At 38.0% G+C, this 72,089-nt stretch overlaps 2 protein-coding genes, 2 long non-coding RNA genes and 1 other non-coding gene across 8 annotated transcripts; 3 read left to right on the forward strand and 2 right to left on the reverse strand.

The window, feature by feature from the left end:
• Positions 1-6,172: 6,172 nt before the first annotated feature.
• Positions 6,173-9,171, reverse strand: LOC127127617 (laccase-17). The gene is made up of 6 exons (XM_051056868.1): positions 9,005-9,171; positions 8,754-8,905; positions 8,344-8,588; positions 8,089-8,217; positions 7,013-7,969; positions 6,173-6,560 (listed from the first exon to the last, which is right to left on the reverse strand). Exons 1-6 carry the CDS (start codon positions 9,098-9,100, stop codon positions 6,430-6,432), a joined length of 1,710 nt encoding a protein of 569 aa, XP_050912825.1. The 5' UTR covers positions 9,101-9,171; the 3' UTR covers positions 6,173-6,429.
• A 6,073-nt stretch (positions 9,172-15,244) lies between these two features.
• LOC127131238 (uncharacterized) lies at positions 15,245-16,177 on the forward strand. The gene is made up of 4 exons (XM_051060169.1): positions 15,245-15,258; positions 15,439-15,790; positions 15,948-16,049; positions 16,149-16,177. Exons 1-4 carry the CDS (start codon positions 15,245-15,247, stop codon positions 16,149-16,151), a joined length of 471 nt encoding a protein of 156 aa, XP_050916126.1. The 3' UTR covers positions 16,152-16,177.
• Positions 16,178-17,155: 978 nt separating this feature from the next.
• On the forward strand, positions 17,156-28,565 carry LOC127127619 (uncharacterized). 4 transcript variants are annotated; one of them, XR_007805387.1, is made up of 3 exons: positions 17,156-17,246; positions 28,235-28,415; positions 28,503-28,565. It is a non-coding gene; the product is annotated as an uncharacterized LOC127127619 (long non-coding RNA). The 4 variants fall into 4 exon arrangements; XR_007805385.1 differs by having other exon boundaries at positions 17,166-17,246; positions 28,225-28,415; XR_007805386.1 differs by lacking the exon at positions 17,156-17,246 and adding an exon at positions 28,063-28,153.
• On the forward strand, positions 26,550-27,084 carry LOC127127618 (uncharacterized). The gene is made up of 3 exons (XR_007805383.1): positions 26,550-26,697; positions 26,855-26,956; positions 27,056-27,084. It is a non-coding gene; the product is annotated as an uncharacterized LOC127127618 (long non-coding RNA).
• A 4,504-nt stretch (positions 28,566-33,069) lies between the features above and the next one.
• LOC127133982 (small nucleolar RNA R71) lies at positions 33,070-33,176 on the reverse strand. Its single transcript, XR_007807767.1, has one exon. It is a non-coding gene; the product is annotated as a small nucleolar RNA R71 (small nucleolar RNA).
• Between the last annotated feature and the right edge of the window lie 38,913 nt (positions 33,177-72,089).

The raw sequence follows: 72,089 nt of genomic DNA on the forward strand, positions 1-72,089 counted from the left end.
CGTTACCTGAAAAATAGTTGTAAGGGTGAGTTCCTCAATCGATATAATAAGCATTATAAAATATCATGTCATGTTAAGTAATTTAACCCATTAATCACCCTAATCACATCACACATTCAGTAACGGCACATCAACTCAAATATCATACTCAATACCAATGCAACTCATACTCAATACCAACACAAACACACGTATAATATTGGAATACATCCATTCATATTATACGCCATACATATATTATGCAATGAGACTCCATGCATGCGGTACCGACTATTCGTGAACATATAGTTCAACTTCACCGACCAAATCCAGGTACGGCTACCAAGCTCACTAGTCCCACTCATTTGAGACCTAGTGACTCACATCACTAATTCCTCACCATGGGAATTAGCTACCACCCCAAGGGCCATGCTATGCACGCTAAATCACCTAGCATGCAAACATCAACAACAGTCCAAAATGACTAACATCACTAATTCCTCACCATGGGAATTAGCTACCACCATAAAGGCCACATTCTGCTATGCCAAATCACCTAGCATGCAACATCAATAACAATCCACAATGGACACATGCTCACACTCTAAGCCATAAAACAGTCCATCCATAATTACATACATAATATATACATTCACAATATTATGCATATTTTCACACATCATCAGCATATTTATCACATAATCATATCATGTCATGCCAATTAATCAATCACAGTATTAGCACACCCTACTAATACCTATACTACTCAAAACAACGGGAAATAATCCCTACTATATCATATACCGATATAGGCCAACCATCCAATATGTACACAACATTTAAATACCAATTTTCCCACTTTTCAACAGTGTTAACCGGTTAACGCCCTGGGTTAACCGGTTAACGCAGACCAAACACGCTTCCTGGCAAAACTTAACAGTGTTAACCGGTTAACGCCCTGGGTTAACTGGTTAACGCAGACAGAACAGCAATTTCTCAGAAAACACAACAGTGTTAACCGGTTAACACCCTGGGTTAACCGGTTAACGCAAGCAAAACAGCAATATTTTCACAGTTCATAACAGTGTTAACCGGTTAACACCCTGGGTTAACCGGTTAACGCAAGACAGAAAGCTGTTCCTGCGCTAACACGAAGCAGAATGCAGAATTCTCCGCATTTTCCGCCGTTGGGGGACTTCCGGACCTCCGATTCCAATTCCGTAAAAAGCTACACTTTCGGAAAATCACTACCCATCCAATTACAGATTCAATTTCAGTTTTAACACAACCTATCCAACACAATTTTTCAGCATTCAACATCCCAATTAGGGCCAAATCAATGGCTTATCACTACCCATTACATGTTAACCCATAATACCCATTAAACGACGATAAACCCCCCTTACCTGAGTTAATCCGGCGAATCTTTAAGCTTCAAGCTTTTCTCTTCTCCAACCTTCTCCCTCTTGCTCTGCCTCTTTGCCCTTTTCCTCTTTTCAGCCGCTTCTCTGCTTTTCACGTAAAAAAATCCTTTCTTTACCAAATAGAACTCTTTTTCTTATTTCCAACTTATATATTTTCCAATAATTATTATTCCAATAATAATAATAATAATCCAATAATTCCAATTATTTAATTAAATTAATAAATATAATATTAACTTAAATTAAATAATTATCTTATTTTAATCGGGGTGTTACAGCCTGCCGCCGTTGCGCCTACAACTTATGACCCCAACTGGTCATCGATCTCTACCGTCGTGCAAACCATATGCCATCTTCCGCTACTACTCGTTGCCGTTGCACTTTTGTTGCGGCATGTCTTCTCGTTCTCCGGAACTCCGCCCGCCACTGCCTCCTCGCAACTATGGCACCGCCACCTCTGATTTTTGCTCGATTTTTTGTGGTTGTCTCGTTCCGCCACCAGACACCTTCAATGAAAACTCTCTAACGATAATGACCCCTTATGGTGACTTTCTGGATTACTTTTTGAATTTATGGTTCATTCAATTTTCAAATATGTTTTTCTTTCTTTCTATCACTTAAGATTTTAAGGAAAACTTCAACAAATTCCACCTTGACTTGAAACCGTGATGATGCCAATTTAACCATCAAACATTTGCTGCCCTCTACCATATTGAAGCACTATTAAACAACCTTGATCAAGTTCAAGCCACCCTTGAACCTTGATCTTTCCACTTACTTCTAATAACTTTTTTCTTCCTCGGTAATATAACAAGCCTACAAGAATGGTTTTTCAACCATTATTGACTCCACCTACTTTTGAGTTCCTCCCTAAAGGTCCTTATTTCTGAATTTTACAACCCTTCAGCCACATTCAAAGCATAACACCCAAGGTTAGCATAATTGTCTCTTTGTGATGCTGCAATCTCACTACTTACCTTATCATGAGTCAAATGATAATCAGAGGCCTCTGTAACTATTCCCTTACTACTAGTAGTATCCATAGTAGGAAACTTCATCTCAAACTGAGTTTTCTCCGCCATGGTTTCTAAAAGCTTCATCCCTTGGTTTTTACTCTTCTTCCCATGGCGGAACTCTCTACCAACCAAGTAAATTGCTTTGGCACTAGCATTACCCTAGAAACTCAATGACAACTCAACGATTTCATACATTTTTATCCTTTATCTTCTGTAAAACTCATTAAAGTGTTATGAAACAACCTCCATGCAATCACATGCCTTGACCTCAAATCCCATCACGTATTCTTTTCATGAAAGTCTTCACTAGTTGATAATGAATTAACAACAACATTTGAACCTTCTAAAATATATAGCCCACGTATATTAAACCCTTTAACTATGATCACTTCATCATGAAAAATATTCAACACCCAATGTTCAACTCTAGTACAAAAGCCTATATCATCAAACATGCTTATGGATAATAAATTTTGCCTAAGTTCTAGAACATACCTCACATTGTGAAGAATAAATGCACGATCATCAAACACTTTAACTCTGGTCGTACCAATACCATGAATTGCAAGCCTTATTGTCACCAAGGAGAACTACTCTATCTTTCTCTAGCTTCAAAGTCTCAAAGTATTCTTTTCTTGGACACATGTGATAATAACAACCAGAATTCATGACCCAACAATCTTCAGTCTCCAAACTCAACACCACTAGTTCACCATTACTCTCATAACTCTCCTTATCTAAGGCAACTGTAACTTAAACAAATATTCATTTTCCTTCTTCTCGGGACAATCCCTTTTGAAATGACTGCTTTTTTACAACTATAACATTTTATCTTTAACTTGTCAAACCTCTTTGATTTGGACATCTTTTTACACTCACCTCCCCCCTTGGTCACTCAAGCCTTCACCACTATCAACAATCTTCAAATCTTCCACCTTTGAAAACTATTTGAATCTCATAGTCATTTGGACTTCATCTAAAGTATAGTAAATTCCTTACCGTATAGAAGGTCATCCTTAAAGTGCTCAATGATTTGGGTAATGAGCTCAACAAGAATAGAGCCTTGTCCTCATCATCAATTTTCACCTCAATATTCGGCCCACCATTCGTAATGAATAAAGTTGTTATTTCAGACCTAACCTATGAGTCAAATACTTAGTCATATACAATGATTCAAATTTTGCCCATATCGAAGTCGCAGTATGCTCCCTGGAGACTTCTCTTAGAACTTTATCCCTAAGGCACAAGATAATGGTACTCTTGGCCTTATCCAACATCTTTATATTCTCTACTTTTGTTAGGCGTGCAGGAACTGACGTCTCACCCTTCTAAGCTTCAATACATTTCTCTTGAGTTATGATTGATTGCATCTTTAATTTTCATAACTCAAAATCGTTGTCTCCGAAAAATTTCTCGATTTCCCATTTAATCATGGTGCTCACTTGTAAACAATACCCCTTTCCTCCACGCTGGATGCCACTTGTTATAAAATTGATAGAATAATTAAAACCACTTTCAAAGAAGTATTTAGAGTTCAATCACACCAAAAAATTTGATGTGTGGACAAAGTACAATGGCAACTAAAATAAATGGCCTTCCTTAATAATAACTTTCAATGCAACAAGACAGTGAGTTAACTTGGTAGAAGAAGATAAAAGAGTGCAAGAAACACAAAATTTTTGTTTACCGAATTCGATCAAATGATCTACATTTGGGGGAGAGAGAAACTCTCCAATTCCCTATACTCCAAAAGTTGTTATACAAGAGATTAGAAACGAGTTACAAGAAAATAACCTTACAAATTCCCAAGAAAACCCCCTATTTTCTACCCAAGTGTTTCCCAATCTCTCTAACTCTCATTATAGCAATTACATAAATCCAATGTGCTTAGAAGTATATCTCAATCCCCTTAGATAACTCCAAAGGTTTCCCCAAACTCCTAAACCTTATTTTTGTCTTCAACTCTAAATTCTAAAGATTGCCATCATACAGTAACAAAGGACATACATATTAATAATTGCAAAAAACCAACATATCAATAACAAAGCCCGACATACAACCCATTAACAAACAATCCATAAACCGAACCAAAAAGGCACAAACACACGTGAATCGAGAAATCTGGCAGGATGACCAAAAAAACTCGGACAACGTACTGATTGACCCCCGTCAACTGCCGCGTCGACCACCGATGTCCCCAACTGACCGTCGATATATGCCATTGTGCCACTATCGACCGTCGACCATCGACTCACCGCGTCGTCTCCAGCGTACTTCACCCACATTCCTCATCAATCATACTTCAGTCGTGGCCCACCGCTATGGCCCGTCGATTGTTGCCTCCCCGCGGCTCCAACACTGCCATCTTTAATTTTTAATTGATTTCCAACGGCTGTCTCCCGTCGTCGCCGATCACCTTCGCTAATAACTCTTTCATAGTAACAACCCCTTATGGCGACTTTCTGGATGACTTTTCGACTTTAAGGTTTATATAATCTTCAAGTATGTGTTTCTTTCTCTTCATCACTTAAGATAATAAGGCATACTTCAACAGTTCTAATCAAGCAATATAAGTTATTTCAAATAGAGGAATATAAAGATGTGGAAACCATATTTTTAAGATTCTAAACTTTGGTTTCTGAACTTAAAGTCCTTGACAAAAGTTACACTATTGATGACCATGTTAAGAAAATAATTATATGTCCTTGATGGTTTATACCGAAAGGAGTTTTTGAATCACCCACCTATAAGTTGTGCCCATCGTGGAGAAATAAGGGCAAATATTTTAAGTGATCACTATGGGTACTAAGTGAGATATCGATAATTTTTTTTGGAGACAATGCTTTTAGATTGATGAATATGAAATCCAATAAATTTTGATCCAACAAATATTGTGAAACTTTGAAAGGTGAGAAATGATGTTTTCAAACCCAACACGTGTAGAGAAGACCAAAATAACATATAAGATTATAAGTTGTTATTTTATAGATCTTGATAATGCGCACTAAATGTCTTTACACCTAGTCCGAAGAATTATGATTGTGGTATATATGTCTAACCCTTGTTCATTTTGATTTACTTAACATGTGTCACAAATATGGTAACAATATTTAAGTATATATGTCTAACATTGTAATCATTATAAGAATTTTAGAACTTATCTATTTAGACTTATTTGACGCCTCTAGAATAAAAAAATTAGGAGTAAATTTTTATAGGTCAACTGGATTCGAAGATATATTAACGATTTTATAATTAATTGAATCATAATGAAAATTTTTCAAATATGAGAAGAATAAACATAACTCAAAGTAGAATGAAATAAGATAAATTATAAGTCTATCTTTTTTTTCTTTTATCACTTTACAATATTTAGTTTAATTTAAATAAACACAAACATACTTCAAACTCTTCTTTTCTTGTTCTTTTCTTATTAAGAAGGATACTTTAGACCAAAATTTTGCACTTAAAGAGGTCCGCTTTGCAATTAGCCAGATGTCAAGCTTGGTAGCCGAAACCTGATCGTGTCCGTATCATAGTTTTCCAAATATTTTGGAACATTATTATTAATGATGTCACCACATTTATACTTGACATATTTATTATTCATAAACATGGTGACCCTACATTTATTGATACTATGCTTTCTTAAGTATCAAACTCATAAATCAGATGTTAACCCCCTAAGGTAATCCTACATTTTAATGAGTTCAAATAGGTGTTTTAAGACTTTGAATATAAGCAAAAGCGAACTAATCAAATGTTAATTATGAAGTTAATTAATTAAATCAAGAAGGTTAAACTTAAACCCTCTTATGACTATTACTCATCAACTTCTCATCTCTCTTCAACCAAACCAAACATAACAACAACAATAACATGAAGACAAAGACAAACAAACTTTGTTGTCACAACAACTTATTCAACACTTCAAAAGAATTTCAAATGTTGCTTTCATGAATTAATTAAGGAACAAAAAATAACACTCGAGACAAAAGAGTGAGTCAAAATCAACATTTTGGAAGATCAAAAGGTGGTGGTTGAAGCTTCTGATTGGACTCATTACCATCTAGTACAAGCCATGCCATTCTCAATCCCCAACTTGTATGTATCTCTAGGTGACAATGCATGAACCATACTCCTGTTGAAACCAAAAACTCCCATGTCATTTTGACATATACATTAAACAACAATGATTTCAAATACATCAATTATTTAGTAAATCTTAAAACAAAATATTTGCTTATAAGGGTAAAAAGAGGGAGTTAGGGGTGGCAAAAGGAGATGTCTGTCCGTTTTAGGTCCGTCCAGGACGAGCATAGTTGGGATGTGGATCTAAAACTTTGGTTCGCACCACATAAAAAATAGGGCAGGACGGACTTGCGGACCTTGCACTCATAAAGGCAAAAAATTGTAAAATAAATGGGACGGGATGGATATATTAAAGAGGTCTAAAATCTTATCCGCTCTGCAAGTGCGAGCGAAACGGACTGGCAGTCCAGACCTGTTTTGACATCCCTAGAGGGAGTATGTATAGTATAATATATAAGATATGACACATTAATTTTTTAAATGACATGCATGAGTACCAACCTGGATTATCTGCAAAAAATCTAACGGCAACCCAACCACCAGCAGGAACAGCAACAGTGTTCCTTTCAACAGGATCAACCAGGTTAAATTTTGCAGCATCTTTATTAGGATCATAATTTCCAAAACCTTGACCAACAACAAAGAAATCATAGCCATGAAGATGCAAAGGGTGACTCTCAGCACCGAGAATACTAGTATCCTGCAAAATCAACTCCACACTAGTATTAAATTTCAACACAACCAATTTTGTAGCATTGTTCACCATTGTGTTATTTGGTGGTGTTCCTGTGTAATTAAAAGGGTTCAGAGGGGTTTCAGGAAAATCCGTTTTGTACACTCCGTTCGATTTTCCGAAATAGTATGCCTGCATAATAGAAACTGGTGGAAGAGCAAATGAGAAATTGTTCACTGAGGCTGCAAATTTTGTGTTATTAGTTGGACCCTGACATGTTGTGTTTTTCGGACAAGGACTAGTTCCTAACCCAACCGTGAAGAAAAACTTTTTGTCGACTTTTTTCGGTACATTGATAGGGAATTTAGAATTGGCTAAGCTTTTGAATTTTCTTGAGAAGTTTGATGCAAAATTTGTGTCATTTATTTGTGGAAGTGTAGGTTTGAGAAAAGGGAGATTTTTTATTGAAGTGTTGTGTTGCTTGTAATACAAGATACCTGCAGGAGTAGAGTTGTCAAATGTGCCAAGGCCTGTTATATAAGGTCTAGCAACCATGAGGAAAGTGGTGTTAGGAAAATATGATTTGGTTTTGAGAAGAACATTTGTGGTTTGTCCTGGTGTTATGAGGATTGTGTTTGTGTTGAATGGTTTTGTGTATCTAGCATCAGCTTCAACAACTGTTAAGGAATGATTTGCAATGCTGAAGAAGAGTTCTTCATTGAGTGCTGCATTGATTATCCTTAGTAGATACGTCTTGTTTGGCTTCACCTTTAGCTTGAATGTATCTTCAAAAATCATGAATACAAAAATGAGAGAATTAACCGACAAAAGTCGATATTATTAGGTTAAATGTCATCACCAGGGTTCAAACTTCAAACCCCGGTAGTCAGGGTTGTTTTTATACCTTTAGAGGAACAATTGTAGAATGGACCCGGAAGACCGTTGATGGTGTATGCATCTGAAACATTTGGTCCCCCTCCTGTCTGAAGTGCCTGATTTATAACTGCTTCAGGATCAACATTAAACCATTCACCTGAAATCACATATATAAGTATTTGCCAAAAAACTTGCATGAACACAGTTCTAAATTCCGGCCTGATATATTACAACTGCAACCGCAATTTAGAACTAGAATCTAGCTATTAAGTATGATTTATACCAAAAAGAATGGGGATTTCTTTATGTGGTTTCTGAAAAGGATAAGATTCATTGTGCTTAGGGAGAATGATGATAGGTCCATAAAGGGTTGCTCTTAGCCATGATATATGAGCATGCCAAAACAAGGTCCCTCTTTGTCCAGTAATGGTGAAGTTGTATGTGTATGTTTGGTTTGTTTGAATTGGACATTGTGTAACATATGCTGGTCCATCAGACCAACCACTTGTCTTCTGCCGAACTCCATGCCTGAAAAAAAAATCCAAGGTCACAACATATTCTCAACTGCGGCCGACTTGCCGCTTTATAGAGGTCTCTGCAAAACAAATCATTGCAGAGACCTCAAAAAATATTTTATATATGAGTGGTTACGTGGTGCAACTTAAAATAAAGAAGATGAATTTATAAACATACCAATGAATTGTTACATTGTTTGAGATATGATTAACCACTTTGACCAAAACTCTATCACCTTCTCTTGCCACTAAACGAGGTCCAGGGAATTTCCCATTCACACTAAGAATGGTTCTTGTGTGACACAATCTTGTAACATTCGTGTACTCAATCTTGAACATGAAAAAGATAAAGCAAAACATTAAGAGTGAAACATAGGAATGATAATACAAGTAAACTTAATATTGCATGCATGAGTTTAGTTATTATACATTAAATGTGTAGTGCCTTGTTATGCACACTACAAGCTGAGGAAACAATGTCAGCACAACACATAAACAAAGCAAAATCACTTTGACAAAACCCATGTTTTGTCTTAGTTCTTGTTATGAAAACTGATCTCAGAAATGTTTATATAGAGATATTATGGCAAAATGGTGTCATAAACTTGTCTGATAAACATGGTTGTAGGTCTGATTTAATTTTAGAGTAGACATGAAGTAATAGTTTGTGAGGTTAATTTGGATGCCTTTCTTTGAGTATCACAATGACCTTTGATCATTGGATGAATGTCTCACTTTGTGAAGTTAATATTTCTCCCTAATACTTAGATCACTTTCTGAAAGCTACAAGTTTTGCTCAATGTTGATAAAGAGTCAATTTATTCAAGTTGAGTAAGTTTTTTACGTTCAATTAATTATTACATTATAGAACTTTAGTATTTTCTAAGCCATATTGAACTTTGACTCATGTTGAACTTTTACTAATCTTAGTCAAGGTAGAAGAAACAATGACCAACTTATATAGGTGACAATGCTCTCTCAAAATCTAACTTTTCATGCACATGCCTAGTGTTTTTTCTCACTAAATTATATATAGTGCCATAGACATGATTCTTACTATGCTAGACACAAAAAGTAACCATATATATTAATAGAAGGATTAGATGAAAATTACAAGTTTAATGAGAAAAGAGTTGACAAAAACAAGATTAGTAGATATGTTGGGGCATAATGTTTTCTTACCATAAACATGAATAGTGGAAAATGTGATCATAGAATCATATGATAGAAATAGTTTTTAGAAAGTAGATAATTTGAAAATGAGAAAAAAAAATCCTCAACTAGAAATATATTGGATAGATATTACATTGATAAGATAGAAGATCATATTATATTATTAAAAATATAAAAAATGATAAGCTGGTAAGATATTAACAAACTAACTAACTTATAACACATTTTAATTAATCAACCAACTTCTATATTTTATTAATAGATTGGAAACGGAATGAAATAAAGATTTCAAATCTAAGGTTTCAGTGGTCTCAAATTGGAGAGGGAGAAAATAGTAATAAGTGATAAAATAAAATAAAATATTACCACTTCATCCTAGTATGCCACATCTGACTTACTTAAATAATATAAGTTCATTACATTTCATCATTAATACAAACAAACAAAGTCTGAGTTGTTTCCGATCCTGGTATTTTAAATTCAAAGTAATCAACTTTCATCAACTTTTCAATTCAAAAGATTGTTCTTAGATTATTTTACTTACTAACAAATTTACTTTTAAAATCATTTACAATCTTGTAAATTAATTTTAAGTCATTTATATTTCTACTTTTTGAAATTTAAGTCTTTTATAATCAAATTATTTAAATTCAATAATTTAGAGATGTTATTAAAACAACCTAAAAAAAATTTACTTATTAATTTTTTAAAACTCCTAAGGGAGGGCTTGAGAATGGGTGTAGGACAAGAAGGTAGTTAGTGTGGGTCGGTATCAATGGTATGGTTTATTGGGGGTGTTGTGAGGGTATAATGAATACGTAATAATAACATTAGAGATTTAAGAAGGAGGTGAAACAGAAGAAAAAAATCAGTTTAATTGTAAAAAAAAAAGTTTAATATTGTGTGTATTCAAGAAATAAAATTAGAGGTGATGGAGGAGTCGTTAGGGGTGGTATTACAGGGTAATATAGAAATGAGTTTTTCTTATCAACTTTTAGTTAGAGTATCAGAGAGTATTTAAATGTTATGAGATTCTAATACGATAAAGGTGATATTTTCTGCCATCTTTGACCTTGTGTTGATTGTCATTTGAATTTTCATAAAAGATGAGTATGTTGGGGAAGTTTTTCACTAGGGAGCATTGAATATTGTGAGACTTCTTCTTTTTAGAACAACACCTTTGTGAGAGACACACCACATATTCACCAAAAATCTTAAGGTGATAGGTGGATGGGTTCTCTCACTTATAAATGCTCAAGTATCCACATTTCCAACCAATGTGGGACTATTACTCACACTGCTCACACTTGATACATTCTCAACACTCCCCCTCAAATGTGAGTCCATAATGCTCCCCCTAAAGTGGAAGCTCTTCTTACTTCCACAAACTATTGTATCGTATGAAATATTTCTTAATCACCACCACGGCGTCGTTGACACTCTTCAACGAAACGTTTCTTACTCATCACCTTTGTGGCGTTGTTGACGTTCAATACAAATAAGCCGATCTCTTTCTCGAACCAGGCTCTGATACCATTTATTGGAGAAGTTTTTCACTGGGGAGCATTGAACATTGTGGGACTTCTTCTTTTTAGAGCAACATCTTTGTGAGAGACACACCACATATTCACCTAAAATCTTAAGGTGATAGGTGAGTGAGCTCTCTCACTTATAAATGCTCAAGTCTCCATATTTCCAACCAATATGAGACTATTACCCACACTACTCACACTTGATACATTCTCAACAGAGTATTTGTTTTATATGGCATACGTTTATGATGTGTGGAAATCTTATGGTAAATAGTTCTTATGGGAGTAGTTAAGTAATGTTATTGATAATCAAAGAAGATTGTGGTGTGTATGTGAATACTTTAACACATTTCATATGGAGTCGGAGAGGAAGGTATAAGTGGTTTAGCTATAATTGAGGACATCATAAACTTCAACAATTTTATTGAAGATTGTGTGTTGATCGACTTGTCGATGTGTGGCAGACATTTCACTTGGTTTAGTGAAAATTTAGGACTATCAAAAACTTCAACAATTTCATTGAAGATTGTGTGTTGATGGATTTATCGATTTGAGGGAGAAGCTCCAATTTGTTTAGAAGCTATGGAGGTTTTATGAGTCATTTGGATAGTTTTCTTATATTTGAGGAATGATGTGTGTTCACTACTACGAATAAGTGATTTTACCTTGGTTTGTTAATGGGTTTTACTTCAATTTTCTTGTCGATCTTTACATTGAGATCCATTTTGATCCCTTAATTTTTAAAAGCTCCAATGTGATCCTTTATTTTTTCAAACAACATCACGTTAGTCCTTTCTCTTAGTTTCGTTAGTCAAGGTCAAATTTAGTGTCCATTTGGAATACATGTGGCGCTGATGTCACAATTTTTTTGCATTCACAATAGATTTGAACCTTGGACCACTTGGTTGTTGGACACAATACTTTACCACTAGTCCACTTTGCCTTTTTTTTATTGAATTTACACATTAAATATAATTGAAATCTCAATAATTTTTAAAATATTTGACAATGCTCACAGAAGCCAAAAATCATACAGTTGGCATGCAATGTTCATCAAGAATTTCTGGAAGAATTCCAAACATCTCAAATTTCAATTTTTTCATGAACAATGTTCATCATTTATCAATGTTACTCTTTTTTTTTAGGGTTTCACCTTTTATTTTCAATTGCTTCTATTTCAGTTTTTCATCAATTGAGTTCTACTTTTCAAATTTATCAATCGTAACAACGCATTTTAATATCATCGATTCTAATTCAACCAAGTTTTTGACCAGGTTTGGAATTCATCGATTTGGAATTTCCATTTACATGATTATGTGTTTTTCGAATCAGGACGTTTTTTCGAATTGAAACATGGCTAAATTTTCGAGTAGTAGTTCAATGGACAATTTCTTTTCTTTGATGAACTTATCAGTACCCATAATCTTAACGTTGTTGTCATTACCAGTAGCCTTCCAAAATCCATACTTTGTAGAAATAGAAAATATTTATTTTCATGGTCAACATGTTTTCTCTTTACAAGAGGAAAACATTTGCAATTTGTATCAATCTATATGGATGAATGAAGTAGGCAAAGATTAACCAAAATGTTATGATCCGTATTAACTTTAACTTTTTGAACTCATTCTTATGCAAATTCGTTATAACTAGCAACTGACAATAACACTCAATTTTATGATAATGACAATCCCTGCAAAATATTAATAAGGACTCTGCCATATCATAAAACAATGCTTAAAAATCAACAAATAGAGGGGGATGTAAATAGTCTATGTCTAGATCCGGCGACAAAAAAAGGTAGCAAGCAAGTGAATGGGAATATTTTTGCAATCCATAAACACTATACCAATATTCCCATGTCATATCCTTCAAGCGTATTTCAAGCTTTTGAAATAGAGAAGTTCTCTCAAAATCTTGCTTATTCAAGAAGAGGTTGAGGTTGATAAGAAAGAAATGTAAATATTCAGGTATGGAAATGTAAATATATTTTCAATTTGTAAATTAAAATAATGAATGTGGAGTAGCTTAGTGGCACTCAATCTCGGCCTGCAATCAAGATGGCCTGAGTTTTAATCCAGGTCGAAGGCAAAATTTTAGATTTTCACAAATAAGACCATTTACTTTTGGGAAAATGAATTTTGACTTTTTACTTCTTAGATTTTGACGCATATGTATCCCTCTATAGCTCTACAGGTTGACAAAAATTAAACTAAATAAAAAATATTCAAAAGTAAAAGTAACATTTTAGTATTATAAAGAATATCACTTACAGGTTAAGAATTGCTTTCATATTTGAATTAAGACTATGATGTAACGGGCATAGCATAATTACTAAATTTTGCTTGAGACAAATAACTATTAGTTGTCAATGACCACTACATAAACATCTAGAATAATTAATAATGGGTAAAAATTTGAATATTAAATAAGAGAAAACACACATCATATATACTTATGAATTGAGAAACAATCATAGGTAATAACCTTTTTTCTCTTAAATTAACTTTTTATGTATGTACATTGGTACATCATTTGATGAACGTTGGACAAATTGAATAAGGTGTGGGCCAAGAAACTATACTTTTGTTAACCTATGTGTGCATAAACCTGATGCATGTACCTAAATGATGTTAACACAAAAGTTGATATTAAAAGTAAATTCTAACAATGAATATAATTTGAAATCACCATAAAAGTTTTACTTACGTGCACCACAATTGAAGTACGATTATATCAAGCCAAACAACACCATCCACAATTTCCATAATACAACCCTTTGCAATATAATTTTTGTTTTATTTTGGATTATGTTATAATTACATCTGGAATGACTCTCCTAGATTCTCTACCATACTAGTCAATCTTTGCAATGGATTTGGTTGAGTCTTTGGGGTCTCTTGTAATGGGGTACTGGAGTTGAACAACTATCTTTCGTACTTGCACCATGCAAAACAATGTTCTCACATATGTCTAATTGATTTAAATATGGATGGGCGAGTGTCGCACCTCGAAAAAATGGGGATACGACTTCAAAGCGAAGCGCGATAGCACGCTCACAATGATGGACTGAACAGAGTCGCCACCGAACTTTATTTATTCCTAAGAAGGAAGGGGGAAATATCGATAAAACCCAAGACAAAGAAAGGATAAGATATGGTCATCGCAACCAATATCCGGGTTCGGGAGTCGATTACGCAAGGGGAAGGTATTAGCACCCCTCACGTCCGTTGTACTCAACGGGAACCATTAGGTCGGTTGTGTGCATTAATGTTAGTTTGAAATGTTAGGCTTTTCAAATTATTATGTGGGATAGAATAAATAGAATAGAGAAGAAATGTTTTTGGATTTTTTAACGAAGGACTAAACCTAAGTTTTTTATTAATGGGCCTGACAAGATTTATAAATCCTGCTCCTACGTATCTCAAAAGAGAAATCAAGGCTTACGTAGTTCTGGGTAGAAAAATTTTGTTTGTTGGTCGATTTTAGCGAAAGCTATATTGTATTAATCGACGAAAACATTGTTTTACCCAAAACAGATGAGGAGTGAACGCATACCACACATCGAACGGATTTATAAATCTACATTCGGAAAAGCGTCATTTATCTCTACTCAACAATCGTGGTCGAAACATTGTTTTGTATCACTTAAGACAATATATCTTTCGAATGCTTAAAAAGCAATCGACTTACAAGGGGTGTGAAAATGGGCTCGATATAAAATCGAAAAAATATGATTTTTATAAGTTAAAATAAATGGTTTCGAATGCATAATGCAATTAAATTAAAAAAACAAATCTATATTATTAAACAATAATGAAAAAAAGAAATATGAATAATAAAACATAAATATAAAAGAAAGCAAAACTACACCAAGGAGTATCGAACCCGCTACACTAAGGATCTAGAAGCCACTCCCCTCCACCAGACCACTTACTAACTAACTGATAATTTACTGCTAACTTAAATGTATAAACTAAGGTAAATTAAAAAAAGGGGTTAAAATAAATAACTAAATAGAAAAAGAACTGTTAGTCTACTAGTGATTAAACCCAGCCGCATGGCTGTTGGGTTTCTGATGGATTGGAAGCATAAAACTAATTAATAAAAAGTGCAAAGAAAAACTAAAGTATTAAATTTTTTTTAATGGTTTTTTTTAAGTGGCTTAAATGTTATTTCTTTTTCAAAAAATGAAATAAAAGGGAAGAAAGAAAATGGTATCAACCGTAACACTCCCTCATCGCCCTCATGCTGCGAATCCTTCCTCATCGCTCTCTCTCAGAAACCCAATCGCTCACGATCGTCCCTCCATCGCTCTCTCTCGTTAAAACTCTCTCACTCAAAAGCTCACACTAGCCTAACCCTTCTTCTCTCCGTCTCACTTTCACCCATCCTCGCCCTCTTGCTCTCTAACAATTACTCCAAAAAGATTCAAGCCAAAGGAAACTCACCTTCGGTGGCGGCGACGGTGATGATGGAGCCTAAGCTTCACTATTTCGCCTCTCTCTTCCAGGTATGTACCGATTTTTGGATTTTTTCTTTTCAAAGTTCTCGCCGCTCTCTATCTATGACTAGGGTTTTTTGTTCTCCGTTTTTTCGAATCCGCCTCCCTCTCGTTTTCGAATCCCTTCACTAATTCTCTTTGCTTCCTATTTATCTCCTCTGATTAGGGTTTCAGATTGATGCTCAAAGGTTCCAAAGGAGAAAGTTTTCAGAAGCACTTTTGTCCGCTCAGAAACGAGTTATCCTGTTTGATGCTATTTTCCGGAAAGGTAATCTGTACTTAGCTTTTTCCTATCTCTTTCGTCTTAACTCCAATTTGGGTAATCTTCTGAACTTAACCGACTCAGTCATTATTTTGTTTACTGCAGTGAATTCGGAGCATTGGCTTAATTTTGCCCTGTGATTTTAATGTTTTTTTTTTGCTAAGTTTGATTTCTCACTCCCACCGAGTCCGTGATAGCAGCAACAGCATTGGATGTATCACTTGCATTTGACACCATTCCCTGGCTAATGGTTTTCTGCGCTTGCTCACGAGCCAACTTGAGTTCTTCTGGTATTGTCCATGTTGATTGTTGTGGGTTGTTGGTTGTTCGCTGATGAATGTTGTGATAAGGTGAAATTCTAACCCTTCGTTGTTGATTAACATAACAATCCTCAAATCACACCCTAAAGCATGCGTTGATTTGATTGCAGGTATGATTCTGTGATGGAAGCGGTAACTTTGGCGGAGAGATTCTTCAACTATTATCCTCTGGGTGATGGATGGAGAATCCATTCCAAGTGTTTCCATAAGGAAGTTCCTTTCACTTTCTGAAAATTATGGACTTGGAATTGCTGAATTTGCTTGGATATGACCTTATTGTTTTGCTTTTCCTTACTGCAGTAGCGAATATGAAACGAGAACGACTCATTGCCACGCTCTCAAAATCTTTTTCTCTTTGAATGTCCTTTTACAATTTGTATCTTGGATTACTTTGCTGACTTGAGATAAACCACTTTTTTTTTGCAGGAGAATGTTATACGACGTGTCGATCATCATTAGCGGTATCTTCATCCATTACAGTAGAGGGACCAATGTCCACTGAATGTGGGGATTTAACAGAAGCCAAATCTTACTCAGACTTTGAGGCAGATAAATGTATCCCGGCACTCCTTCCTTGTCTAGTGGGGATCTGAGCCAACATAACTGGATTGAGCTGGACTATTCACACTGTTTGTTTTTTGAAGTTTTATGAGTCTTATCTGTTGTATTCGTCTTTTGATGTGGCAAACAGATTTTATCTTCATGGCGTACCAGAGTTTGATGTGGAAAATGTTTCTCATTAGCATAGTGTGCCAGGGAAGGACTGTTGCAAGTTACAGCCAAAATGCAACTTCAGAAGCTCCAGCGTCTTCTGCACTCACTTTTGGATGAAGATGATTGACCTGCGGATTATGATTCCACATCCTGCAATCCAAAAATCCCGGTATGCCCTTTACTCTTTCTATCAAAATCATCACTGGTTTCAATGTGACCATCAAAACAAGCTTCTAAAAGAGTTTGGTAGATCCAAAGGTTCAGTGGAAACCCGTCCGCCCTCACGACATGTCTCAGGAACAGACCCGTCAAATGATCTACAAGAAAGATACAATAACACTTCGGAGGGTTTGCATTGATTCACCACTACTTGTAAAATTTATAGGTTTCTCAATGGCTCCCCCAATTATGCCCCGGAGTTTAACAGAATGGTGTGCTTCTTGATCTTGGCTCAAGCCTTTCGTGTGTGTTACAGATTGGTGAACTTATGTAGAACTGTTGTAATTGGTTTTATGCAGGATTTTGAGTATGACATGTTCTTGGAATGCTACATCCTTAGAACCTGTACCGTGCAACCAGTCCCTTGATGTATGCTTGTATTGTTCTTTGTAACATCTGCTTCTCATTCGTGAACATGAATGCTGAGGTAATTTTCTTCACAAGTTTTCAATTTGGTTGGTCTTTGTGTAATTCTTTGAAAGTTCTGATATATTTCTGTGAGGGATCATTAGAGGTTTTCGGTTATAAAAATTTTGTAGGGCCATTTTGGTTATCTGAATTCTGTTGTAATTGTTGGTTGTATGTCATGAAGATAGGTGTACTGATATATACGACCTCATTTTGCGAACAGCAACACAGCACAGGCGAAAGTCTTGATGCGAGACGAAGGCAAATTCTTTGTTGGGGCATGTGTTTGAACGGCTTGGCTGCAGAATTGTTCAATGTGTTGTGCTCCAGAGACCGCTTTTGCATTGATAAGATAACCGGCACCTGAGACGCATTTAACTTCAGCTGTTGCAGGAAGTGAAGTTCTAAAGCTACCACATTGTAAAGTAGAAGTCCATCCTCCGGCAGAACATCTAGATAGAATTGTATTTTTATCATTTTTGATTCGCTTTGCTTGTAAATCCTCAATGACAACAACAGGACATCTAGATAGAATTGTACTTAGCATTTTTGATTCGTTTTGCTTGTAAATCCTCAATGACAAATATTCTTCCTCCTCTGTAGTGCAAATTGGCTTGAATAGCAACTGAATAATAAATTATGGTGTTGCAAATGTAATTAATTGGAAATGGAAATGGATATGCAATAGTAATTAAATGTAATTGGACATGAAAATGTATGTATGAAAATGAAATTGGATATGTTTGGAACCTAAATGTTATGAAATGTATGTATGTATTATTTGATTTGAAATGCACCATGGATGGAAAAATGGATTTTGGATTTTGGATTTTGAATTTTGATTATAAAAATGGATGTGGGTTTTTTAGGAATAATCCAATATTAGTTTGAATATCAATTTAATTACTAATAACAAATCAGCAAAAAACCAAATTAAAAACAAAATAATCTATAATTCATTTAAAATTACTTGGATATCAACTCTAACATTCATTTGGAAATAAAAATCGATTAGAGTTTTAATCATTAGTAAAAATAAACAATTAAGATTAAATTGACAATTGGAATTAAACTTAATTTGAAATTAAAATCAAATTAAAAAATAAAAATGAGTCAAGATATCAAAATCCATTTTATACTGATGAATGTATGCAAATGCAAAAATAAAAGAAAAAAAATGGAAAAATTTCAGGATCAAAATCGGGGTATGACAGTTGCCCCTATTTAAGCGTCTTCAACTAGAGAATATGAGGCAGGACACTCTTCATATGATCATAGTGGGAGATGGTTAAATACTAAGAAGACCCGGATTTTGATCCTGAATCCCTATGACATGATGTGATATGATATGATATGATATGATATGCATGGATGAAGATTTTTTTTTTTTTTTTTTGTGATTTTTTTTTTTTATCTGCTAGGGATATGGTGGACCCTTAACAGGAGATGCTACTTAGACAGACCAAACTGTGGGGAAAGCTGATGATCCACAGGGAGACAGACAAATGGTAAGAAACAACTTGCTGGGGAAACAGTCCTGCTGGAGAATCAAGCACACACTGGGGAGTAATCAAAATGAGATTTGATAATCGATACTTGGGATACAAGAGGTTTCGGTAGTAAGTTCACATATGACTTACTAACCCGAATCAAGGAAAAAATGCTACAACCAGTTCACATATGACCTGACAACGCTGGGGAATAATCATGGAGAAAAACTCTTCAGAACAGGTTCATGTATGACCTGACACCGGAATAAGGGTTCAACAACAGGTTCATACATGACCTGAATAGTATTGAACAAACAGAGAAATAATCTTCAGAGCAGGTTCAAGTATGACCTGACACCGGAATAAAGGGTTCAACAACAGGTTCATATATGACCTGAATAGGATTGAACAAAGAATCTTCAGAGCAGGTTCAAGTATGACCTGACACCGGAATAAGGGTTCAACAACAGGTTCATACATGACCTGAATAGGATTGAACAGAGAAAGAAAAATCTTCAGAGCAGGTTCAAGTATGACCTGACACCGGAATAAAAAGGTTCAACAACAGGTTCATACATGACCTGAATAGGATTGAACAAAGAATCTTCAGAGCAGGTTCAAGTATGACCTGACACCGGAATAAAAATGGTTCAACAACAGGTTCATACATGACCTGAATAGGATTGAACAAAGAATCTTCAGAGCAGGTTCAAGTATGACCTGACACCGGAATAAAAATGGTTCAACAACAGGTTCATACATGACCTGAATAGGGTTGAACAAAGAATCTTCAGAGCAGGTTCAAGTATGACCTGACCCCGGAATAGCAACAATTGGACTCTGACCGCAAGCAATGGGCTACAACCAGCTTTTAACGGATTTTGCCAATAACAATTGGACTTGAAAATGACCACGAAAACCGGATGTTGGTTTAAGGGCACCAAATACAAACTGGAATTAGAGGTCAAAGGATCTAGGATCGACAACAAGACCTGGGTCAATGCAAAATGAGCACGAAGTACATTTCGGCTATGCATGATTTGAATTTCCTTTTATGCATGATATATGAATGATCATGATTATGAGAATGCTGACACTGGGAGTTTGTAAAGGCTTTTTATGGAAGCTCATGATTCCTCAACACCGAGAACTCAACCAAATATTTTATGATAGATGTTGTCAAAGGAGGATTCTATCCAGTTTGATAGCCACAACTTTGCCAATGGATCCTTTTGGAGGATTAATGAATCGTGCTAGCATAGTTTTCGGGCACTCGTCTTAAACTCAATAGTTGTTGACGTATGGCAGAATTTGTTTGAGCAGTTTGAAAACACGAAGAAAGAGGTTCTGCCCCTCTGTGCCTCATCTTGCCCCAGTTTGTTGGGTCTTTGAAAATGTTCACCTTGAAAGTGAGTTTGGAAACAAATTTCCATGAGACTACCTCGAGATGGCTTGCCCCAAGTGTTTGAAACTTGCAATGGTCCGCACTTGACTAACCAAATATTGGAATGGCAGACTCTTGGTTGACTGTCCTTTGGATAGTTGGACTCATTGAGCTCTGAGGTGGCTTGCCCCGGTCTGATTCTTGAAGCAGATTACTCTTGGCTAGATGACCCTTAGGGTGATTAGCTCGAATAAACTGATGCTCAAAGTGATTTCCCCTGTTTGGACTTCTTTCACTTTATCAATTTCCTCAACTGCATATTGTTGGAATTTCTTTGATGCTAAGTGTTGACTCGCAAATAAGATTGTTCATTCAAAAATGGTAATTTTAATTCCATGCTTATGCAAAAATTTGAAATCAAAGTTTATTGATATGAATGGGTGAAATACAGTGAACGAGTCATTGATAAGAACACAATGGTGATCAAGTCATTCACAGTATGCGAGTTGGTGCCATCAAATGATTTACAAAAATCGTTTGGAGTCAAGTTAACACAACCTTGTTATAGTATGCTTTCAAAATAAACCCTGCCTCAATTAGGTCTTTTAAGGGTTGTAACGTGGTCTGGTTCGCGGTTTCTTGAAACAAAAGGATATAAGGCTCAAAATTTGTTTTTACCCACCCCTTCTTCTTGATGATCTCCAGTTCCTACGTTCAGTTAATTCAATACACGCATTCGACTTCCAAGAGGGTTCGAAGGTGTGATGAGGGTTCAAGACGAATTTTTCTTGAAATGGCAGTCACCTTGTTTTGTTTTTGTCGAGGATTTAATGACCTCTTTTGATTGATTTATTTTATCCCTAATTTTGCCTGGACCGTTTTTTTTGAAGCTTTCGGTCCATCGGGATGCCCTAACTTTTGCCTAAGTCATTTTGTGGTTTTTGACTTAGCGGGCTTTTTTTATTTTATTTTTTAAAGGTATTGACTGCCACATTATTGGTGGATGAGGATCAACCAACACTAATTTTATCTTTTCTCAACTTCTTCGACACTTCAACATGTGCACGAAGGATGACATGTGGTTGAACCTAATTAGAGGGTGTTCATATGGACGATTTTTGAAAGATCGGATGCATGATCAAACTATCTGAACACAACTACCCTGCCCCAGGTTAAGATTAAGGGTTTTAGATCCGAAATAAACACCAACTTCTAGGCTCAAAGTGGTTGTCTGGGGATTAACATCCTTATCACTCCAGTGTTTGGGGATTTGAAACAATGCCTTACATCATCGACAAGGTTTTACTCAAAAGCATACCACAACAATTTCAGGTGTTTCATTTTCATCATCCTCCCTCCAATCTTTGTTAACACAACGGTTTGATAAAGAAAAGTGAATGAGAGGAGTATTTTGTTTTTGTTTTTTAACATAAATGAAAAACGAGTGAATACGAATGGATTAATTCAAAAGATGCATAAACATTTCATTAATCTTACCAATTCAAAGAAAACAACAATGCTTAAAAGCAATTAACAGTCAACATGCAAGGAAACTACAAAAGAAATGCTGAAACAGCCAAATGATTGCCAGCTTTAGGGAATTGATTTCTTCAAAGTTGAAGATTGGGATCAACCAGCTTTTTGACATGATGATGATCCTCAAATTCTTTTCCTTCAATCTCATCGTTGAACGCAACCCTCTTGGATCCACTACTCACTTCTCCTTTTCTTTCATTGGTATAGGTCGTGACATTGGAAATCCAAGGCGGTATCTCAATGCTCTTACCAGGAAACAATGATAGCTCACTAGCCACATCCCTGACATCTTCCTTGTGGTACAAAACCTTGAGGGGTGTCAAGGGTCCTTTCCCTTTCTCATTACCTGGCTCAGAAATCAAGGCATATGTACCTGAGCCTTCCTCCTTGAGTGTTAGTGACCTTATGTCAATCAATCCTTGCAGCTTGAGCTTAAAGCTCATGCATTCCTCGATGGAGTGTCCCATTGTCCCAGTATGGTATTCGCATTTGATCTTTGGGTGATCTTCTTCAAAAACTAAGCTCTTTTTGTTAATCAGTCCTCGTACCAAGGCTTTTAGCGCTAAGCAAGAATCTAGGTCATGTCCCAATGCCCCTTTATGGAATTCACATGTTGCATTTGGATTGTACCATGGCAGGTATGGTGACACAGGTGTGAGAGCTCGAGGGGTCACCAAAGCATTCTGGATCAGTAGCGGGTAGAGCTTGCTATATGGCACCGGAATTGAGTCATTGTGATCCTTGCTCCTCTTGTTCTGATTCTGATTTTTATTCTGAACCTGGATTTGGTGACTTTGAGGAGCAATAGCCAGAGGATGTTGCTGATGACGTCTTGAGGGAGGTCCATATACTGGTAAATGAGGAGTTGCCACATAGAATTTCCCTTGACTTGGGGTGACACCAGATGGATGCGGGGTAGTAGCTCTCTTTGTTGCAGCAGTGTATATTGGGTGACCCTCTTTTCCCAACAAGACTTGCAGGGTTTCCAAGACCCATCTCATTTGGATCTTCAAAAGATTAAGTTCCTCATTCAGTGCTTCTTGGCTTTTCCTTAGCTCGTCCATCATCTCCTGAGACATGGTTCTTTGTTCTAAACGCGTGTTAGGAATCACTTTGCTGATCACGGACAAAGGATGGATGAGTTTTTTTTGGTATTTTGTCTGGAAAATGACATGCGTTATGATGAGATGCAAATGCAATGGAATGCGAATGAATGCAATGCAAGCCATGCACATTTGTTTTTTCATACACGGGTTCAAAAGTATGAGGTACTGATGAATCTGATTGTTTTCCAAGAATAGGTTCTCACCGGGTAAGATCTAAGGTTTTGTTACAAAGGATTCCCAGAGTCATTGATTCACAAGAATGTTTGACGCTTATGGGAAATACTTTCCGGTCGTCAACTCCATCAAGGGAATCTATTCTGGGTGAGGTTCTCGTACCGACCCTTACGAAGTATTCACCTCGGGAGTCCGTACTACGCAACCATCGACTGGGTTCTAGACAGGATACTCAGAGTCATGGATTCAAAAGACTGTTTGACGCTTACGGAAAATACTTTCCGGTCATCAACTCCATCTGGAGAATCTATTCTGAGCGAGGTTCTCGTACCAATCCTTACGAGGTATCCACCTCGGGAATCCATACTACGCAACCATCATTTCTAGTTGGCCAAAGGTTTAATGTTCTAAAAGGTCCTTAGAGTCATGGACCCCTTTGAAACATCGGCGCTTACGAGGTATACACCTCGGGCGACAATATTTGCAAAAGGATCTACTCTAAGTGAGGTTCTCGTACCGACCCTTACGAAGTATTCACCTCGGGAGTCCGTACTACTCAACCATCGTCCTATCTTATGTTTTTTCCACTATAGACTCGGGTGTAGAGTCTTTCCCACATGGTTTGCAATCAAAATCCAAGTACCCAACACGGTGGAACCAATATACAACAAATATCAATATAACAATAAAGATATTAAAAAGCAACAAATAAGGGAAAAGCCACAAAATTAAACAAACAAAGGCATACAAACGTCCTAACTAGGCTTGACTCACTTGGGGAGTACACCCAATCCCCAGCAGAGTCGCCATCTGTCGCACCTCGAAAAAATGGGGATACGACTTCAAAGCGAAGCGCGATCGCACGCTCGCAATGATGGACTGAACAGAGTCGCCACCGAACTTTATTTATTCCTAAGAAGGAAGGGGGAAATATCGATAAAACCCAAGACAAAGAAAGGATAAGATATGGTCATCGCAACCAATATCCGGGTTCGGGAGTCGATTACGCAAGGGGAAGGTATTAGCACCCCTCACGTCCGTTGTACTCAACGGGAACCATTAGGTCGGTTGTGTGCATTAATGTTAGTTTGAAATGTTAGGCTTTTCAAATTATTAGGTGGGATAGAATAAATAGAATAGAGAAGAAATGTTTTTGGATTTTTTAACGAAGGACTAAACCTAAGTTTTTTATTAATGGGCCTGACAAGATTTATAAATCCTGCTCCTATGTATCTCAAAAGAGAAATCAAGGCTTACGTAGTTCTGGGTAGAAAAATGTTTGTTTGTTGGTCGATTTTAGCGAAAGCTATATTGTATTAATCGACGAAAACATTGTTTTACCCAAAACAGATGAGGAGTGAACGCATACCACACATCGAACGGATTTATAAATCTACATTCGGAAAAGCGTCATTTATCTATACTCAACAATCGTGGCCGAAACATTGTTTTGTATCACTTAAGACAATATATCTTTCGTTTATGAAAAAGGTTTTTGATTAATCGCACGGCGGCGAGAAAAGATTTTGATTGGTTGACGTATTTTGAGTGATGGCGAGAACTTGGATGAGCGAGATATACATCTCGAATCCTAGCCTCAGGAGTGCATGGTATACACCATGTTCCATTTCCATCTTTATTGAAAGAGTTTAAGATAGGAATTAAGTATTTTGGAATTTGATTGAGAAAGGGTTTGAAGAAACCGCATTGACAATTTTAGGCGATGGCGAGAGTTAAGATTGGCGAGGCATACGTCTCGAATCTTAACCTCAGGAGTGCATGGTATACACCATGTTCCATTTCCACCTTTATTGGAAAAGTGTTAAATAAGAATTATGTATCTTGAGTTTTGTTGTGAAAATGACTTGACCTGGATCAAGTATTGATGGACGTTTAAGAGAAATTTGAATGAGTGTTTGAGAGAAAACAAAATGGATAAATTTGGATGATGGCGAGAGCTAGGATTGGCGAGATATACATCTCGAATCCTAGTCTCAGGAGTGCGTGGTATACACCACGTTACATTTCCATCTTTATTCAAAAAGTCTTGAATATGAATTAATATTTTTTTTGAGTTTTTATCAGAAAAAATGGCTTGACGTTGAATCAAGCGTTTGATGAGAGTTTGAGAGAAATGGAATAGAATAGGAGGGAGAAGTGAATTAATTTGTTTATTGAGAAAATACTCGACGTTGGATCGAGTCATATTTTTGTATCTTTTGAAATTGTTGATTTTATTCTTGTGTTAGTAGCTAACTAAACAACCAAGTAATAAAGAAATGAAACAGTACAAGATTATTACACATCGGGGGAATGGGGTACATTTTGTTAAATGGGGATTAAAAAAATCATGAAATAATAAAATCGGGCCCAAACAACAAATAATGCATGAGTGTAAGTGCAAGAGAACCGGCTCATTGTAAGAAAGCCCAAGAGTAAGCTATGTGAGGTTGACGGCGATGCTTAAAAAGCAATCGACTTACAAGGGTGTGAAAATGGGCTCGATATAAAATCGAAAAAATATGATTTTTATAAGTTAAAATAAATGGTTTCGAATGCATAATGCAATTAAATTAAAAAAACAAATCTATATTATTAAACAATAATGAAAAAAAGAAATATGAATAATAAAACATAAATATAAAAGAAAGCAAAACTACACCTAGGAGTATCGAACCCGCTACACTAAGGATCTAGAAGCCACTCCCCTCCACCAGACCACTTACTAACTAACTGATAATTTACTGCTAACTTAAATGTATAAACTAAGGTAAATTAAAAAAAGGGGTTAAAATAAATAACTAAATAGAAAAAGAACTGTTAGTCTACTAGTGATTAAACCCAGCCGCATGGCTGTTGGGTTTCTGATGGATTGGAAGCATAAAACTAATTAATAAAAAGTGCAAAGAAAAACTAAAGTATTACATTTTTTTTAATGGTTTTTTTTTAAGTGGCTTAAATGTTATTTCTTTTTCAAAAAATGAAATAAAAGGGAAGAAAGAAAATGGTATCAACCGTAACACTCCCTCATCGCCCTCATGCTGCGAATCCTTCCTCATCGCTCTCTCTCAGAAACCCAATCGCTCACGATCGTCCCTCCATCGCTCTCTCTCGTTAAAACTCTCTCACTCAAAAGCTCACACTATCCTAACCCTTCTTCTCTCCGTCTCACTTTCACCCATCCTCGCCCTCTTGCTCTCTAACAATTACTCCAAAAAGATTCAAGCCAAAGGAAACTCACCTTCGGTGGCGGCGACGGTGATGATGGAGCCTAAGCTTCACTATTTCGCCTCTCTCTTCCAGGTATGTACCGATTTTTGGATTTTTTCTTTTCAAAGTTCTCGCCGCTCTCTATCTATGACTAGGGTTTTTTGTTCTCCGTTTTTTCGAATCCGCCTCCCTCTCGTTTTTGAATCCCTTCACTAATTCTCTTTGCTTCCTATTTATCTCCTCTGATTAGGGTTTCAGATTGATGCTCAAAGGTTCCAAAGGAGAAAGTTTTCAGAAGCACTTTTGTCCGCTCAGAAACGAGTTATCCTGTTTGATGCTATTTTCCGGAAAGGTAATCTGTACTTAGCTTTTTCCTATCTCTTTCGTCTTAACTCCAATTTGGGTAATCTTCTGAACTTAACCGACTCAGTCATTATTTTGTTTACTGCAGTGAATTCGGAGCATTGGCTTAATTTTGCCCTGTGATTTTAATGTTTTTTTTTTGCTAAGTTTGATTTCTCACTCCCACCGAGTCCGTGATAGCAGCAACAGCATTGGATGTATCACTTGCATTTGACACCATTCCCTGGCTAATGGTTTTCTGCGCTTGCTCACGAGCCAACTTGAGTTCTTCTGGTATTGTCCATGTTGATTGTTGTGGGTTGTTGGTTGTTCGCTGATGAATGTTGTGATAAGGTGAAATTCTAACCCTTCGTTGTTGATTAACATAACAATCCTCAAATCACACCCTAAAGCATGCGTTGATTTGATTGCAGGTATGATTCTGTGATGGAAGCGGTAACTTTGGCGGAGAGATTCTTCAACTATTATCCTCTGGGTGATGGATGGAGAATCCATTCCAAGTGTTTCCATAAGGAAGTTCCTTTCACTTTCTGAAAATTATGGACTTGGAATTGCTGAATTTGCTTGGATATGACCTTATTGTTTTGCTTTTCCTTACTGCAGTAGCGAATATGAAACGAGAACGACTCATTGCCACGCTCTCAAAATCTTTTTCTCTTTGAATGTCCTTTTACAATTTGTATCTTGGATTACTTTGCTGACTTGAGATAAACCACTTTTTTTTTGCAGGAGAATGTTATACGACGTGTCGATCATCATTAGCGGTATCTTCATCCATTACAGTAGAGGGACCAATGTCCACTGAATGTGGGGATTTAACAGAAGCCAAATCTTACTCAGACTTTGAGGCAGATAAATGTATCCCGGCACTCCTTCCTTGTCTAGTGGGGATCTGAGCCAACATAACTGGATTGAGCTGGACTATTCACACTGTTTGTTTTTTGAAGTTTTATGAGTCTTATCTGTTGTATTCGTCTTTTGATGTGGCAAACAGATTTTATCTTCATGGCGTACCAGAGTTTGATGTGGAAAATGTTTCTCATTAGCATAGTGTGCCAGGGAAGGACTGTTGCAAGTCACAGCCAAAATGCAACTTCAGAAGCTCCAGCGTCTTCTGCACTCACTTTTGGATGAAGATGATTGACCTGCGGATTATGATTCCACATCCTGCAATCCAAAAATCCCGGTATGCCCTTTACTCTTTCTATCAAAATCATCACTGGTTTCAATGTGACCATCAAAGCAAGCTTCTAAAAGAGTTTGGTAGATCCAAAGGTTCAGTGGAAACCCGTCCGCCCTCACGACATGTCTCAGGAACAGACCCGTCAAATGATCTACAAGAAAGATACAATAACACTTCGGAGGGTTTGCATTGATTCACCACTACTTGTAAAATTTATAGGTTTCTCAATGGCTCCCCCAATTATGCCCCGGAGTTTAACAGAATGGTGTGCTTCTTGATCTTGGCTCAAGCCTTTCGTGTGTGTTACAGATTGGTGAACTTATGTAGAACTGTTGTAATTGGTTTTATGCAGGATTTTGAGTATGACATGTTCTTGGAATGCTACATCCTTAGAACCTGTACCGTGCAACCGGTCCCTTGATGTATGCTTGTATTGTTCTTTGTAACATCTGCTTCTCATTCGTGAACATGAATGCTGAGGTAATTTTCTTCACAAGTTTTCAATTTGGTTGGTCTTTGTGTAATTCTTTGAAAGTTCTGATATATTTCTGTGAGGGATCATTAGAGGTTTTCGGTTATAAAAATTTTGTAGGGTCATTTTGGTTATCTGAATTCTGTTGTAATTGTTGGTTGTATGTCATGAAGATAGGTGTACTGATATATACGACCTCATTTTGCGAACAGCAACACAGCACAGGCGAAAGTCTTGATGCGAGACGAAGGCAAATTCTTTGTTGGGGCATGTGTTTGAACGGCTTGGCTGCAGAATTGTTCAATGTGTTGTGCTCCAGAGACCGCTTTTGCATTGATAAGATAACCGGCACCTGAGACGCATTTAACTTCAGCTGTTGCAGGAAGTGAAGTTCTAAAGCTACCACATTGTAAAATAGAAGTCCATCCTCCGGCAGAACATCTAGATAGAATTGTATTTTTATCATTTTTGATTCGCTTTGCTTGTAAATCCTCAATGACAACAGCAGGACATCTAGATAGAATTGTACTTAGCATTTTTGATTCGTTTTGCTTGTAAATCCTCAATGACAAATATTCTTCCTCCTCTGTAGTGCAAATTGGCTTGAATAGCAACTGAATAATAAATTATGGTGTTGCAAATGTAATGAATTGGAAATGGAAATGGATATGCAATAGTAATTAAATGTAATTGGACATGAAAATGTATGTATGAAAATGAAATTGGATATGTTTGGAACCTAAATGTTATGAAATGTATGTATGTATTATTTGATTTGAAATGCACCATGGATGGAAAAATGGATTTTGGATTTTGGATTTTGAATTTTGATTATAAAAATGGATGTGGGTTTTTTAGGAATAATCCAATATTAGTTTGAATATCAATTTAATTACTAATAACAAATCAGCAAAAAACCAAATTAAAAACAAAATAATCTATAATTCATTTAAAATTACTTGGATATCAACTCTAACATTCATTTGGAAATAAAAATCGATTAGAGTTTTAATCATTAGTAAAAATAAACAATTAAGATTAAATTGACAATTGGAATTAAACTTAATTTGAAATTAAAATCAAATTAAAAAATAAAAATGAGTCAAGATATTAAAATCCATTTTATACTGATGAATGTATGCAAATGCAAAAATAAAAGAAAAAAATGGAAAAATTTCAGGATCAAAATCGGGGTATGACAGCGAGTACACTCATCAATTTCAGTTACTGCATCATAAAAACAACACTAACACAATAAGTAATTTTAAGAACACAAACAACAACATACAACACATATTTTTAATCAGAAAAACAAAAAAGAAAGTTCCTAAACTAAACTTATACTTACCTCAATCACATCCGGGCCACACTGTCTCGCATCTCCTGGGTGTCGCGAAGCGAAAAATACCCGAGCAGAACAAATGCTCAAAATAACAACAGAGTCTCCATCGAATTTTATTTATTCCAAAAGGAAAGGGAAAATATCGATAAAACCCTTAAAGAAAAAGAAAATGGCCGTCGTAACCAAATTCGGGTTCAAGAGTCTGTTATGCGAGAAAAATGTATTAACACCCCTCACATCCGTTGTACTCAATGGGAACCATTTAGTTAGTTTTGAGAATAAGAGTATTGGCTTACGTTATTTGATTTCTTCTAATTATTGTGGGATATTTAAATAAAGAAATAGGGTAAAAATAAGTTTTTTTTATAAGGGTGCTTGACAAGATTGTGAGTCTTTCTCCTACTTATTCTTAGGTGTGATGAGGAATTCAAAGCTACGTAGTTCTGGTAAGAAAAATGTATTTTTTGGATTTTTATTATAGTGTTTGATGAGAAGTTGAATCTTGCTCCTATGTATCTTCTAGTGCAGTGAGGAATTCAAAACCACGTAGTTCTTTGTAGAAAATGAGTTTGGTTGGTTGATTTTAGTTAATGATGTTTAGGCCGCATTCTAGAGATCAAATGTTGCTTGTATGATCGCGTATGGGAGGCTTAAGCGTTTGATTGTATCATGTTAGAATGGATTATGTTTGATCGCATTCAAGTGATTAAACATTGGATGTTGCTCGTGGTGACACTGAAATTCACCGTATTTTCGACTCCGATTTCGCATGCATTTTAGTTGTTTTATTGTTATTTTGTTATGTTATTACTATGTTTTTCTTTGTTTTCAGGTTTTCAGTCTAATCGGAGCCCCGATCGAGAAAAGGAGCGAAAATGAGCTAAAAAGTCTAAAAATCAACATTTTACACTTGTGGCTCCCACTGTGGCTGGCGCCATGGGTCCATCCATGATGTGTCCTAGTTCAACTCCTCCTTAACTGCCACATCTCGCACGATCTCCACTTGGGCGCCACAATTTACTCCTATGGCGGGCGCCATGATGTTGTGATGGGCGCTACAAGAACAATATGTTTCCCTCCCTTTTTCAAACTGAAGGGCATCCTTGTCATTTCCATTATTTTCCTTGCTTATAAATAGAGCCTTGATTTCATTTGTTTCTTCATCCAAACTTAGTTACAACTAGGCATATATCAGTATTGTGTAAAAGTGGTAATCGCTTCACATCGGAGTGTTGCCACACTGTGTAATCGAGTCTATAATCGAGTTTGGAGCACTTTGGAAGGAAGTTAATCCTGCCGCCATTTTTTATTTCTGTTACGCACTTTATTCAACCCTCCGATTGGAGCAGGTTTTATTGCTTTACCTTTGTCTAATTTACTTTCCCGCACTCGCACTTTACTTTATTTATTTCCCGCCTTGCCTTTACTTTGTTTACTTTCCCGCATTGCCTTTACTTTGTTTACTTTCCCGCACTGCCTTTACTTTGTTTACTTTCCCGCACCGCCTTTACTTCGTTTATTTTCCGCACTGCACTACTTTTATTTACTTCTTGCACCGCAGTACTTTTATTTATTTTCCGCACTCGCACTTTACTTTGTTTATTTCTCGCACCGCCTTACTTTTATTTATTTTCTGCACTCGCACTTTACTTTGTTTTACTTTCTTGCACCGTACTACTTTTATTTATTTTCCGCACTCGCACTTTACTTTGTTTATTTCTCGCACCGCACTACTTTTATTTAAATTAAAATGCATCTTTACTTTACCATGTCTAGCTAAACCTATAAAGGTTAGAATGTAAGGATCTTAATTGAACCGATAATCCATACAATTGTTCATAGAAACACTTAAGGGCTATTTTGACTTTCAACTTAAGTTTTCCCGCACTTAATTTCCGTTGGATAAGATCGAGAGTCGTCTGACGTCTATTTAAACTTAGTTATTTTTAACTATTTCAAATACAGCGAAAGCGTTTTGTTTAGTTCATTAGGAGTTTTTAACTTAAAAAGAAAAGTGATTTTAAAACTATTTTCGGACGTGTTTATAAGTTTAGAGTTTGGTTCATGAGAACCTCTTTTGGTTAAGAAATCCAGGTCAAAATACTTTTCAACTTAGTCAAGATACTATATTTCTTAAAAATAGGTTTACTACTCTAACGCAATGCGCGCCTTTTTATAAGTGACAATAAGAGGGTTTGATTAGGGAGTACAACTCGGTTCTGAATACGCGAAAGCGACAGTTCCCGTTAAATTGGTTCTTTTCAAAGTATGAAACACTGCCTATAAGTAATTCTATTAGCAAGTACTTGGATTATTAATTGATTACGTGAATTACATTTGAACCTGTCTTTATTAATTGTATTTAATTTAATACTTTATTTTTCATTGTGCACTCTTAAAAACCCTATTTCAATTACCTTAGATAAACACCGTAATAATAGATAACGATAGATTGACATTTGGTCACTGTGGATTCGACAATCTTTTATATTACTCTGACGCGTTCGTACACTTGCGAAAAACAACGCATCAAGTTTTTGGCGCCGTTGCCGGGGACCAATTTCATCAAATTTCGTACCCTGTTGTTATATCGTTTAGACTTAGCTTGTTACATGCCGGTCAATGCGAAGGACTCGTAGCACCGGAAGCTTAGTAGATCCTTTGGCGGAACCTGAACGTTACGCTCGCGCACGTTTATTTTTCCATAGAATTAGGAGAGCTATGGCCAAAGATCAAAATCAAAGACCTCTTAAGGATTTCGCCCAACCATCCAATGAAGAACCCAGTTCGAGTATAGTAAACCCAACCATCCCGGCTAATAATTTCAAACTTAAACCCTCCCTGTTGCAACTAGTGCAACAGAGACAATTCGCAGGTCTTGCTACCGAAAACCCAAACCAACATTTAAAAATCTTTCTCCAATTAGCAGACACTTTTAAAACCAATGGAGTTTCTCCTAAGGCAATCCATTTAAGATTATTCCCTTTCTCCCTCAAAGATAAAGCCCTATCATGGTTAGATTCCCTTCCACCCAATTCCATAACAACTTGGGAAAACCTTAGAAAAGTATTCCTTGATAGATACTTTCCCCCAAGTAAGACCGCCGTTCTTCGAAACCACATAACCAGATTTACCCAGAACCAAGGAGAATCGTTGTTAGAAGCTTGGGAGAGATATAAAGAGCTGTTAAGAGCATGCCCATATCATGGTTTAGAAAATTGGTTAATCATTCAGACCTTCTATAATGGACTTCATTATAACACCAAGATGACCATCGATGCTGCCGCAGGTGACACACTGATGAACAAACCTTATCCTGAAGCTAGTGCCCTCATCGAAGATATGGCTCAAAACCATCAATCATGGGGGGTTGAACGAGCGACAGTTGAGAAGAAGGAAGCCCAAGGAGGAATACATGAGTTAAGCTCTATAGACATGATGCAAGCTAAAATGGACGTGTTAGCCCTCAAGGTCGAGCATATGTGTACAAACCCGAATACTGCAGCTGCAGTTTCATCGGATTGTAAGATATGTGGAACCAAAGGACACCAATCTGCATAATGCAGTCTCTTAAACGAAACCAACTCTGAGCAAGTGAACTACACCCAAGGGAACCCATATTTGAATACCTACAACCCTGGATGGAGGAATCACCCGAACTTCTCCTATAAGAACAATAACCCTGTCCAAAATACTGCACCTCCGAGATAACCAGGTTATCAAGCCCCAAGACCAAATCAACCTATGCAACCTGTGCCACCAAAGTCGAGCCTTGAGAAAATTATGGAAAATTTTATCACTGCTCAAACCCAACAAAACAAAGAGTTCATGAACTAGAACATTCACGTTAACAAACTGATTACCCAGTTAGGAACCAAGGTTGACCAAATAGTTACTCACAATAAGATGCTTGAAACCTAGATCTCTCAGGTAGCCTTAAACCAAGCCCCCCAGACTACACCTGGAGGACAATTCCCTGGACAACCTCAACAGAATCCGAGAGGACAAGCCAATGCCATTACCCTACTGTCATACGGTGAACTGACTTCGGGTGTTTTGCTTTTTATCGCAATGTCGCGGATAGCAAGAGTCGCCACCGACTTTTCTTTTATCCAATAAGGAAAGGTGGAAAAGAACAGGAAAGACCTTAATAGATTTTGGGTTCGGGAGGTACATTATACAAAGGGAAGGTATTAGCACCCTTTGTATCCATGGTTATCCATGGGCTCTTAATTGCTGGATCACTTATATTTTTGTCTTAAAAGTGTTCGTGAATTGTTTAAAAAATGTTTCGAAAAGAGAGTTTAACTTTGTAATGATTCTCGTATGAATGTATACAAAGTATTTATCTCATTTGATTTTGAAAACGGTTTAGAAAAATGTAACTTGGTAATGATTCTAGTATGAATGCATACCAAGTGGTGATTTTCTAGGATTTGCAAAGTGTGAGGGGTGGGAAATGTTTTAGGTTATGATCCAGCAATTGAGAGTTATACCTTCCTAAGGTCGTTATGAACGTTTCCTATCCTTATGAGGGTAAAATTGTCCTTACTATTGAGAAGTAAGTAATTTTACCCTTTGGATGTTTAAGGGTCATCGATAGGTCATTGAAGGCAACAGTTGTAAGGATACCTTAGCATTCGAAGGGACGATCATCATTTAACCGTAGGCTACACCGAAGGGTCATCGAGGGACGAAATCATATATTCGAAGGCAACATCCGAGGGACTATGATTTATTTTATGATGATTTAATCGAAGGGCCATTGCTAAGTGTATCCCCACATTCGCGGGATATGACCGTGGTACCGTAATATCGTAAGGCAAAAGAGAGGTCCAAGATCACATATTTAGAGGCCGTATTTTACAATCGATTAGGTAATTAGGATGAATCTCCACATTAAAATTAATACATTAAAATTAATACATTAAAATTAATTAGGTAATTTAGGGTGAAACTCCACAAGGGTATCCCACAAATAAAGTGGAAGACCTAGACAGCAATCTTTTCCTGGGAAAGGTGAACCTTTACAAAATTCAGCAAACGGGTTAGAGTACCAAGTCAGGATGCAATCAAGGATTGCACCGCAAAAGAAACCAGGACAGCAGTAGGGTCAGATAAACAATGCATGGCTATGATAAAAACATGACAGGTTAGCAAAGGACAGAACAGAAAAATCAGCGACTGTCCCGGTCGCCGCTGCCTCGCCTAGCGAAGGCTTAGCGAATACTCGCTGCATGCTCGCTTAGCGATGTGCTAGCGAGCGGCTGCGGATTCTGGTTTTGATAACAGCATAATGTCAGCAAGCTTCACACCTTATAGCATCCATTACAGAGATTATGTGGTTAGACATTCAGATGTTCATGCATACTTAAATTCATATGTAAAACTTAAGATAGTTTCATAAATTCAATCATGATACCATATGCAAATTAAGAACATAAGGTAGTAATAGCAATGCCAACCTGTTTGTAATCGAATTGTAACCTTGAATTGGCCGATCGGATCGAATTGAGCGGAAGTGACCTTGCTGCCGCCGGCCTTTCCTTCAGGGTTTCCTTTAGGGTTACTCGGAATTCTCAGGGTTAGCCTCCAGGGTTTTCCGTCTGTGAGCGCTAGGGTTTGCTTGCTAGGGTTCTCCTTTCGTCCTTTTTCATCCTCCTTTTTTCTGACTGGAGTTGTGGTATTTATAATGCCTTTTTTCATGACCTAATGGGCTCAGAGTGAAGCCCAGAATTTTCTGTTATCTGTCAGCTTCACTAGGCGAGCGTGTAGCGAACGTTCGCTAGGCGAGCGTGCAGCGAACGTTCGCTAGGCGAAGGATTTGCTCGCCTAGCGAGCAGGCCAGTTTGGGCCATTTTCTGGATTGGGCCATTCGTGAGCTGGGCCTTTGTTCCTTTAAGATCAGTGTCATAAAAATGAGTCGGAGTGCCCTGAAAAATGTCTTAAAATATTAATGGGCAAATTTTGGGGTATGACAGCTGCCCCTGTTCAATATTCTTGAACCGAGAGAGTCAGAATGGTATGTACGCCATTCGTGGTCTGGAGGTGGAAGATTATTGAACACTTAGAACGCCCCAAAAATTTGCACTTGTCAATTAGTTAGTCTTGATGGAGATGGGCTTAAAGATGCCATCTAGGAAGTTTGATGATGAGAGCTTCAGAGTGCGTCGTACGTTAGAAGATATCTGAAGTCATGGGTGTCACTGGGTCATACGCCAGACCGTATAGTGAGTCATTCATTAGGCCGTCGACTTCACTGGGGAGTTAGAATGGGTCATACGCCGCTGGGGATAACAGATCAGAATGGATCATACGCTAGATCGTGTCTGAGTTGCAGAATGGGCCGTCTATTAGGCTGTATCTGACGAAAAGTAGTCGTACGCTAGACTACACCTCGGGATGTACTGTACGCTAGGTAGTATCTGAGGCATGAAGATCCGAATGGGTCGTACGCTAGACCGTATCGGACTTGTTGGGGGAGTAATATGTTGTGCCGAATCAAAATGAGATAAGAATCCGAATGAGTCATACGCTGCTGGGGATAAAGGATCAGAATGGATCGTACGCTAGATCGTATCTGAGTTGCAGAACGAGCCGTCCGTTAGGCTGTACCTGGTGATGTAGGGGGTAGTCATACGCCAGACTACACTTCAGAATGTACCGTACGCTAGGTAGCATTTGAGGCCTTGAAGGTCCAAATGGGTCGTATGCTGGACCGTATTGGAGTTGTTGAAGGTCGGAATGGATCGTACGTTAGATCGCATCTGAGTTGAAAGAGTCATATGTTGAGCTGAATCAGAATGAACCGTACGCTAGGCCATATCTGATAGTATTTGTATATGTTGTATTTGCAATAAATGTCTGGGATTGGCTTATAGATGCCATCACTAGGAGGACGTCAGGATGAATGTTGACATGGAGTGTATCTGAAAGATGTATTTGAATCTGAACGTAATCGATGAAGATGTCCGTCTGAATGGCTCTCTATTTTGACTGTATCAGGGGAATAATTAACCTGAAAAATAAAGTTAGCTTCATGCCATGTCATGAAGCATGAGATGTTTTATGCTTTCGAAAATAACTGCGAACGATGTATGCATGCGTATGCTGTGAAATGATGTAATGAATGAATTATGCATCTGAAAAGTTCTTCCTGAGGACTCTACTGGGGAAAATAAATCTCAATCTTCTGGTTGGGAGATACTGGTATCGATGACCCTTTCTTAACCGGGGATGCTTGATTTCTGTCTGATGGTAGAAATGTTCAACAGAAGCCCGACTGGGGGTGGAAGAGATGACCCATTTGTCTAGTAATGCCACTCTCTTCTGGGAATGACTGGCTTTGCTGGGGAATAGGATTAGCAACGGATTCATTGGACAGCATGATTAGACCTTCTCCTCGATCCTGAAGCCTAGTAGTAATCGCTATTTCTATTTTATGCACGCATTTTTGGTAAACATCGATCATATCCAAATGCATATATTAATTCAAATTAAATCAATGGACGTTTATGCAAACAAAACAGAGAAAGTAAAACAAGAGCATTTTTTTTTGAAACTAAAATTATATTGATTTCGAAAGAGGGCCTATAAACAGGCAATTTGTGTACAAGGAGACAAAAATCCTAGTAAGAGGAAATTGTCAAGAAAACAAAGAGAAAGCTATGCCGAAAACGTCCTATTGACTTTAATTCCACTACTGCCATTATGTCTTCAAGCCTCTCATCTCCTGCTGTCGGATAGAAGTGATTAGCTTGTTCAGTCCTTTGAACTTGGATGAAGCTGTCTGAGAACGGGACATAGTCATACGCTTTAATCCCTGATTTTTGCCTGGACCGCCTTTTCAGGTTTTCAATCCACCAGGATACCCCTTTTTGCCCAAGCCTCCTTTTCAGGTTTTCGACTTGTCGGGTGCATATTTTTTATGTTTATCCCTAATTTTTGCCCGAACCTTTTTGGTTCGCCGGGATGCCCTTACTTTTGCCTAGGTACGTCGACCTAGCAGGTCTCTTTTATGCGTAGTATTTTTTGACTATGTCTACGTTCACGGGATGCGGGAAGTCTTCGCCGTCCATTGTAGCTAGTATCATGGCTCCACCAGAGAATACCTTCTTAACTACAAACGGCCCTTCGTACGTGGGAATCCATTTGCCTCTGGGATCACCTTGTGGTAGAGTGATGCGCTTTACCACCAAGTCGCCAATTTGATACACCTGTCTCTTGACTCTTTTGTTAAATGCCTGGGTCATGCGCTTCTGATATATCTGTCCATGACAAACAGCCGCAAGTCTCTTCTCATCAATCAAGTTTATCTGATCGAGTCGAGTCTGAATCCATTCCTCTTCATCTAAGCCCGCCTCTTTCATGATTCTTAGAGAGGGAATCTGAACTTCCACTGGTAAAACAGCTTCCATTCCGTAGACTAAAGAGAAAGGAGTTGCTCCTGTCGAAGTGCGTACTGAAGTGCGATAACCGTGAAGAGCAAACGGTAACATCTCATGCCAGTCTTTGTACGTCACCGTCATCTTTTGTATGATCTTCTTGATATTCTTATTAGCAGCTTCTACAGCGCCATTCATCTTTGGTCGGTATGGAGAAGAGTTATGGTGCTTTATGTAACACCCTTCTAAAATACCCCAAATATTTAATTAAAATAACCAAAATATGAATCAGAGTAAATATGCAATTTAAGGGTGTCACACAATAATTTCACACCATTCACCATAATATTCAGTCATGCTCATTATTTAACTCAAAACATAAAACATTGCACAATACGCAGCGGATAGAGATCAAATCGATCATTCTGAACATGTAACACATTACATGTAAAAATTATTCAACAAGGTAAAACATCCCGTCCCGATGTTACATCTATCAGAGCATGACCCACTAAGGAACTACACTAGACTCCATAGCACTAGCTTCTATTCAACTCACTGCTCGTTACCTGAAAAATAGTTGTAAGGGTGAGTTCCTCAATCAATATAATAAGTATTATACAACAGCATGTAATGTTAAGTAATTAACACATTAATTCACCCTAATCACATCACACATTCAGTAACGGCACATCAATTCAAATATCATATTCAATACCAATACAACTCATATTCATACTCAATGTCAACACAAACACACGTATAATATTGGAATACATCCATTCATATTATACGCCATACACATATTATGCAATGAGACTCCATGCATGCGGTACCGACTATTTGTGAACATATAGTTCACCTCACCGTCCAAATCCAGGCACGGCTACCAAGTCCAACTAGTCCCACTCATTTGAGACCTAGTGACTCACTCACTAATTCCTCACCACGGGAATTAGCTACCACCCCTCAAGGGCTATGCTATGCACGCTAATTCACCTAGCATGCAAACATCGACAACAATCCATAATGACTAACTCACTAATTCCTCACAATGGGAATTAGCTACCACCATAAAGGCCACAATATGCATGCTAATCACCTAGCCATGCTACATCATCAACAACAATTCAAGAATAGACATATGCTCACACTCTAAGCCATAAAACAGTCTATTCACAAGTGTACACATAACTGATACATTCACAGCATCATGCATACCATCACACATCATCAGTATATTATCACATCAGCATATCATATCATGCCACATAATCAAAAACAGTATTAGCACACTCTACTAATGCCTATACTACTCAAGACCCAACAAAACAACAACAACATTACCACGATATCACATCTGGGAGTTTAAAACGCGAAATCTGCCCTTCAAACTGATATGGCGAACGCCATTAGGCTAATGGCGAACGCCATTAGCGTTAAACGCTCTCATTCTGGAAAAACTGTCTGTCAAACTGATATGGCGAACGCCATTAGGCTAATGGCGAACGCCGTTAGCGTTAAACGCTCTTATTCTGGAAAAAAAAACCAAATGGCGAACGCCGAAGGCATAATGGCGAACGTCATTTGGCTGTTATGTGCATAGATGTTAAATTTCTACGAATTCCTTTCAATTATCATCCAATTTCATTCATCCACTGGCTGTTATGTGCATAGATGTTAAATTTCTACGAATTCCTTTTCAATTATCATCTAATTTCATTCATCCACTGATTCACAAATTCATCATACATCAATCTAATCAGAGATAAAACAATGGTTATCACTACCCAGTACATATTATCATATAATACCCTTTAACCGATGATAAACCCCCCTTACCTGAGTTAATCCGGCAAATCTCAAGCTTCAAGCTCTTCTCTTCTCCAACCTTCTTCCTCTTGCTCTGCCTTTGCCCTTTTCCTCTTTCACGATCGCTTCTCTGTTTTTCACGTAAAACCTTTTTACTCCAAAATGGGACTTTTTCCTTAATTCCAACTTATATATATTTTCCAATAAATAATTATCCCAATAATTATTATTCCAAAATAATAGTAATAATAATCCAAAATTCCAATTATTCAATTAAATTAATAAAAAAATATTAATTTAAATTAAATAATTATCTTATTTTAATTGGGGTGTTACAACTCTCCCCCACTAAAAGAGTTTTCGTCCTCGAAAACATACCTCAAGCAAATAACTCCGGATAAGACTCCTTCATCTGACTCTCAAGTTCCCAGGTCACATTGCCACCTGCTGGTCCTCCCCAAGCTACCTTCACCAAGGCAATCTCTTTACCCCGCAACTGCTTCAACTCTCGATCCTCGATCCTCATAGGTGATGCTTCAACAGTCAGGTTATCTCTCACCTGTACATCATCTATTTGGACTACATGCGACGGATCATGAATGTATCTCCTCAACTGAGACACATGAAAAACATCATGCAAATTCGCAAGCGACGGCGGTAAAGCGATACGATAGGCTACCTCTCCTATCCTTTCTAAAATCTGATAGGGACCAATAAATCGAGGTGTCAACTTCTTTGACTTCAAAGCTCGACCAACACCAGTTATCGGAGTAACACGAAGAAACACATGATCTCCCTCTTGGAACTCAAGTGCCTTCCTCCTCTTATCATGATAACTCTTCTGTCGACTCTGAGCAATTCTCATCTTCTCCTGAATCATCTTAATCTTGTCTGTAGTTTGTTGAACAATCTCCGGTCCAACCACAGCACTCTCACCGGACTCATACCAACATAAAGGTGTCCGACATCTCCTACCATACAAAGCTTCAAACGGTGCCATACCAATACTCGAATGAAAACTATTTGTTGTAGGTAAACTCAATCAACGGTAAATAACAATCCCACGCACCTCTCTTTTCTAAAACACAAGCTCTCAAAAGATCCTCTAGTGACTGAATCGTCCTCTCAGTCTGACCATCAGTCTGCGGATGATATGCAGAACTCAATCTCAGCTTAGTTCCCAAAGCCTTCTGCAAACCTTCCCAAAACTTCGATGTAAATCTAGGATCTCTGTCCGAAACAATACTCGACGGAATACCATGCAAGCTTACAATCTTCTCAATATACAACTCGGCTAATCTTTCTAACGGATAATCCATTCTGATCGGAATGAAATGAGCCGATTTTGTCAATCTATCAACAATCACCCAAATAGCCTCAAAATTCTTATTTGTCCTCGGCAAACCAGAAACAAAATCCATACTGATACTATCCCACTTCCACTCTGGAATAGCCAACGGTTGCATTAGCCCAGACGGCTTCTGATGCTCAATCTTCGACTTCTGACAAGTCAAACAGGAATACACAAAACTTGCAATTTCTCTTTTCATTCCCGGCCACCAAAATAACTTCTTCAAATCATGATACATCTTCGTAGCTCCAGGATGAATACTCAAACCACTACGATGTCCTTCCTCAAGAATACTCTTCTTAAGTTCTGTGACATCCGGAACGCACGCCCGATTACCAAATCTCAAAACACCATTCTCATCAACTCTGAATTCACCACCTTGACCTTGCTTCACTAGGGTCAACTTATCAACCAAAAGCATATCAGATTTCTGACCCTCTCTAATCTCATCCAGAATACTACTTGTTAACTTCAACATTCTCAATTTAACACTATTGTGGGTACTCTCACACACCAAACTCAAGTCTCTGAACTACTCAATTAAATCCAATTCCTTAACCATTAACATAGACATGTGCAATGATTTCCGACTCAGTGCATCAGCCACTACGTTTGCTTTACCCGGATGGTAATTCAAACCAAAATCATAATCCTTCAGAAATTCTAACCATCTCCTCTGTCTCATATTCAGCTCTTTCTGGTCAAACAAATACTTTAAACTTTTATGGTCACTGAAAACCTCAAATCTTGATCCATACAAATAATGCCTCCATAACTTCAGAACAAATACCACAGCTGCCAACTCTAAATCATGTGTCGGATAGTTCCTTTCATGAACCCTCAGCTGTCTCGAAGCATAAGCTATAACCTGCTTATTCTGCATCAACACACCACCCAAACCCAACAATGAAGCATCACAGTAAACCTCAAATGGTTCCGACGAACTCGGTAATATCAGAATAGGAGCAGTAGTCAACCTTCTCTTTAACTCTTGGAAACCTTCTTCACATTTTGAGTCCCAAACAAACGCTCGCCCCTTTCTAGTCAACATCGTCAACGGTAACGCCAACTTAGAAAATCCCTCAATGAACTTCCTATAATAACCAGCCAAACCAAGAAAACTCCTTATCTCAAAAACTGACTTCGGAGCTTCCCACTTAGATACCGCTTCTATCTTAGAAGGATCAACAGCAACACCGCCTCTTGAAATCACATGACCAAGAAAACTAACCTCTTCTAACCAAAATTCACACTTGGATAGTTTCGCGAATAACTTCTTTTCTCGTAGAACTCCCAAAACCACTCTCAAATGCTCAGCATGCTCTTCTTCAGATTTTGAATACACCAAAATATCATCAATAAACACCACAACAAATTGATCTAGGTACGGATGGAACTCCTATTCATATACTCCATAAACACTCCAGGCGCATTAGTCACACCAAAAGGCATTACAGAATACTCATAATGTCCATATCTTGTTCTGAAAGCAGTCTTCGGAATATCCTCATTTTTCACACGTATCTGATGATACCCAGATCTCAAATCTATCTTGCTGAACACACTTGCACCAACCAACTGATCCATCAAATCATCAATTCTCGGCAAAGGATACCGATTCTTGATCGTCACTTGATTCAGTTGTCTGTAGTCCACACACAACCTCATAGTACCTTCTTTCTTCTTAACCAATAACACTGGTGCACCCCACGGTGACACACTCGGACGAATAAATTTCTTATCCAACAGATCTTCCAACTGACTCTTCAACTCCGTTAACTCAACAGCAGACATACGGTACGGAGCCATCGATATCGGCCTAGTACCAGGTACCAAATCCAACAAGAACTCAACTTCACGCTCTGGCGGTAATTCATTCACTTCTTCCGGAAACACATCAGGAAAATCACACACCACCGCTAGATCGCCAATCACCAGCTTATCTTTAGCCTCCAAAGTCGCTAACAGCATAAACAACTCTGCCCCATCCGCTGATACCCAATAGCCTGCTTGATCTCGGGACGCAACCCGTTCTCAAACTTCACACACTTTGAAAATTTCCCAGTAGCCTCGTTATAGGGAGTGTAATACTTCGACAGCTCTGTGAACTTAGCAGCATACTCAGTAACAGACCGATTGCCCTGCTTCAATTCCAAGAATTCTATCTCTTTCTTTCCTCTAACATCCTCTGGAAAATACTTCCTCAGGAATCTCTCTCTGAACACAGCCCAAGTGATCTCAGCATTCCCAGCAGTTTCCAACTCGGTGCGGGTAGCAACCCACCAATCGTCAGCTTCCTCTGACAGCATATGCGTACCGAACCTGACCTTCTGGTTATCAGCACACTCAGTTACTCTGAAGATCCTCTCTATCTCCTTCAACCACTTCTGAGCTCCATCTGGATCGTACGCTCCCTTGAACATTGGAGGATTGTTCTTCTGGAACTTACTCAACTGACGAGCAACTCCCATTCCCACAACATTCGGATTCCCTCCAAGTACTACAGCTAGCATACCCAGAGCCTCAGCAATCGCAGCATCATCTCTACCTCTTCCAGCCATCTCTATTCTAAAAACCCAACAAGCTAAACAATAAGTACTGATAGGTTACTCAACACCTATACCGTACAGGGGAAACAGAATAATTACGACTCGACACGACCGACTATGCTCTGATACCACTAATGTAACACCCTTCTAAAATACCCCAAATATTTAATTAAAATAACCAAAATATGAATCAGAGTAAATATGCAATTTAAGGGTGTCACACAATAATTTCACACCATTCACCATAATATTCAGTCATGCTCATTATTTAACTCAAAACATAAAACATTGCACAATACGCAGCGGATAGAGATCAAATCGATCATTCTGAACATGTAACACATTACATGTAAAAATTATTCAACAAGGTAAAACATCCCGTCCCGATGTTACATCTATCAGAGCATGACCCACTAAGGAACTACACTAGACTCCATAGCACTAGCTTCTATTCAACTCACTGCTCGTTACCTGAAAAATAGTTGTAAGGGTGAGTTCCTCAATCAATATAATAAGTATTATACAACAGCATGTAATGTTAAGTAATTAACACATTAATTCACCCTAATCACATCACACATTCAGTAACGGCACATCAATTCAAATATCATATTCAATACCAATACAACTCATATTCATACTCAATGTCAACACAAACACACGTATAATATTGGAATACATCCATTCATATTATACGCCATACACATATTATGCAATGAGACTCCATGCATGCGGTACCGACTATTTGTGAACATATAGTTCACCTCACCGTCCAAATCCAGGCACGGCTACCAAGTCCAACTAGTCCCACTCATTTGAGACCTAGTGACTCACTCACTAATTCCTCACCACGGGAATTAGCTACCACCCCTCAAGGGCTATGCTATGCACGCTAATTCACCTAGCATGCAAACATCGACAACAATCCATAATGACTAACTCACTAATTCCTCACAATGGGAATTAGCTACCACCATAAAGGCCACAATATGCATGCTAATCACCTAGCCATGCTACATCATCAACAACAATTCAAGAATAGACATATGCTCACACTCTAAGCCATAAAACAGTCTATTCACAAGTGTACACATAACTGATACATTCACAGCATCATGCATACCATCACACATCATCAGTATATTATCACATCAGCATATCATATCATGCCACATAATCAAAAACAGTATTAGCACACTCTACTAATGCCTATACTACTCAAGACCCAACAAAACAACAACAACATTACCACGATATCACATCTGGGAGTTTAAAACGCGAAATCTGCCCTTCAAACTGATATGGCGAACGCCATTAGGCTAATGGCGAACGCCATTAGGCTAATGGCGAACGCCATTAGCGTTAAACGCTCTCATTCTGGAAAAACTGTCTGTCAAACTGATATGGCGAACGCCATTAGGCTAATGGCGAACGCCGTTAGCGTTAAACGCTCTTATTCTGGAAAAAAAACCCAAATGGCGAACGCCGAAGGCATAATGGCGAACGTCATTTGGCTATTATGTGCATAGATGTTAAATTTCTACGAATTCCTTTCAATTATCATCCAATTTCATTCATCCACTGGCTGTTATGTGCATAGATGTTAAATTTCTACGAATTCCTTTTCAATTATCATCTAATTTCATTCATCCACTGATTCACAAATTCATCATACATCAATCTAATCAGAGATAAAACAATGGTTATCACTACCCAGTACATATTATCATATAATACCCTTTAACCGATGATAAACCCCCCTTACCTGAGTTAATCCGGCAAATCTCAAGCTTCAAGCTCTTCTCTTCTCCAACCTTCTTCCTCTTGCTCTGCCTTTGCCCTTTTCCTCTTTCACGATCGCTTCTCTGTTTTTCACGTAAAACCTTTTTACTCCAAAATGGGACTTTTTCCTTAATTCCAACTTATATATATTTTCCAATAAATAATTATCCCAATAATTATTATTCCAAAATAATAGTAATAATAATCCAAAATTCCAATTATTCAATTAAATTAATAAAAAAAATATTAATTTAAATTAAATAATTATCTTATTTTAATTGGGGTGTTACACTTTACGTTGAACTACGTGCAGAGTTCAGTAATCATCTTGTTGTTCAAATTAGTACCATTGTCAGTAATAATTCTTTCAGGGATGCCATATCGACAAATGAGATTATTCTTGATGAATCGTGCCACCACATTCTTGGCGACAGAAGCGAATGAGGCGGCCTCTACCCACTTTGTAAAGTAATCAATAGCAACAAGGATGAAACGATGCCCGTTAGAAGCAATAGGTTTAATCTCTCCAATCATATCAATGCCCCACATTGCAAAGGGCCAAGGTGCTGTCAACACGTTCAATGGAGCAGGAGGCACATGTACTTTATCCGCATATATCTGGCACTTGTGACAGGTTCTGGAGTGATGATGGCAATCAGCTTCCATGGTAGACCAATAATACCCTGATCTCAGAATCTTCTTGGCCATCGTATGCCCACTAGAATGAGTCCCAAAAATACCATCATGCATGTCTTCCATAATCTTTTCTGCTTCCTTTTTATCCACACAGCGAAGCAAAGTCGAATCGTGGTTACGTTTGTATAATACTCCATTACTCAAAAAGAATTTAGCAGAGAACTTCCTCAGGAATTTTCTGTCATTGATAGATGCCCCCTCAGGGTACTCCTGAGTTTCTAAATATCTTTTTACTTCGTGGAACCAAGGTTTCTCTTCCACTTCATCAGTATTAAGCTCATAACAATGTGTTGGTTCATCCAATCGCTCAATGGTGATCATGGGAGCTTCATTGTCCCATCTGACTCTGAACATAGATGACATGGTAGCCAATGCGTCTGCCAACTGATTCTCCTCTCGTGGGATATGTTCGAATGTAATCTCTCCAAAGTATGGGATTAGTGACAACACCTTCTCTCGATAAGGGATGAGATTCGGATGTTTAGTGTCCCATTCTCCTTTGATCTGACTGATTACTAATGCTGAGTCTCCGTACACACTCAAAAACTTGATCCTTAGGTCTATGGCAGCTCTGAGTCCCAAAATACATGCTTCATACTCAGCCATATTATTGGTACAATCAAAACATAGTCTAGCAGTGAAAGGCGTATGGCAACCCCTGGGAGAAATAATTACGACACCAACACCGTTGCCCAACGCATTAGAAGATCCATCAAAAACCATATTCCATCGGGATCCCGGTGCGGGTCCTTCATCCGGTCCATGTTCTTCATGATTGGTAACAAACATGACATCTTCATCTGGAAACTCAAAATTCATAGATTGGTAATCATCCACCGCTTGATGAGCCAAATGATCAGCTAGCACGCCTCCTTTGATTGCTTTCTGAGTAGTATACTGGATGTCATACTCTGTTAAGATCATCTGCCATCTTGCTATTCTTCCGGAGAGAGCGGGTTTCTCAAATATGTATTTGATAGGATCCATCTTAGAAATCAATAAAGTGGTGTGATTCAACATATACTGTCTCAGTCGGCGAGCAGCCCAGGCCAAAGCACAACAAGTTTTCTCGAGCAGTGAGTATCTTGTTTCACAGTCGGTAAACTTTTTGCTAAGGTAGTATATGGCATGCTCTTTTCGACCAGACTCGTCATGTTGTCCCAACACGCACCCCATTGAATTTTCTAACACGGTTAAATACATGATTAGAGGTCTTCCTTCAACTGGTGGCATCAGAATTGGAGGTTCTTGAAGATACTTCTTGATTTTGTCAAAAGCTTCTTGACATTCCTCATTCCATATCATCTCTTGATTCTTCCTCAGTAGTTTGAAGATGGGTTTGCAGGTAGCGGTCAAACGGGAGATAAACCGGGCAATGTAATTCAAACGTCCCAAGAAACCCCTAACTTCCTTATCTGTACGTGGAACTGGCATTTCTTGAATAGCTCTCACCTTAGTCGGGTCAACCTCAATTCCTTTACCACTGACAATAAATCCCAAGAGTCTACCGGACCTTACCCCAAAGGTGCATTTGTTCGGGTTCAATCTCAGCTTGTATTTCTTCAACCTCTCAAACAATTTGTACAAATGGTCGAGATGTTCTTCTTCAGTATGAGATCTGGCTATCATGTCATCCACGTATACTTCTATTTCATGATGGATCATATCATGGAACAAAACCACCATAGCACGCTGGTATGTTGCCCCTGCATTCTTTAAACCAAATGGCATTACTTTATAACAGAACGTGCCCCATTGCGTTACAAACGTAGTTTTCTCCATGTCCTCAGGCGCCATCTTAATCTGGTTATAACCTGAGAATCCATCCATGAATGAGAATACCTTGTGTTGAGCGGTGTTATCTACTAGAACATCAATGTGCGGAAGTGGAAAGTCGTCTTTGGGACTCGCTTTATTCAAATCTCTGTAGTCTACACACATTCGCACCTTGCCATCCTTCTTCGGCACTGGTACCACATTAGCAACCCATTGAGGATAAGAAGTAACAGCCAAAAAACCTGCATCAAATTGTTTCATAACCTCGGCTTTGATTTTCTCAGACATTTCAGGACGCATGCGACGAACCTTTTGCTTAACAGAACGACAATCTTCCCTCGTTGGCAGCCGATGTACTACTATATCAGTATCCAGTCCTGGCATGTCGTCATAAGACCAAGCAAAGATCTCTACATAGCCATGTAACATCTGAATCAACCTTCTTTTGACACCGTTTTCCAAGCCTGCTCCTATTTTGACTTCTTTCTTGTCTACTTCGGTACCCAGATTTACAATCTCAACTGACTCCTCGTGCGGCTGTATAGTCCTCTCTTCCTGTAATAACAGTCTGGCAAGTTCTCCAGGTACTTCACAATCTTCCACACTTCCATCCTCGGCTTGGTAGATCGGATTTTCAAAGTCATAATGAACAGTAGCAGAACTATTATCAACAGGATCCAGAGTGGGTATGGATCTGCAATTCGTTACGTGAGTGTGTGTAAGAAAACATAGCTTGTTTGGAAGATGACAGAAAAGACAAAGAGCGCAATATTTGAATGCAAAAAGTCCATTGATTTATTGAATATGAATATGCTTATGAAAATGACAAAACCCTTAACAAATTAGCTATTGTGCCCCGGGCATAGACACAACGCTTGGAGAAGTTCAATTGTAAAAAAAAACAAAAATTTGCAACACCAAAATAGACAATAACAATTACTCCTGACTAAAGGAAATCGGGATAGTGTCTTCAGCCTTCCAATTATTGAGTCCGTCGCCAATTGTTGGGAAAATCCAGCTATCCAGGTCGCAATCGCTGTCAGCGTCTTCTACAGCATTAATTTGACACTTGGCTACCTTCTCAGAGCTAAACCCCAGGCCAAATTTGTCAGACTTGTACGGTACGTCGATCAGTTGACCCCAGCCAGTACGACCACCATCTTCAACCACGGCTTGAGCGTCCTTCAGAGAAATCATAGCAGGAGGAGCACGAATAACCTTGGGTACACAGGAAGTTGGCTTAAGGACAGGATTGGTCGGAGGAACTACTTCAAATGACTGACAAGGAGTCTCAATGAATTCACCATCCATCTCGACGTATCTGAAGGTATGCACACTACTGACAATGTACTCTTCTTCTCCACACACGGTGACAATTTTGCCCTCTGTGGGATACCTCAACTTTTGATGGAGAGACGAAGCTACAGCACCTGACCCATGAATCCAAGGGCGTCCCAGTAAGCAGGAATAGGCAGGACGAATGTTCATTACATGGAAGGTAGTATTGAAGACTTGAGGTCCTATCTTGATAGGGAGGACTACTTCGCCATGGACAACACTCTTCGCACCATCGTAAGCACGTACCACAATGTCACTAGGTTTCAGTTCAATGCTTTTACAATCCAGCTTATCCAGCACAGCTGTCGGCAGCACATTCAAGGAAGAGCCATTATCGATCAACACATGAGACAAAGTGATTCCCCTACACTCAATGGAGATATGCAGGGCTTTATTGTGATTCTTTCCTGCTGGTGTCAGGTCAGCATCGGAAAAGCCTAGGCCATTGTCAACAGCCAAGTGAGCAACATAATTTTCGAACTGATCGACAAATGTTTCCTGAGGCACATGAGCAGTCTTCAAGAATTTTATCAATGCATTGGCATGAGATTCAGAAGATAACAGCAAGGATAACATCGAGATCTTAGACGGGGTATGCCCCAACTGTTCTACCACATCGAAATCACTCTTGCGGATGATTTTCAGCACTTCTTCCATTTCCTGTTTGGCAACATCTTCGGGAGTAACTTCGACCGGTGTCTCTGACTGAGAAGGATTGACTGGTTCCTTTCCTCGAGTTTCAAGGACAGGAGGTGAGATTTCTGGAGAGAAGATCCTTCCGCTTCGAGTAATTTTACTAGTCCCAGCAATGCCACTAGTATTAGCAGCATTATCCACTTGCTTCACGCCATGGACGTAAACATCACCGCCATAATTCCACGGAATAGCTTTGCTTGAGGAATACGGGATCGGGCCAGGTGCAGTGATGATTAGGGGAGCAACCCTGGGCTCAGCAGTAATCTTCACAGGCGCCCTGGTAGCGGTAATCTTCACTGGAACTTTGGACCTAGCAATCACAGATATTTCTTCAATAGGGTTTTCCGCCTTAGGAATCCTTTCGAAGAGAACTGTACGATCGTCCATCAGCCGTTGAATACCATTCTTCAATTTCAAACAGTCCTCGGGTCGGAGTATGCAGAGATTGCAATCTTCAGCACAACCTGGAAATAAACCAGCTTGCAATAAATTCCTCTTTATGATCGGGAGAGGAGATGTTAAGTCCGCCACATTGGAAATGTGAGAATCGTCATCCATAGCATTAACAGTCTTGTCATGGTTAGGCATAGGAGCAGTGATGACATTAGGAGTCTCCGGAGGCTCAAACTCAATTTCTCCAGCTTCGATCATATCCTGAATCTTATTCTTCAATGACCAGCAATCGTTTGTATCATGCCCGGGGCTATCGGAGTGATATGCACACCTGGCATTGGGATTATAACGAGAAGAGGTAGTGTTGGGATTTGTAGGAGGATCTCTAAGGGTGATCAAATTTGCCTTTAGCATTCCCTGCAGTGCCTGTACCAAGGTCATATTGATCCTGGTAAACTACCTTCTTGGCCTGTCTTGTTTGGGCTGGAAGTTTTGAGATGGTGGTGCTGCAATCGTAACTGCTCCGATGTCATGGTCACGGTTTTTCTGGTTACGACCCTTTTGACCGCACACAGCATTTGATTCATTCCTCCCCTGATAGGACCTTTTGGTGCTTGCAGAGGTAGCCGCCTGTATCTTTCCACTTCGGATGCCGCTTTCAACACGTTCACCTGTTAATATAAGTTCAGTGAAACCTGATGAAGAACTTCCCAGTAGATGGCTGTAGAATGGGCCGGTCAGTGTGCCCATGAACATGTCCACCAATTCTCTGTCAGTCATAGGGGGTTTGACTCTGCCAGCCAAATCTCTCCACTTTTGAGCATATTCTTTAAAGCTTTCTTTAGATCCCATAGTCATATTCTGCAACTGTAGCCCGGTAGGCGCTAGTTCAGAGTTATACTGGTACTGTTTATAGAAAGCTGTTGCTAAATCAGTCCAGGTGCGGATGTCAGAGCTCTCGAGCTGATAATACCATTCCAACTGTGTGCCAGACAGGCTCTCTTGGAAGAAATGGATCCATAGCTTCCTGTCAGTGGTATGCGGCTGAATCTTCCTCACATAAGCTCTCAGATGCATCTGAGGACAGGACGCACCATCGTACTTAGTGAAAGTGGGGATTTTGAATTTGCGAGGAATGGTCACATCGGAGACCAGACCCAAACTTTCGAAATCCAGACCGGGCGCCTTCTGACCCTCCATAGCTAGCATACGTTCTTCCAGCAACTTGTACTTATCATCTCTTGGAGAGTATTGTTCATTTTCATAATCTTCATCGTCGTCCTCAGGGTTGAAGAGATCGACATTCTCCTCTTCTGAATCATTCTCTGTCTCCTCTTCTGGACCATTCGGGATCCCAAACTTGACTCCTGCGGCCTGTCCTTTACGCCTTCTTCCCGGGTTAATGAAACTCACAACTTTCTTGTCTTTCTTCTTTTCGAGCAAAAGAGCCTTCAGTTCCTCCTGCCCCTTGGATAAGCTTAACATCATCTCCTTGAATTGAGCATTCCGAGTCTGGAGATCTTTGACAGTTTGTTCGAGATCCATTTTTCTGTTTAGAAGGAAGACCGTGAGAACATTGAACTTGTAGAATACCTGTTATGCAGTGTTATGTTATGCTATGCAATGTATGAAATGTTTTCAAGGACTTTTGGAATTTAACTTTGCGTAAATCACCAACAAGAGAGAAATGTTTATTGCTAATTTCTTTGACCAATGTTCATTACAAAAGGAATAATAATAAAAATACAATGAAAGCTCAAGTCTCCCAGGGGCGGCTTCTTTTTGGGCGAAGATACGCATTGAGTCTTCGTTCCTCATTAAGCTGACTGGTAAGTTCTAACACTTTCTTCCTTTCTGCGACGAACTGAGTCTCGAAAGTATCCCTTTCTTCTCTCAACTGGATCCAGGATCTCTTTAGTTCCTCAACATCGGTAGGCATATCTGGATAAGGAATGATCTGAGGAGCACCTCCTTCAGCTTCAGGTTTGACAATCTGAGGTCCGATCGCAAGATATGGCATGACAAGTTCACGAGCTCTGGCGCGTACCCATCTGAGATAAGGTTCCATAGGAATAGAATTTTTCTGTCCTAACGTACCTCTCTTCACCATGCCCCAAGCTCGTACAAATCTTTGACGGAGGCCTTGGGAATCGTTGTCATAGTCGAACACAATGCCTTCGATGATCATTTCATGTGGGCCATCTCTTCGAGCACAACCAAACTGTCGCAGAGCTAAAGCAGGAGTATAAGTAATACCTCCTCTTATTCCTAGGAGAGGTACATTAAGGAACTCGCCACAACGGTCAATGATGGTAACATTTTCCTTGAACTGAGGACACCAACAGATGTCTGGGTGGGAGAGCGACATTATCCTTTGAGACCATTTCAAATTCTGCTCGTTCTTCAAGACCGATTGAGGAAGGTGCGAAATAAACCACCTAGACAACAAAGGTATGCAGCACATGAGAGTCCCTTGCTTCTTCATGGTACGAGTGTGGAGGGAATGCAAAATGTCTCCCAGCAAGGTAGGTACAGGGTTATGAGTGAGAAATATCTTAATAGCATTCATGTCTATGAATTGGTCTGGATTAGGGAATAACACCAAGCCATGGATTAGCAATGCCAGGATGTCTTCGAAAGCACGAACATTCATAACTTTTAAGAATTCTCGGGCCTTATTTGTCAGGAATTTGGCAAGTAAACCCTTAACTCCACTCCTTGTTACCCAATTAGCTTCAATGTCGGACTTCGTCATGTGTAAAGCTGCGGCAACTTCTTCAGACTTCGGAACCTTTTCTAAACCACTGAACGGTAGTTGATCAAGGATAGGTATCCCAAGCAGTCTGGAGAATTCTTCCAATGTGGGTACCAACTGATAATCTGGGAATGTGAAGCAATGATGTTTAGGGTCGAAGAACTGGAATAAAACTCTCATCATATCTTCTTTGAACCCAGTGGTAACTAAATTGAGAAGAGAACCATGTCTCTTGATGAACTGCGCATGATCGGAAAGTTCTGACACTAAGTTCTTGAGTTGAGGAGAGATTGCTACAAGATTAATCCGGATGGTCTTCCTGGGAGCCATAGCTTTACAAAACAGAGCAAAGTTAAATCCCTAAGTCCTTGAAATGGTTATAATGTCATGATATTATGATGTTATGATGTTATTATGTTATGATGTTATGTAAACAAACACAAGCAAGTCACACAACAATCACTCCTAAGTTTTAAGGCTTGCATGAGTTCCATAGGTAAGTACCCTCCCTACTGAAGTTTGGTTGGTTCAACCTGTCCTAGAATAGTAATCGGGTTCTAAAAGGATCTCCAATCATTGACCTTCCTTCAAGTCCACTTCAGTGCAACACCAAGTGGTTGACCGAAGCTTCCCTAAAGTCCAATCTCAAGGAGTGTAGTATCGAGTCTCAACCAACCCCAGTCGGAACCGAAGTCAGTTATCTCACTACTTTCTAATGGCCAGGATGAGTCAATTAGGGTTCTAAAGGTCTGGTAAATGCTTTAATGACACCACGCAGATGCCAAATTTTTCCTTAAGTAAACATGAGGAACATCAGGACATCCAAAGTGTCACATTGACCGTAGCCATCATTTTAACCATTCCAGTATACGCCGGATAGTCGCGATGATCTATTGCTACTTACCTAAGGTACACTAGATCCGGGTGTAGGATCTTTCACTCAAGAATACCCAAGCAATCCCTTAAAAGTAAATCAGACAATTTTTAAATAAATGATCTTGTTTTTTAAGGTAACCTCTCTTGTAATCGTCCCCAGCAGAGTCGCCAGTTCTGTCATACGGTGAACTGACTTCGGGTGTTTTGCTTTTTATCGCAATGTCGCGGATAGCAAGAGTCGCCACCGACTTTTCTTTTATCCAATAAGGAAAGGTGGAAAAGAACAGGAAAGACCTTAATAGATTTTGGGTTCGGGAGGTACATTATACAAAGGGAAGGTATTAGCACCCTTTGTATCCATGGTTATCCATGGGCTCTTAATTGCTGGATCACTTATATTTTTGTCTGAAAAGTGTTCGTGAATTGTTTAAAAAATGTTTCGAAAAGAGAGTTTAACTTTGTAATGATTCTCGTATGAATGTATACAAAGTATTTATCTCATTTGATTTTGAAAACGGTTTAGAAAAATGTAACTTGGTAATGATTCTAGTATGAATGCATACCAAGTGGTGATTTTCTAGGATTTGTAAAGTGTGAGGGGTGGGAAATGTTTTAGGTTATGATCCAGCAATTGAGAGTTATACCTTCCTAAGGTCGTTATGAACGTTTCCTATCCTTATGAGGGTAAAATTGTCCTTACTATTGAGAAGTAAGTAATTTTACCCTTTGGATGTTTAAGGGTCATCGATAGGTCATTGAAGGCAACAGTTGTAAGGATACCTTAGCATTCGAAGGGACGATCATCATTTAACCGTAGGCTACACCGAAGGGTCATCGAGGGACGAAATCATATATTCGAAGGCAACATCCGAGGGACTATGATTTATTTTATGATGATTTAATCGAAGGGCCATTGCTAAGTGTATCCCCACATTCGCGGGACATGACCGTGGTACCGTAATATCGTAAGGCAAAAGAGAGGTCCAAGATCACATATTTAGAGGCCGTATTTTACAATCGATTAGGTAATTAGGATGAATCTCCACATTAAAATTAATACATTAAAATTAATACATTAAAATTAATTAGGTAATTTAGGGTGAAACTCCACAAGGGTATCCCACAAATAAAGTGGAAGACCTAGACAGCAATCTTTTCCTGGGAAAGGTGAACCTTTACAAAATTCAGCAAACGGGTTAGAGTACCAAGTCAGGATGCAATCAAGGATTGCACCGCAAAAGAAACCAGAACAGCAGTAGGGTCAGATAAACAATGCATGGCTATGATAAAAACATGACAGGTTAGCAAAGGACAGAACAGAAAAATCAGCAACTGTCCCGGTCGCCGCTGCCTCGCCTAGCGAAGGCTTAGCGAATACTCGCTGCATGCTCGCTTAGCGATGTGCTAGCGAGCGGCTGCGGATTCTGGTTTTGATAACAGCATAATGTCAGCAAGCTTCACACCTTATAGCATCCATTACAGAGATTATGTGGTTAGACATTCAGATGTTCATGCATACTTAAATTCATATGTAAAACTTAAGATAGTTTCATAAATTCAATCATGATACCATATGCAAATTAAGAACATAAGGTAGTAATAGCAATGCCAACCTGTTTGTAATCGAATTGTAACCTTGAATTGGCCGATCGGATCGAATTGAGCGGAAGTGACCTTGCTGCCGCCGGCCTTTCCTTCAGGGTTTCCTTTAGGGTTACTCGGAATTCTCAGGGTTAGCCTCCAGGGTTTTCCGTCTGTGAGCGCTAGGGTTTGCTTGCTAGGGTTCTCCTTTCGTCCTTTTTCATCCTCCTTTTTTCTGACTGGAGTTGTGGTATTTATAATGCCTTTTTTCATGACCTAATGGGCTCAGAGTGAAGCCCAGAATTTTCTGTTATCTGTCAGCTTCGCTAGGCGAGCGTGTAGCGAACGTTCGCTAGGCGAGCGTGCAGCGAACGTTCGCTAGGCGAAGGATTTGCTCGCCTAGCGAGCAGGCCAGTTTGGGCCATTTTCTGGATTGGGCCATTCGTGAGCTGGGCCTTTGTTCCTTTAAGATCAGTGTCATAAAAATGAGTCGGAGTGCCCTGAAAAATGTCTTAAAATATTAATGGGCAAATTTTGGAGTATGACACCTACAAAGTGGGAATGCTTACGATGAGCCATTTAGCGCAAGATTGAGTGAACCCAAAACTTCTAAGGAACATACCGAACCCACGTACGAAGTGAAGGAACCAGAGGAATCTGAAAAACAGGAAGGTCTTATAATGAAAGATGATGATATCATACCAGCGTTTTATCAAGGACTTCTCTAAAATAACTAAACCTTTAACCGGTCTTTTAATGAAAGATGATGAATTCATTTTCGATGAAAAATTTAATGAAGTGTTTAATCTTTTAAAGCAAGCGTTGATTTCAGCACCCATTATGCAACCCCCTAATTAGTCAGAACCTTTTGAGATAATGTGCGACGCTAGTGATTATGCCGTTGGAGCCGTTCTAGGACAAAGGAAAGATAAAAAATTACATGTGATTTATTATGCCAGTAGAACCCTAGACGCTACCCAACTTAACTATGCAACAACTGAATAGGAACTACTAGCTGTAGTTTTTGCTATAGACAAATTCAGATCTTATCTAGTAGGAGCCAAAATTATAGTTTACACTTATCATGCTGCCATTCATTACCTATTAAGTAAAAAAGATGCCAAGCCCAGGTTACTCCGATGGATCCTGCTACTACAAGAGTTTGATTTAGATATTCGAGATAAAAAAGACACTGAAAATGTAGTAGTTGATCACCTTTCTAGGCTAGAACACCTGAAACCATACCTCGTACCCATAAATGATGATTTTACCTATGATAGACTGATAGCTAAACTAGAAGCCATTAAAGACAATAGCCTAGGCCCTCATGAGCACTTCCAAAAATCCTTAGCTGTAAGTAACGTGCCATGGTATGTAGACTTTGTTAATTACCTAGCTGCTGATATCATACCCCCTGATCTTGACTACCACCGGAAGAAGAAGTTCTTTAACGATGTAAGAAACTTTTATTGGGACGAACCACTCCTTTTCAAAAGGGGTAAAGACAACATTTTTCGCCGTTGCGTTCTAGAAGAGGAGGTAAAAAAGTATAATTGAGCATTGTCACTCTGCACCCTATGGTGGACATGCGAGCACCTCTAAGACATACGCCAAGATTCTTCAAGCTGGCCTATTCTGACCTACCATGTGGCGCGATGCCCATGCTTGCATTGTCAAATGTGATAGATGCCAACGCATGGGAAATATTTCAAGACGTGACGAAATTCCTCTAAGAAACATTCAAGAAGTAGAACTCTTCGACGTTTGGGGTATAGATTTCATGGGACCTTTCCCACCATCCTTAGGAAACAAGTATATCTTAGTAGCTGTGGACTACGTGTCTAAGTGGATTGAAGCTATAGCTGCACCCACAAACGACACTAGAGTGGTGATCAAGTTATTTAAAAATTACATATTCCCCAGATTTGGAACACCCCGTTTAGTCATAAGCGGTGGAGGATCGCACTTCATATCGAGAATATTTGATAAACTTTTAAGCAAATATGGAGTTAGGCATAGAGTAGCAACACCATATCACCCACAAACTAGTGGCCAAGTAGAAGTATCCAATAAGGAGATAAAACAAATTCTAGAAAAAATTGTTTCTATATCTAGAAGAGACTGGTCTCAGAAGCTCCAAGAAGCATTATGGGCCTACAGAACCGTGCTCAAAACCCCTATAGGAACAACTCCCTACCAACTAGTCTATGGAAAATCCTGTCATTTACCTTTTGAATTAGAGCATAAGGCCTATTGGGTCATTAAAACTTTGAATTTGGATTACCTGACCGCTGGTGAAAAACGTATCCTTGACATCCACAAACTGGAAGAACTCAGGAAATCTGCCTACGAGAATGCCAAAATATACAAAGAGAGAACCAAAGCTTGGCATGACAAGAGAATTGTGAAAAAAGATTTCAATATAGGCGACCCTGTTCTCCTGTTCAATTCTAGGCTACGACTTTTCCTTGGGAAGTTGCATTCAAGATGGACTGGCCCTTTCAAAGTATCTAAGATTCTGAGATCCGGAGCTGTAGAAATCAAGAATGAAACCTGTAGTCCATTCATTGTAAATGGGCAAAGACTGAAGCTCTATAAAGGAGGAGACATTCTGATAGACTACTCCAGCCACACTCTGATAGATCCATCAATTCCTACGACAGATGTATACGTTCCGATCGTCAAGCTAACGACGTTAAACAAGCGCTGCTTGGGAGGCAACCCACGGTTTTCTTATCTTGTTTTACTTTTTTGCATTTATTTACTTTATTTTATTTTTAATCATATTTTCGTCAGGACTAAATATCATTTGCAATGTTTGTGTTTTCAGGATCCTTTTCCCTAACCTTTGCAGGATGCAGAACTTTGATGACATGCACGTGGCTTTCAGAGATGACGCCCAGAGGGAGCGTTACATAGTTCTCTACCAGCGTCATATGGTACCTACACGCTATCCGGACCAGGATTGCATGAACGCCCTAGGCATTGAGCCAAGCATCAAATTCATGTGCCACAAACTCCAATGGGATGAATTCGCTGATGACATGAACAACACCTACAGGAACCTGACTTTGGAGTTCCTCAGCTCGTTTGATTATGATCCTTACTCCGGACCAGATGGACATGATGTTTTCAGGATATTCGGGACTGAGTACTCTTTCATCCAGAAGGAGTTCGGTGACTTATTAGGTTTTCAGACTACCCCCGACGTTATCCCTGAGACGCCGATGGGATACTTTCTGAGTAAGGAAGTGGAGAAATTATGGAGCGATATCTCTAGTGGAGGGAGTCAGGATCCTTTCACTCAGTTGTCCCAGGTTATCCACAACCCTGCTATGAGGTACTTTCAGATGATACTGGCGCACTTCTTTCTTGGAAAACCAGATGATGAGACTCTGCTGAGTGAGGAAGAGATATTTTTGTTATTCTGTGCATCCCAGTCACGCTCTGTGGCATGTGGGAATTTCCTACTGTGTGGCCTTAGCAATGTTTCCAGATCATCCGAAGGAGTTATTCATATATGAGGGATTGTCACGCAGATTGCCATTGCCTTAGGCCTATCCTGCAAGTTGCTCCATCTCAGGACTTTCTGTGGCCATACTACTATGGATATTGATTTCTGCTTGACCAGATGATTGATGAGGAGATCCTCTTTCAATCCCAGACAGTTCAGATTGTTGATTGATAGCGAGATGATACACAACTTTACACTGCCATACCCGATGATGACCAGTGTTCATGACCCAGCTAACTGGAGTTATGCTTTGGAAGGTCATGGAGAGAATGTTGAGGAGCCTAGATCCCCTCCTGTTGCTGATTATACTCCTACGCCGCTTTCACCCAGGATTACTGTGCTCTCTAATAATTTATCTTTGCAAACCCCAGATGTCCACACGCAGATTGTCGAGTGTCGCAGAGAGATTACCGAGCTTAGGCAGGAGGTGGCTGACCTTACTTTATAGATGGCGGTATCCGATCTTACACATGCTACTGAGGCTGATTGTTTGTACCAAGAGATAGCAGAGCTTCGTTAGGAGATAGTCGTACTTCGTGGATCCAGTCAGGCAGAGGAGCCCCCTGCTGTTTAAGTTTACCGTCTCGTTTATCTTTTCTTATTTATGTTTATATTATTTTTCGCATTTCCCTGACTTATTTTATATTATCGCATTCGGTATATTTTCTAATTATGTTAGCACTTTGATATTTCCATATATTTCCATATATATATATATATATATATATATATATATATATATATATATATATATATATATATATATATATATATATATATATATATATATATATATATATATATATATATATATATATATATATATATATATATATATATATATATATATATATATATTATGTGTGTTTATTTTATTTATATTCCTATTATAATCTAATAGCATTATTTTATTTGTTTAATGTTTAATTTTATTTTCATAAATTGTGCAAGCCTTATTTCATTAGGAAAAACAATGAAAATGCTATCCGGACCCCCAAACCAAAAAAAGCATGGAGAAGCCCATACCAATCTTCAAATTTCGGCCCAGCTTCAATTGCTCCTGTGGCGCCCGCCACGACGTCTGGTATAAGCGGGGAAAATTTATATATTTCACCATTTTTAACCCTTCAAACTTCCAAAACCCATTTTTTCCTCTTCCCAAAACTCCCTTGAACCCCATAAAAGCTCATACATTTCTCATTTTCCCACCATACAATTTACCTTTCCAACTTCCATTTTAATTTTCATCCATCAATATCCATAAAAATCCCACCTTTTACCACACTATATATATAAACTCATTTTCATCTTCTTCAACACACTCAAAGAGCAAAATAATGGAGTTCAACGGAAATATTCTTCGCGAAGGGAAACCTGGGGATAGGCAGAGAAGGATTATTGAAAGATTGCAAAATCGGGAAATTCTCCCGACGAGGTACGTGGATGATAACTGTCTTTATACTTTGGGTATCTACCATAGTGTTTTTCATTTGTTAGATTTTTTAGGCTTGCACACTATCTTTTTAAACAGAGAGCCTACCTATGAGCGACTGACAGTCAAATTTTTAAGTTCTTTAATTTATATTGTCAATCCTAACACTGCTAGTACAGTTGGTACTGTTAAATTTCGAATGTTTGCTATTGAGTGTGAGTTTAGTACCAACGAACTAGCAGGTCTGTTAGGAATTCCTCATGGGGAAGGTGCTATTTGTGAGGCCCCTTTGGATTCAGATTGGTCGGTCGAGGTGTTTTCCTTCTAGCAGAGATTGTCTAATACTTCAATAAATTATTTTGAAGGAATTCTTGCCTCGACCATCCATAACCCGACCATCAGAGTTTTTAGATATCTGTTGGCATGTACTATTTTTGGCTGGGAGAATCCAAATAAGGTTAATGCTCGGGAGCTTCTATTTTTACAAGGAAGCCTCACAAATAGGAGTATTAATTCGGTCCCATTTATGATTGCTCATATGGCTTTAACTCTTAATAAAGCGGGACCTATTGTTTTTGGAGGACTCATTACGTCTATTGCTCGGGCTCTTAACCTGAACAATGAGATAGCTACCTTAGCTCCCTTAGCTCCTCGCACAATCAACCTTAAATTTCTGAGAGATATGAAATTGTGCCGAGTGAGAAAAGAGGGAGGTTATGTGCTTACGATTCATGGTATAACTATCCCATTTGTTGTCTTACCGTGCACTAGACGTACTGATGTACGTAATGAAAGGAACTGGACCTATGTTTTAGATGCTCCACCTGTTTTAGGTCCACTTCCTCCTAATGTTTCTGATGAGGAGGGACACAACACTGATGAAGAGTTTGATCAGAGAGAGCAATCTCCCATACCTCATGTGTCCCCCCATCACCCTTCACCATCACACACTGCACCATATTCTTCTTTTGCAGGTTCTGCTCCTGGATTCTATATTACTGAGGAGATGTGGCGCGACCACATGGCTAGAGAACAAAGGCGTGATGACCTAGTCTCTACCATTCAACAACAATTGGCAGACAACATGAGTTTCATGCAAGAATCGCAGCGGAGGATAGATCGATCCTATACGACTGTTGCACAGACTCTACTTGCGATCACAAACGAGCAATCCCGTCAGCGGAACTACCACCGTGAGCATTTTGCACTGATGGAGGCCACTCAGGGTTCCATTTTAGGCAACCTTCGAGAGGTGAGGACTGCTCAGGATTCCTTATCGGCTAGGATGGATCAGAGAGACCGTCGTCACAGCAGATCCCGTCGTCCACCTCAGGATGGAGAAGGAATCAGTGGCCAGCAGTGGTGTGACATGTTACTCCCCCCTTATCTTATTTCGAAACATTGGGGACAATGTTTGATTTAAATGTGGAAGGAGATTTTATCGCTTTCTATTTTCCTTTGCTGTTTTTAGTTAGATTGTTTATTTTTATTGCTTTTTAGTTGTTTACTTTGTTTTATTTTGCTTTTAGTTAGAGTGTTTTAGAAAATGCACGTGTCTGACGAGTCACCAGTATAGTGTATCTTTAGTACATCCTAATCTCCCCATTCCTTTAGCCCTACCAAATTTTTTTGCAAAAGAAAACGGTGTTATTCTGAAAGTTTTTTTAGCTTTAAAGACAGGTTTGAGTTAGGATATGGTGACTTGGGAGAACTTTTTGAAACATCAGTATCGTTTTAGCACCATAGACTTCATGAATATAGGAATCACTCCCGAAACCCCATATACCATGGCCTTAATCACCATTTCAGTATAGTCCTCAGTAGTTTATTCTAGCAGTCAGCTCCGCCCTACGCATCCTCTACGTAGGGGACCGATGAACATAAGTGAATGATCTGGTGAAATAAATAAAGAAAAAGGAAAATTCCGGGATAGGTGGCCCCCACAAGGTCATTTAAACCAAAAAGTTGTAAAAATTTGCTGCAAAAGAAAAAGAAAAAGAACTCACCCGCTGTTAGTTGGTTCATAGGTATGTGGCACTGAACTCGGTAGGGCGGATTATGATCCGATTCCCCACAACTTCATTTGGGTCACATAAAAGGGTTTACACAGATTTATGTGCCAGAAACCCCATGTTTAGGATCAGAACCGCTAACCGGTCACTCTGCTATGAAGCATGTACGGATAACGGGCTTAATGTGATTGCGCCTGAATGAAAAGGATCCAAAACGAGATGAAGAGGTAGGCCTAGGTATTGTGGGATAATATGGGTTGGTTAATATAGGAATGGAGTTTATGTCTATGTCTGCGGATAAGTGTCATCACGATACCCTTGATTCACTCAGTTAGTACCTATCACTGCATCCCGACTTGAACTTAGAAGCCTTTCTAGCCCGAATCACTCGTTGACACCGGTTTTTCTTCTTCTTTGAGCTTTTAAGTGTTTTGCTTGAGGACAAGCAAGGGTTTAAGTGTGGGAGAATTTGATGACACTGAAATTCACCGTATTTCCGACTCCGATTTCGCATGCATTTTAGTTGTTTTATTGTTATTTTGTTATGTTATTACTATGTTTTTCTTTGTTTTCAGGTTTTCAGTCTAATCGGAGCCCCGATCGAGAAAAGGAGCGAAAATGAGCTAAAAAGCCTAAAAATCAGCATTTTACACTTGTGGCTCCCACTGTGGCTGGCGCCATGGGTCCAGCCATGACGTGTCCTAGTTCAACTCCTCCTTAACTGCCACATCTCCCACGATCTCCACTTGGACGCCACAATTTACTCCTATGGCCAGCGCCATGATGTTGTGGCGGGTGCCATGATGTTGTGGCGGGCGCCACAAGAACAATATGTTTCCCTCCCTTTTTCAAACTGAAGGGCATCCTTGTCATTTCCATTATTTTCCTTGCTTATAAATAGAGCCTTGATTTCATTTGTTTTTTCATCCAAACTTAGTTACAACTAGGCATATATCAGTATTGTGTAAAAGTGGTAATCGCTTCACATCGGAGTGTTGCCACACTGTGTAATCGAGTTTGGAGCACTTTGGAAGGAAGTTAATCCTGCCGCCATTTTTTATTTCTGTTACGCACTTTATTCGACCCTCCGATTGGATCAGGTTTTATTACTTTACCTTTGTCTACTTTACTTTCCCGCACTCGCACTTTACTTTATTTATTTCCCGCACTGCCTTTACTTTGTTTACTTTCCCACACTGCCTTTACTTTGTTTACTTTCCCGCACCGCCTTTACTTTATTTATTTTCCGCACTGCACTACTTTTATTTACTTCTTGCACCACACTACTTTTATTTATTTTCCGCACTCGCACTTTACTTTGTTTATTTCTCGCACCACATTACTTTTATTTATTTTCCGCACTCGCACTTTACTTTGTTTTACTTTCCTGCACCGCACTACTTTTATTTATTTTCCACACTCGCACTTTACTTTGTTTATTTCTCGCACCGAACTACTTTTATTTAAATTAAAATGCATCTTTACTTTACCATGTCTAGCTAAACCTATAAAGGTTAGAATGTAAGGATCGTAATTGAACCGATAATCCGTACAATTGTTCGTAGAAACACTTAAGGGCTATTTTGACTTTCAACTTAAGTTTTCCCGCACTTAATTTCCGTTGGGTAAGATCGAAAGTCGTCTGACGTCTATTTAAACTTAGTTGTTTTTAACTATTTCAAATACAGCAAAATCGCTTTGTTTAGTTCATTAGGAGTTTTTAACTTAAAAAGGAAAGTGATTTTAAAACTATTTTCGGACGCGTTTATAAGTTTAGAGTCTGGTTCGTGAGAACCTCTTTTGGTTAAGAAATCCAGGTCAAAATACTTTTCAACTTAGTCAAGATACTATATTTCTTAAAAATAGGTTTACTACTCTAACGCAATGCGCGCCTTTTTATAAGTGACAATAAGAGGGTTTGATTAGGGAGTACAACTCGGTTCTAAATACGCGAAAGCGACAGTTCCCGTTAAATTGGTTCTTTTCAAAGTAGGAAACATTGCCCATAAGTAATTCTATTAGCAAGTACTTGGATTATTAATTGATTATGTGAATTACATTCAAACCTGTCTTTATTAATTGTATTTAATTTAATACTTTATTTTTCATTGTGCACTCTTAAAAACCCTATTTCAATTACCTTAGATAAACACCATAACAATAGATAACAATAGATTGACATTTGGTCTTTGTGGATTCGACAATCTTTTATATTACTCTGACGCGTTCGTACATTTGCGAAAAACAACGCATCAGCTCGCACATGGGAATCTGAAGTGTTTGTTTGTATGCGTTATAATGGATAAAACATCACTCGTCTATAAAAAAATTTATAGTCACGCTAGAGAGGAAAATGATTTGATTGATTGAGATTGTTTTTAGGTGGACAAAAGATACTTGAGAAATGAAGCGTACGCCAACCACTCGTTTATTCAAGGAGAAAAAGGATGTGCAACCCACATTCCCTTTTCGTTCAAGTTTGGAAATTTAAAAATTATTGGCGGAAGAGGAATATTCGAAGCAGTGAGGCGTGCGCATCCCATTTGTTTATTCGAGAAGAAAAATTATGTGAACCCCTATTCCTTTTTCATCCAGGCTTGATTAAAGTGTTTTATTCGGAGGACGAATATTCGAGCAATGAAGTGTACGCCAATCACTCGTTTATTCGAGGAGCAAAAGGATGTGCATCCTCCATTCCCTTTTCAACCGATTTTATTGAGAAAAAGATTTTCAACGCGTTTTTGGTTAAGTTTGGAAAAAAATACTTGATGTTGATCAAGTGTTTGATTTGTATTTGTTTGAAATTGATTTGATTGTGAAATGGTTTTGAAAATTAACTTAATGTTGATCAAGTGTCTTTGATTTTGAAAGATTAATTTTAATGGCCTTTTATTTTTAACTTGATTTTTGACTAACTAAATAATTAATAAAAATAAAATGGAATAAAACAATAATAATGAAATAATAATACAACAAAAGGAGGGTGCAAACATGCAAAAGGGTGGTGGTAAAGTAAAAACAAACATGGGCTTGGGCCAAAATAAATATAAAAATACTAGAAAAGAAACAAATGGGGAAAATATGAAAACCAAGGGGAAGCATTAGCAAAACGCTTACGCCCTAAGAATTAGGAGGCCCTTCCGATTGATAGGCCAAAGGGAGGGGCACACTGATCATTAACTCCCAAGTAACCATCCGATCATGATCATAATGGTTCATATTGCATCTCTTGGTCAAACAAGCGTGGCCATCAAATTGGCATACCTTGGAAGTCGACCTTAAATCTAATGGTGGAACACATGGGAATCCTGTACAAAATCCCTTCCAATTTTTCCAAGACAAGCCAAATGGCGCCTGACATGTGTAAATAGAATAAAAAACAAAAGGAAACTGGTGAATCTAAGGGTGGAGATTGATATGGAAATCTCAACACTCTTCTCTCACTCTCGCATTTTCTCTCAATCCTTCCCCAACTCATATAAAACAAAATCGTGAATCAATGCACAAGAATGCTAGAACATGATTCAATCACCAACGAATAACACAACTAAGCACTTAGGATCAATTATAAAGCATTTAACAAGAAAAAAAAGAGAAATCGGAGGCTCAAAGTTCAAACCAAAACAAGATCGATCGAGCCTCAATCTCAACCATTAAAGGGAAGCAATCATGGAATCACACTTAGAATCATCTTAGGATCATTTCTAGGTAATTAAACCATGTAAGACACGCATGAATCTAATTTCTGGAAAAATATCATGAAGGTTACGAAGAACAACAATAATACAAACCCTAATTTTGAAATTAAATGACAATGATTATGAATTGGAGCACACAAGCATGAGGGGAACACTCAACACCAATGTAGAAACAAAATCGTATCAAGAAATTGTAGAAAAAAAAGGAAAATATATATGACTGGAGTTAAACTCCGATGAAGAACACTGCGAGATCTTGAGTTTTCCAATGAGAATTTCCTAAAATCGGGGAGCTCCAATCTTCCATGAAACATGTTTTCTTTGCTTCTTTCTACTTGTTTTCTCCTCCTTAACCTTTTTTTGGCATTCTTCTACTCCAATTCATATTGATTTCCTCCTAAAACTCCATTTGATTCGTGACTCTGCTTTGGATTTTCTCTAAAATCTTGTTTCAATGATGGATGCTAACAAGATACACTCAATGCAAGATTTGGAAGTTGTTCATAATCAAGAATAACTTCTCAAATTTGCAGAGTTACTCGAGCTATTTTTGGTAAAAGAATGAAGCTATGGATTTAATATGAATTGTTATGCTCGAGGATAGAATTTTTGTGGTTGCTTATCTCAGTGACCAATGTTGGTTTATATAGGTTGGTTTTAGGTTAAATTTAAGTGAGTGTGTGGGCTTTTGTAAGCATGTGAGTTCAAGATACTTGTGAAAGTTTTTTATCAAACTCTTGTGAGGTTTGAGTGAGGATAATCAAGTTTGTTATGAGCTGCAAATGTGAGTGATTCTTATGTGTTTTGGCCCGGATTTCATGGGAAGGAAGTTGCATACCATGTGCAAAATTTCCATGTGATTCATGTATATATGTCATGTAAACCATCATGAATGAATGAAAATGATTGATTCGTATCTTTTAATTGAGTTTTGATTTATTTCATTTTATTTTGGTTAAATTTGGGATGATGATAATGATGTACATGATGTATGCATAGCATTTTATGGTGATGATGGTGTATAACATGAACATGGTGATGCATCATCAAATTGGTAATGGTGATGATGATGTAAAGAATGAATGTAAATTCCAATTCATTTTTCCTTGTTTTATTTTCTGATGATGGAATAAAATACATGATGAATATGATGATAATTATATGGTGTTGTAATTCCATGGGAGAATTCAAGATTGAGGCGATGAACATGATGATGTATGGTGATGATTATCCAAAATTGGCCATAAATAAATTGTGAACATGTAACAAGTTATTCAAATATTCATTTAAATTCAAATTCACTTATCCTTGTTTATTGAATTTAAAAATGACATGGTGATGATGTAAATGATTAATGTGATGTATGAATGACACGATGAAAAGGTAATCAAGAATGAAACCTAAACATGTCTCATGTGTAAGTTCACATTTATCTTTTGTCTTTTTTAGTTATTTTGACTATTAACTTGACTTTAAATATATGATGGACAATGTGTATGATGAATGATAAATAATGCAAGACACATGATGGATGAAAAATGAATAGAAATATATAAAAGGAATTAACATCTGTCTTTTACCTCAAGTCACTATTTTGTTGACTTTGCTTTGACTTTCTACAAGATGACTTTTAATGCAGGAAAACAAAAAATGGCTAAAGCAATTAACATGGCCAATGCATATGAAAAATGTATAATGAAAGTAAATTGTGATGAATGAGAATTCAACTTTGAGAAATCCAAAAGGTTGACTTTTAGTTGACTTATGATCTAAGGGAATACAATGCATGTGGTGATGCAAATGACTATATTACTTAGGAGAAAAATTTAGGGTATGAAATTGGGTCACACTCTCAGGAACCTCCTTAGTCACCCTTTTATGGACCTCCTTGATCACCCCTCTAATGCACCTCCTTGGTCACCCTCTCATCCACATCACTAGACACCCTTTTCTTTACCTCTTTGGTCACCTTCTCCCGCACCTACTTGGTCAACCTCTCCTCTACCTCCTGGGTCATACTCTCTTGAATCTCTTTGGTCTCCCTCTCCTTTAACGCTCACCAGGATATGATACCCATTTCTTTTCCAGGTTATCATCTTCTAAGAATAAAAATATTTTACATTTACATCATAAAAATGGTATTAGTATTAAATAGAAAAATTAATGATCATATATACTTGTAAAACAAATCAAGAAAGTTAAAATAAATACCTTAAGTTCGATCCATATACTCTTATTCAATTTAGAATTAACTTCAATCTAATCATCTAATAAAATACTCACTTTGTTTCTACCAAGTAGTGTCGCATAAATCTTAAAATATGTAGCATGTTCACCATAACACTTACCATTTTGTCAACAAGAATTGATCGACAACCTAATACTGATGTTGCAAGCTTGTGTCAACTTGGACATCATCGTGGCACTTCTAGATTTTATTTTACTTTTATTCTTGGTCTATGTGGTTGTATGAAAGGTGGTTATTGTAGAAGAGGTTTTGGTTGTAGGAGAGATGGTGGTTGTAGGAGAGGTGGTGGCTATGGGAGAGGTGATAGTTAAATCGCCCATCTCTGTAGAAACAACAATTGACAAAAAACATATTACTTCCGAAGAGCACTTCATATGTTTAACCTCGTAATTATTTTACTTAAAATAATTTAAAAACAACACTAAAAAGGAAAACATATTTTATACAAAAAAAACCTACTTCCATTTTAATTAACATAATCAGAATAACATAATTCAAACAATAAAAACTAACATTTCTAAGTTAAGTGCATGAATAAAGTGAATTAAGAGAGTTACATATTGAATATGTGACGAAGAAGATAAACAATGGTGGAGAAAGTTTCATTGATGTTTGGTTGTCTTTCCTTCGTTTCAAGCTATGTTTAAACTTTAATGGTATTATAATGTTGAAAGGAGAAAACATACGTTGATGTTGAAAACTTATGTGTGTTGGAAGGGATGATATTTAGAAAACGATTATGGAATATGAATTTAGATGTTAGGGAATCTAGATGGAAATGATAAAGATGAATATCGCCGATGGTATATTTTTTGAAAAGACCTTTCGATTTCGAGTGAGAATGTAGATGAATAGAGTTGGAAACTAAATAAATAGTTCGAGACTATAGCTCTGGAAATTACATGCAAAATATATTTCCTCTCAATTGGACAAATCAACCAAGGGAATAAATAAACTTTAAATAAAATAAAAAAGAGAAAAATATATTTATAAATAGATAACTAATATAAACTCTCGGTTGTCTAAGCCAACCGAGGGAATAGATTTATTTGAAATTAAAAAAAAAGTGAGGTGCCAATTTAAAAAAAATAGATAAATTTTAATTAGAAAAGAAAAGAAAAGCGCCTTCTAAAATTTAAATAGATACATTATAAGAAAAGTAAAAGTAAAAATTGCAAGAGTTAAGATTATAAGCGTGGTCCCTTCACCATATTTCCTCTTGGTTGGATGTAACAACCGAGGGAATAGGTAGTAAATTTTTTAATTAAAAAAAAATTAAGGTGCCTAGTGGAGTAATTGTACCTCGGTTTGTTAGAACACTAAGGTAAATGTTTATTAGGAAATGTAATATTTGTAGTAACGATTGTGGTCAAATTGTGTGCAATATGTCGTAGTTCTGGTTTGTCTGATCATTTCCCTCTTTTAGTAGTCGCATATGAGATGAATTAGAGTCTTTAACCTTTATGTATGAAGAGTTTTTTCAGATTTGTTGGGATATAAATATTTTTTTCATTGTTAAGTGGTGATCGTTCAATGTGTTTGGATTGGATGAGTTTGTTCTAAAGGAGAAGTTTGAGTTGTTAAAAGGAAACCTCGAGGAGTGGCATTCAAATCATGGAAAGAATATTGGATGGATACTAAAAGAGGTCAATGAAAGATTGATGATCTTTGATAAAAAGGAGGAGGTGGATGCACTTAGTGATTCAGAGAGGGAGGAAATTTGTTATGTTGCGGCTCAAGTTATTTTTCTCTTTAGATTGATTTGTAGTGTACAGTTTCAGAAGGCTCTCGTGTTATGACTTAAAGATGGTATTGTGATTCTGAAAAAAAATCATGGTCTAATGGAAGATAGAAAAATAAATAATTTAATTATCAATTTAAATGTTAACAACGTTCAGGTGAAGGGTGTTATAGGTTTTAGTGAACTTGTTTTCAATAATTTTAAGAATTACTTTAAGTATTGATAATCTTCATTTAATATATTTCAGCCCTAATTATGCATACATGGTTGATACACCATTATGTGAATAGGAGGTAAGACAATTTGTCTAGGACTATGATAGTTTTAAAAGTATGGATCCTGACAAGATTAATTTTTTGTTTCTGAAAAGATTGATGGCTAGAAATTAAAGTAGATTTTATGAGATTTTGTTTGAGTCCTACTCAAATGGGAAGTTAGATAAAGGCTATAATTGAAATTTTATCCTTTTAATTCCTAAAGTATCCAATCCTCAAAGAGTGATCGATTATAAAAATGTTTCCTTAGTAGGTTGCTTGTATAAAATTCTGGCTAAAGTTTTAGCGAACATGTTAAATATATTACTGATAAGTGATATATGAGTCTCAATCGACTTTTGTGAAAGGAGACAAATCCTAAATGATATATTATGGAGAATAAGGTGGTGAATGATGCAAAAAAGAAAAGAAAATGAGTTGATAATGTTGAAAGTGGATTTTAAAAATGCGTATGATTTAGTTGAATGGAAATGCTTTAACTTCAAAATGGCTAAAATCCATTTTTCAATTAAATGGAGGAAGTGGATCATGGAATGAATAAGTACTTCGACGATGTCAATGGTAGTCATATATGTGAGTTTTCCATCAGGAGTGCATTAAGGATACCTTTTATCTTTGTTTTTGTTCTTGATTACAGATGAAGGAATGAATGTTATATTAACTAAATAAATTGAAGCGGGTTTGTACAAGGGTTATTGTGTAGGAAAAGATTTGGTCTATCAGACTCAAGTCTCTTATATGCAACTTCCAGATGATATATTGTTAATTGGTGAGAAATGTTGGAAAAACATTTGAGTTATTAAGGCAAAACTCATCCTTTTTTAAGTTATTTCGGCATTGAAAAGTAAATTTCAAAGAGTATACTTCAGAGTTTAGTAAAAATGAGGCTTGATTACATTAGAGTGCATATGGGTTGCTTTCTTCAGAAGCGTTGACTGGTGTATCTAGAGTTTGACTTTAAGTTCGTAACTTCTTCATATTATCACTTTGGTTCAGATTCAGATGATGTCCAAAGTCCAGAGTTTTTCTATCCAAAATCTCTTTTTGTCCAAAGTCCAAAGTCTGTGTTGCTCAACTTTGATCAGCGTATGTCTTGTTCAGATTCTGCTTTATTCAGGATCTGACTTGTTTCGATTCTTCTCTATTTAGGATTTGACTTGTCCAAATTTTGCTTTACTCAACTTTAAGCTTGTTCAGCATTTGCTTGATTCAGGTT

The sequence above is a fragment of the Lathyrus oleraceus genome, chromosome 3, assembly GCF_024323335.1.
Source record: "Lathyrus oleraceus cultivar Zhongwan6 chromosome 3, CAAS_Psat_ZW6_1.0, whole genome shotgun sequence".
Lineage (NCBI taxonomy): Eukaryota > Viridiplantae > Streptophyta > Magnoliopsida > Fabales > Fabaceae > Lathyrus > Lathyrus oleraceus.

Coding starts and splice junctions, on each gene's coding strand:
- LOC127127617 (XM_051056868.1), bottom strand. CDS start 9,100: ATGGGTTTTGTCAAAGTGATTTTGCTTTGTTTATGTGTTGTGCTGACA. Junction 8,906..9,004: donor CAAGGCACTACACATTTAAT/GTATAATAACTA, acceptor TTCATGTTCAAG/ATTGAGTACACGAATGTTAC. Junction 8,589..8,753: donor AACAATGTAACAATTCATTG/GTATGTTTATAA, acceptor TTTTTTTTTCAG/GCATGGAGTTCGGCAGAAGA.
- LOC127131238 (XM_051060169.1), top strand. Junction 15,791..15,947: donor ATTTCGCCTCTCTCTTCCAG/GTATGTACCGAT, acceptor TCCTCTGATTAG/GGTTTCAGATTGATGCTCAA.